General features: G+C 43.5%; 2 protein-coding genes across 2 annotated transcripts; one reads left to right on the forward strand and one right to left on the reverse strand.

Moving 5' to 3' along the window:
* Positions 1–20,625: 20,625 nt before the first annotated feature.
* On the forward strand, positions 20,626–23,056 carry LOC308673387 (uncharacterized protein; the record flags this gene model as incomplete). Its single annotated transcript, XM_081337011.1, has 3 exons — positions 20,626–20,824; positions 20,939–21,121; positions 22,976–23,056. The coding sequence occupies exons 1-3, from the start codon at positions 20,672–20,674 to the stop codon at positions 23,054–23,056; spliced, it is 417 nt and encodes a 138-aa protein (XP_081193137.1). The 5' UTR covers positions 20,626–20,671.
* A 12,688-nt stretch (positions 23,057–35,744) lies between these two features.
* ARRDC4 (arrestin domain containing 4) lies at positions 35,745–59,977 on the reverse strand (the record flags this gene model as incomplete). The annotated part of the gene is made up of 8 exons (XM_081337012.1): positions 35,745–36,688; positions 36,788–36,942; positions 38,670–38,832; positions 39,967–40,223; positions 40,880–40,982; positions 44,874–45,021; positions 46,415–46,484; positions 59,692–59,977. The coding sequence occupies 8 exons, from the start codon at positions 59,975–59,977 to the stop codon at positions 36,632–36,634; spliced, it is 1,239 nt and encodes a 412-aa protein (XP_081193138.1). The 3' UTR covers positions 35,745–36,631.
* Between the last annotated feature and the right edge of the window lie 12,112 nt (positions 59,978–72,089).

Consider the following 72,089-nt stretch of genomic DNA (forward strand, 5'->3'; position numbering starts at 1 on the left):
AGTTAAATACATGAACCCAGACACAATGCTGTTTGCTAAATATTGAAAATGTTATTTGAAAAAACCCCCAACCCTAACTCAACCCTAACCCAAATCCCAACCCTAATCCTGAGCCCACCTTATCACTAACCCTATAAAAACTATATATATATATATATATATATATATATATATATATATATATATATATATATATATATATATATATATATATATATATATATATATATATATATATATATATATATATATATATATATATATATATATATATATACACACACACACACCTGATAACAGATCAATTGCAAATTTTAATGGTTACCTGCTTCTTAATAAACATAGCAGTTAATCATGTTATGAAGTGTAAATGAAATTCTATTATTAGAATGTTAAGATAGGGCCCTTTTGGAGATATTGATAGGACAATACCTGCATGCTCACTCAAGAAGCTCATGTGGTGTCCAAAACATGCACAGACTTTTAAAATTCTCCATCCAATGTGTGATAAGGTAGAAATTAGTCATTCCCAAATTGGATAAAAATTTTCATGGAAGCATATCTCAGCCACTTTCAGTTAAACAAGCCTCTGGAGGTCTGCAAAAATAGACTGGACAACCACTCAACCAGGATGGTATAAGCTGTCCTTATTTGATCCCTGTGCTATTACCCTTTCCTATTCCTTTACTTCTCTCCTTTTGGGCCTCAGTTGTCCACTCAATACAATGGGAAAATATAAAATAGGAGGATTCTGGCTCTGGGTAGCCCTTTGGGGTACTCTGTGTGCACTTGAAGAGAGTGCGTAAACAGAAAATGAGAAAATACAGCAAACCCCAAGGAGAATTGATATGGTCCTGTCCAGCATGAAGAATCAGGATCATTCCTAAGGCTTTAGCATAGATTTATTCGAGCCTGTACTGAAGAATCCAGCCAATTAATGGTTAGCACTAAATTGGCACTAGAAAGGGGTTAATGGATTTCAAGGATCTCTTGTGGCAACATAAGAACTCTAAGCTGCTGACACATTTAACTCCACCCCCAACTCTGACTGTTTTTCTCCAATGTGTCCTTCCTGTTCCTTGGGGTTCAGTTCTGTCACGAATCTATCATGCCATATCCTGACTTCAGAATTCTTTGGTTTAACTGCTGTTCTCTTAGAAAGATCACAGGGGAGAAATGGAAACAACACAAAGCCTTGGTGGAGCAGTGGGCTAATGCCTCCTTAAGTAACACCAGCTGCCTGCAATTAGTGCAGGTTCGCATCCCACCAGGCTCAAGGTTGACTCAGCCTTCCATCCTTCCGAGGTAGGTAAAATGAGGACCCAGATTGTTGGGGGCAATAAGCTGACTTTGTAATAATGCCACTGGGGGGGGGGGCGAAAGCCCTAATAAGCAGGCATATACATAGAATGAAGGCTATTGCTAAGCACATTGGTTTGTGCTTAAATTGTAAGACGCCCTGAGTCTTCGGAGAAGGGCGGGATATAAATGGGATTAAAATAAATAAAAATAAATAAATAAGTGGAACTTGGGGAACAGTTGGGTAGTTTGTGCTGGCTTTATATGCAATACACACCAGTTGCTAATGATCTTCAGATGTCGAGTGGTCCACATCTCGAAAATACTGTTGCTCAGAGTCCAATCAGTACAGGTAGTCCTCGACTTACAACAGATCATTTAGTGATCAGCATTGGGAAAAAAAGTGAATTACGGCTGTTTTTCACACTTGCAACCATTGCAGCATCCCCACGGTCATGTGATCAAAATTCAGCCTCTTAGCAACTGACTCATATTTATGACCATTGCGGGGTCCCGGGGTCATGTGATCCCCTTTTCTGACCTCCTGACGAGTGAAGTCCATGGGGAAGCCAGATTCACTTCAGAACTGAGTTACTAACTTAACAACTGCGGCGATTCGCTTAACAACCATGACAAGAAAGGTCGTAAAATGGGGCAAAATTCACTTAGCAACTGTCTCGCTTTAGCAACAGAAATGTTGGGCTCAACAGTGGTCATAAGTTGAGGATTACCTGCCAACCCTATTCTCCTAGAGAACCTTTCAGTGGACCGATGCACAAATAATTACTCCATCGCTGTTATTTCCGGAATCCTATTTTCCTGTCTTTTCTCAAAGAGGGTGAGTTTTTTTTCCCCTTGCGTCCTCATATCCCCATCAAGGCATCAAGGCATCCCCAACTGTTAAGATTTGCAAGGCGTTTTTCAAAGCTGCTGAGCATCCAAAATAACATCGTCTGTTGAGCTTTCGTGTTTTCGAAGAGAGGCACTGATTTTAAGGGGCAGAGTAGATTTAATTTAATTTAATTTAATAATATTTCTATACCGCCCTTCTCCCGAAGGACTCAGGGCGGTGAACAGGGCAAGAATAAAAATACAGGATTACAAAAGTTAAAAAATAATTAAATACATGCCCATACTAAAAACAATTAATACATCTTAAAACCCCAATAAAATAACAATAACAACCCCCCCAGTCCCCCATCAGGCCAGGCCAGCTTGTTCCAAAAAGTATGTTTTTAGCTCGCGGCGAAAGGAGCGAAGATCGGGCGCCGTCCGGAGCTCAACCGGTAGCTGATTCCATAGCTCCGGGGCGCCCACAGAGAAGGATCTCCCCCTGGGGGCCACCAATCGGCATTCTCTGACCGGTGGCACCCTGAGGAGGCCCTCTCTGTGGGAATGCACAGGGCGGAGGGAAGTTGATGCCGGCAGCAGGTGTTCCCTAAGGTACTCCAGACCCCTGCCATGTAGGGCTTTGAACACCATTACTACGTAGTATCTTGAATGCTGGCATATTTGATTTTTTTCCTCCTTGCTTCTACCACTTCTCTCCCCGCCCCACCCCTGCCGATAATAAGCCTCTGATGGATTTTGCTCTGAGACAGTTTGCATTGTAGGGATAAGTGAATCTGAAAGCACACTGAGTGTATAATGGAGCACACAGTGGGATCTGTAGTTCACTGTAGCGATGCAACCCAAGAATATAGAAAAGGCTTAAAACATTCAGCAAAGTACAGCTCTCTCTCTTTCTCTCTCTTTTTTCCCTCCCTCCCTCCCTCCTGCTTCTGGCTTTATCCTTTCACCACTGCTAAAAACTCAAGAGGGCTGAAAATGGAAGGAAAAAAAAAACCCTCTGATGCAAGAAAACAATCTTTCTCGAAATAGCTCTTAAACGCTCCTCCTATTCGCCGTTAAGAGTGACACATCAATCATTCTGGGAAGTCGGTTCTGTAACACCCAATGCCTAGCCTTTCATTCCGTTCCGTTCCGTTCTATTCTATTTTATTTTTTGCTTTTTTGTCATGGGCCGCTCTCTAATAATGGAGAGAGCACGGGGGAAGGCTCAGCTAATCTCAATGTACACATGTTGTACTTTGACAATAAAGGTTTGTTATTATTATTTATTATTTATTTACAGTTCAGCTGTAAAAAAAAAAGAAGAAGAAGGAGAGGAAGAAAAAGGGGGAAATGACATCGACATGGCCCATTTCAGATTTTATTTATGGAACTTTGAACGCCACGGATGCGCACGATTAGAAGCCGGCACATGGCATTTATCTAATGCAGCAGAAAAGAATAACTAAAATTCTGGCTCAGCAAATGCAACTCATTTGCCCCCTGCCACTGCCTGGGTAGATGTTGCGTCTGATCAAAGAGCCTGGCAACCGAAATGTGTCATTGCTCTGGCGGAGGAGAGGCACGAGAGCCAAAGGGAAGTTCAAGAAGACTAAATCTCTGGTCCTGGAGACCAACGCAAATTCGATCTCGGATCATTATCCTGGGACAGGTGTATTTGCCTTCATTTGCACTGAGTCCAATTCAGAGAGGGCTGGTCGCATGCAAGGCACGTGCAGAAGAACTAATGGGGGGGGGTCTTCAAGGTGCTGCTCCAGGTGTGATTTTAAAGCGAGAGGCAAACTACCTGTTGTGATTCAGGGTCAGCCTGTGGGTTCGGCAGTTGGGTCGGACGATTCAGAGGAGGAGGAGGGGGGTGTTGGAGAAGTTGCTGAGGGGGTTGGAGAGCTTGCTGATGAGAGCCCTCAGCCAGGCGCCTCCCATCTGGTCACGACGCAGACCCAGCTGTGTGAGCCTGACAGCGTGGATGAAGATGACCCACAGCTGGCCCTGTTCAAGGACGCCCGACGCAGGAGGCAGTCAATCAGGAGTAAACAGAGGAAGGCAATGGGGCACCTCGGAAGGAGGCAGAGAGAAGCCATGCCCTGAACTGTTTAAAAGGGGAATGCGTGGGAGGGCTGGTTTGCTGAAGGCAACCGTTTGAACAGCTCCTGTTTCATGGTTCGTGTCTTGTTTTGCTCTGTTTTATGTTAATAAATTTGGCAGGCTTAGTTCCAGCCTCTTGCCTTGTTGTAAAGGGGTTGTCCCTGCCTTATCTGCAGGGCCGGTAGTAGGCTGGTACAGAACACTACCCAGGCAGAGCTTGAGCCAGTGAAAAAAGGCTGCTGAAGCTGATTTACTTCATTCTAAGTGCTGCTTGGCCCAAACAAATCCCAATCGGATTTGGAAGATGCGTACAAGTGGTCCTTGACTTGCAACCACATTGGAGCTCGAAATTTCTGTGGCTAAGCAAGATGGCGGTTAAGTGAGTTTTGCTTCACTTTTTCTTGCCACGTTTAGTGAATCACTGCAGTTGTCAAGTTATTAGCACGGCTGCTAAGTGAATCTGGCCTCCCCATGGACTTGGCTGGTCAGACATTTGCAATAGATGATCACATGACCCCGGGACATTGCAGCTGTCATAAATACCTGCCAATTGCTGAGCATGTTAATTCTGATCACATGACCATGGAGGTACTGCAACGGTGGTCAGTATAAAAAATGGTCACCAGTCAGTCTTTTCAGTTCCATTGTCACTAAATGAACGGTTGTAAGTCAAGGACTAGCCTGTAGTCTACGTAGGAGGCATGGAATCTGATGCATCATAGTGGAGGCGGAGAAGGAGGAGGAGGAGGAGGAGGAGGAGGGAGAGAGGAGACAGACACGAGGACCTTTGGGTGAAATGTTTTATGATAGTGTTTTTCTGGGGTGGGGCTCAAGAGCAAGGCGGTGAAGTTTGAGAGCAGTGGCCTCGTAAAATAAAGATAACCCAAGGTGAGCCATATGGCTTGTGCGTGCTCTGGTTTGCTTCTGTTTATGTTTCATTGTTATAATATAATAATAATAATAGTAATAATAGTAATAATAGTAATAATAATAATAATAATAATAATAATAATAATAATAATAATAATAATAATAATAATAATAATAATAATAATTCCATGATCCATATTTATAGGTCATCCTCTAACCCAAATTACCTGGTCCTTCGTAGCAAACAAAACCACTGATTAAAGGTAAAGGTAAAGGTTCCGCCGCACACGCGTGCTAGTCGTTTCCGACTCTAGGGGCCGGTGCTCATCTCTGTTTCAAAGCCGAAGAGCCAGCGCTTGTCTGAGGACGTCTCTGTGGTCATGTGGCCGGCATGACTAGACGCCAAAGGCGCACGGAACGCTGTTACCTTCCCACCGTAGTGGTCCCTATTTTTCTACTTGCATTTTTACGTGCTTTCCAACTGCTAGGTTGGCAGAAGCTGGGACGAGTAACAGGTGCTCACTCTCCTACGTGGCACTCTGGATTCGACCCACCAAACTGCCGACCTTCTGATCGACAAGCTCAGCGTCCTAACCCACTGAGCCACCGTGTCCCTTAGCACTGATTACATTATTATAAAACTGTGCATAACAGTCAGATGGCAAATGACCTCTTTCTATCCCCTTCTGAACCTAGGGTGTTGTGGGCATTGCTTGAAATGTACAGCTTATTGTGACAGGTCAGCTGACCTCCTTGTGGGATTCCGGAGTGATCCTTCCAACAATCTCTCCCAAATGGAAAACAAAGACAGCTGGCAACACCGATGGACTGGATCAGCCGTGGGTTCCTCAGCTGGAGAACTTTGCTGGCCAACGTTTGCAAGCAGATGCTTGGCTGTAGGCAACGATGGCTCATTGGACGCATCTTCTCCGTGCTCTCTTTGGATCAAAATGCCAGGGCAAGAGACATTTTGTGGAAATTCTCTGGCCAGCAGTAAGACACACCGGCCAACTCATGCATTCGAGGATACAAAACAGGCTCCGAAAACACACAGGTGTACATTCACACAGGCTAATGGGTTTTCATTCACCGGGGAGCCATAATAGAAAAGGACAGATTATAAGGAGGGCCCAAATAATATTTGTCAGCGCCCGTTAAGCGCAGTCCTTCTCCTGTTTGCAGTGTTTTGATCTCTAGTGCTTCTGATCAGGACATTAATATTTTGGCTCTCTGCTGTGCATTTTCATTTGGGGAGATTAAGTATGCAAAGGAGAACAATCCACATCAGAGGTGATTGCGTCTGTATGATTGCATTCAATATCAGAAGCCCAGGCTGCTGGAACCTGGGAGAGAAATAATTATTGTTACACCTTGGAATGCATTAACGACTCCATTAATAATTGATCCGATGTTATATTTCCTTCTAATACTCATCAAAACTTTTCCAAACGCAAGGTACCGTGTGTAGCATCTCATTACAGCATTTGCTCAAGAGGGGGAAAAAATCAATGCATTTCTAACTTATTTATGTCAAAACTCATTTATTTCCACAATAACATAAACTGTCAAACCTTGGCACCCTGTTAATAACATCCACCCTATTTGCATATTATTGAAATCTCTCTGTTTTTTTTTTAATTTAAAAACACACGTGCCCAACAATAAAGGCCTTGCAGGGGCTCACTCAAGAGGCGGCCGATAGCCTCGCGTGGGCTGTTCCATGGTGTCGTTAGAGAAGGGTTATCTCTAGCAACTAATTATGCGATAATTTATGCATATTAATTAGCATAGGGAGCAGCCACTGGTCTGTCTTTGGGGAAAAAAAACACGAAGGGGGAAGATAATCCAGCAAGAAATCTCTGAGCAAAAGAGAAGACACAGCAGTCTCCGGATATTTTTCTTTGATTTGCCTTTGGCGATTCATCCGAGGTACGTGGGATGACCTGGTCTCTTCCCCTCTATGAATTCTGGGGATTGAATTCAGATTTACCCGGGCACAAAATAATTGACCGCTGCTGGCATTCTGTGGCTTTCTTGAATAATTCATCTCTCCTCCTTTGATAGAGAGACGGATGTGTGGCCTGGTGGACTGTGTTCTTTTCAGAAGGTGTCAAAAGGAAAAGCACTGGCTGATTGGATTGGACCAAAGGCAGGAAGCAGGTGTAAAGGCGAAATGTGTTCCCTGTTACAGAATAACAGAGTTGGGAGGGACCTTGGAGATCTTCTAGTCCAACTCCCTGCTAAAGCAAGAAACCGCATACCATTTCATTTGTCCAATCTCTTCTTGAAAACCTCCAGTGTTGGAGCACCCACTACTTTTGGAGGCAAGCCATGCCACTGATTAATTGGTCTCACTCTCAGGAAATTCCGTCTTAGTCTAGGTCGCTTCTCTCCTTGGTTAGTTTCCATCCATTGTTTCTTTTCCTGCCTTCAGGTGCTTTGGGGAATACTTAACACCAGGAGTCTAAAGAAACATGGTGCTCTTCTACTAAGTAGAAATTCCTCATAATAAGTATCTGGGCAGATAGGTCCTCCGTGTCCAGTCCTTCCGAATCCTTGAAATTCTCTTTTTCTGTCCAATAAAAAAGACACTGGATGGTGAGATGAGTGACATATAAATTTAACAAAGAAATAAAAACATGATTTCTCTGATACCATTTATTTGTTTGTTTCTTTGTTTGATTTGTTTGCCACCCATCACAATAAGCTAAGCTTGTAAGCCGCCCTGAGTCTTCGGAGAAGGGCGGGATATAAATGGAATTAAAATAAAAATAAAATAAATAAATAAATAGTCTTTCCCTTAGATCCTTCCTTTGTGTCCTTGGCTTCTCCTGGCTGGCTGCTTTACATTTATTGATATGTTACTTTTCTTTCTTTCTTTCTTTCTTTCTTTCTTTCTTTCTTTCTTTCTTTCTTTCTTTCTTTCTTTCTTTCTCTCTCTCTCTCTCTCTCTCTCTCTCTTTCTCTCTCCCTCCCTCCCTCTTTCTTTCTTTCTTTCTTTCTTTCTTTCTTTCTTTCTTTCTTTCTTTCTTTCTTTCTTTCTTTCTTTCTTTCTTTCTTTCTCTTTCTTTCTTTCTTTCTTTCTTTCTTTCTTTCTTTCTTTCTTTCTTTCTTTCTTTCTTTCTCTTTCTTTCTTTCTTTCTTTCTTTCTCTTTCTTTCTTTCTCTTCATTTATTTATTATATATATATATATATAAATTAGATTTTTAGATTTATATAAAATGGATCTAAAATTCTCACTCTCTTTTGTGTTGAAGCAAACTGTCAAATTTTACATTTTTAAATTTTCTCTTGACTGTTCCCAATCGTAAATAAGTTAAAATGCTTTAAAATGGCTGCAGCCGAAATAAAAGAAATGATTGCACTTGGTAAAAAAATCATGCTGGGCCAAAAACTGTCTTACCTCTAAGAAAGAGAGGGTGGCTTTTTTTTTATCTCGTTCCCAGGATGCTTGGGAATTTCCTTTGAATTTCTTTTGACAGGTGGTTTTTTTTGTTGTTGTTAATACTGTAAAGGATGATGAGAATTTATTATATTTATGTTCAATCTTTTATCTAAAAAGGTAATCTTTTATCTAATCTTTTATCTAAAAAGGTAATCTTTTATCATGGCAATTAAACCAAAGTTTGTTAATCGGAGACTTTTTGTTACTCATTCAAGTAACTTCATCAGTCAAAATAAAAAATTAGTTAGCCAGAGACTAGAGTAAAAATTAAAACATCAAAATAACACATAACAAGGCGTATTAATGTACAACAATTAATGTTGGGATTATCAATGGATGCGTAAAGTCTACTTAACTTTACATACAGTGTAGGAGAATTTAGCCACATTTATCTCCTGATGGATACCAATGAACGTTTGTTTGTTTGTCCTGAAGTTCTCACAGATCCTTCTCAGTTATTACAGAGTTTCTAGAACAGAATTTGAAAAACTCACGAGGTAGTAACTTCCTTCCCACAATGTACTGGTGACGTCTAACTTTGATTATTTTTGGGGGGTGGGGGGTGGGTAGGAGAAAAGTGGGACTGTGTGTTTATATGTTTTAGGAGGTTAGTGTGTTTTGTAAACCCAGCCCAGTTCAGTATATCTTGCAAAGCCAGCATGCTCGCTGGCTGGGAATTCTGGGGGTTGAAGTCCACATGTCTTAAACTTGGCAAGTTTGGGAAAAAAAACTACTGTAGTTACAGCATCTCCTTTTTGAACCTGACAGTTTCCAGATGATTATTTCCCAGTCCAAAGACCACATGGCTGGAGACAAGGAAGACTTCTCTGAAGGACATTACATTGGCACGTTTAGTTTGGGTTGAGGAAAAACTGACAGCAATTGCTGCTCTTCATGATAATCCTAGACCAGAGGTAGGCCACCTTGGCTCTTTTATGACTTGTGGACTTCAACTTCCAGAATTCCAGAGTCAGCATGGTTCAGCTTGGAAACCTCTCCCTTTCCCCTCAGCATGGCTGGCTCAGGAATTCTGGGAGTTGAAGTCCACGAGTCATAAAAGAGCCAAGGTTGCCTACCCCTGTCCTAGATGATCTATGAACTTTCCTGCTAGATTTTCCTTGTACAGTTGCAATACCAATAAAGGAGAATAGCTGTAGCTCAGTGTTAAGGAATTTGTTGTGCAGAGGTCTCCTTGTGCTACCAAAGAGTTGCACAGACAAGGAAGGGTACTGAGAGCAGTAAGAGTCACACACAGGAGTACACTGAGTTGTTAAAAGAAAAAGTATTTTACTTTAAGGTGGTGTAAAAACACAAATGCACAGTCAAAAATAAACAGTCCAAGTAGCAATCCAAATACAAAGTCTTCTTACCGGTCCAGAGGTCAATACACAGTTCAGGTTTACAACAGTAGTAAACCAACAACAGAGCAAAAACAGTAATAGTAGAGATCAGTGAATTCAGAGAGAGAGAGAAGCTACGTTCCTAGCTTCCTCTTATGGCCATGAGAACACTTACACACCCATTGGCCAATTAACAACTTAAAGACATAGCATTATGGTTAATATATTTTCAACCCAACATTGTAGGCTAACACCATATGCCTAACATTCTCCCCTTTGGGTAGAATAATATATAACTCTTACAATCTTATGCACATTCTTTCACAATTAGCATTGTGTTTCACAGCACTTTGTACCTTCGTAAAATGGTCTGCAATATTTACATCAGATGAACAATACTCTAGCTGTATTAATTTATCTTTGACACATTGTCTGACATTTAAATAACGAAGATCAGTATGTTTAGATCTTGTTCTTACTGCAGCATTATTAGCCATCTTTATCGCAGCTTGATTGTCCTCATATACAATGAATGGATCATTTACATTTAAACCCATATCTAACAATAATTGTTTGTACACTAGCAGTTCTGTACATAACACTGATAAACATGAAAATTCAGCCTCCATTGTAGATAGGCTTATGTGCTTTTGTCTAATGGACTTCCATCCAATCAAAGAATCTCCCAACATTATAGCCAACCCTGAGGTAGATTTACGAGTGTTTGAATCAGAGGCAAAACTCGCATCTGCATATGCTGTAAGGATTAACTCACGATTTGGCTCTAAATATAACGAGTAGTGAATAGTTTGCTTCAAATACCTTAATACTCGTTTTGCTGATTGCCAGTGTCTAACAGTTGGATTATTGTTGTACCTAGCTAATTGGTTTACACAGTAAGAAATATCAGGTCTAGTCCAATTACTAAGATACATAAGACTTCCTATCAAAGATTGGTACATAGTCTTATCAAATACAGGACTCTCAACATTAGTGTCCTTAAAATCCATAGCCATCAGAGTTTTTGCTGGTTTACACATTTCCATATTGTATCTCTTTAATAACTGAGATATTTTACTGGCTTGCGACACCTTAAAACCCCTATTCGTTTTCACAATATCTAACCCCAAATAGTGGCTTATTTCCCCAAGATTTCTGATTGTGAATTTATTTTCCAATCTTGAAATGATAGTTTGTGCTTCTAACTCAGTTTTTGTTATTATTGCAATATCATCTGTGAATAATAAAATAAAAGATAATGCTCCGTTGTGTTCCCTTCTAAACAAACAAGGATCAGCATTACTGGCTACAAAACCTAATGCACTCAACTCATTAACTATACATTTATTCCACTCATAGCCTGATTGTTTCAATCCATAGAGGCTTTTCTTTAATTCCCAACAATCATGGTTTCTATCATTGGTCAATCCTGGTGGTATTCTTAAATAAATAGTATGTTGCAATGGAGCATGTAAATATGCAGTTTCAACATCTACATGGTTAACTATATATTGGTTTTTAGCTGCCCATACTAAAGCTGCTCTTAAAGTAGTTGCCCTCAGACTGGGTGCAAACACCTCGTCATAATCCTCAGTAGTTTGGGCAAAACCTTGTGCAACCAAACGTGCCTTATGGGTTATAGTTCCATCTACACCCTTCTTTAACTTATATATCCATTTACAACCTATAGCTTGCTCACCAGGTGGCAGTTTTGCTTTCTCATAGACCTTAAGATCCTGCAAAGACTTTAACTCCCTGTTCATTGCAGCTTTCCATGATGCCTGTTCCTTTTCAGGATACATCCTGATCTCATCATAGTTAGAAGGTACTGAACTAACTTGACATATTACACTTGCTTCATAGCGATCAGGTGGATGTCTGATGCGCGTTGAACGCCAAGGAATTACAGGGTTTTGAGTTTCTGACTCCTTTCCTTCCTCTGATTCATCTTTTATCTCCCCTATCTCCTCTTCATCTTTTATATCTACAGGAGATATATTATCATTACTAGTTACATTATCATGAGAGTCCTCAAACACTAGAGGATCAGTATTAACGGTTTCTTGCTCTAACCTATCCCAACCAACGTGCTCAAGGAATTTTGCACTAGAACTGTTATATACATTAGTTGTGCCCTGTTCCCAGAAACGATAGGATCTGTGGTTAGCTTCGTAACCTACGAAGTATAATTGCCTAGCCCTATGTTCGCCTTTACTCCTGAGTTGTGCAGGAATGTGGACCCAAGATGGGGTGCCAAACGTGTGCAGATAATCAAGGTTTGGTCTTCTACCATGCCATATTGTATATGGTATTTTACCAGTAGAAGTATTAACAACTATATTCAGAACATGGTTTGCACAGTTTGCTGCCTCCCCCCACAGTCTATCTGTTAAGCCAGAATCTCTTAACATGGTTCTCATCATGGCTTGTAACGTTTGCCCACGTCTCTCAACAAATGCATTATGTTGAGGCCTATAAGGGGCTGAACGTTTATGCTCAATGCCAGCTGATTCAAGCATATCAACAAAGCGCTTATTTGTAAATTCAGTGCCATTATCAGTAATTATGCACTGAACCTTTCTCTTTGTTTTTCTCTCCACGAACCTCAGCCAGTTTGCAAATTGTTGGAAAGTGTCTGCCTTTGACTTAAGCAGATAACAAAATCCATATCGAGAGTAGTGGTCCAATATACTTAAAATATAACATGACCCTCCTAAACTTGGTTTCATGGGTCCAATTAAATCAGCAAACACAACTTCCAAAGGTACAGTTGTTTTGAAGCTGTTTAACCTGTTTGCAGGAGTTACCTTACTCTTTTCCTGATTACAGGCATTGCAATTCAAATACTTACTACATGGCTTCAGTTTAATTCCCTCTACTAACTCAACTGTTTTACGTAGTGAGTTAAAGTTTACATGCCCTAACCGCCTATGCAATAAATGTATACATTCATCATGTGGCTTCTTGTTCTCACATATTGAGTTGGCTTTATCTGTACTAACCTGGTTACTTGTGAGAACAAATAAACCATCTTTCAAATTAGCAGTTACACAGGTTCCATTCCTCTCAATAGTGCATTGCTCCCCTCTGAATGTTACCACAAACCCAACTTTAACCAATTCCCTTACAGATAACAAGTTGAATCTTAGTTTAGGTATATATAACATAGGTAACTGTTCATCAATGCATGGACAATAGGAATTACCTTCACCAGAGGCCTTCATCCTCCAACCGTTTGCCAGTGAAACATATTGGTTGCTGTTTTTCATAGTAATAAATCTATTTTTCTCTTTAGTAATGCATTGTGAAGCCCCACTATCAAAAACCCACAATTCATTATTTCTGGATGTTGGTTCACCAGAAACAGCCAAACCAATGCCCTTCTTAGCCTTCCCACTGCTATTCATATTCTGTTTTTTACCCTTTCTACAGAATTTGGCTATATGCCCTCTAGCCCCACAAGAATAACATTTCTTGACGTTGTAATCAGTGGTAAATTGCTGCTCCTCTTGTGGCTGTGTCTCTGTCAGCTGGTCTCTGTTACGCCTCCTTCTGGACTGTTCCAGCAGTCTCCCAGTAATGTTAGTCAATGTCAGTTCCTCTCTGGTCAGGACTTCCAAAGAAGAAACATACCCATCATAACTCTCATCCAAAGATGACAGAGTAATGTAGACCTGATGCAACTCTGAAAAAATCAGCTCCTTTTCATGAAGCTCTTGAAAAGTTGCCTTCATGTAATTTAAATGGGTCAGCATATCTCCATTCTTCTGCAGACGAGCCCTAAACAGCTTACGTGTAAGGTGTATATGTGCACCCACACTGTCTCGAACATAAAGCCTTCGCAAAACGCCCCAACACCTAGCAGCAGACTCCTCACCACGAATATGGACAAGCTGCTGGTCGTTCAGTGATAGCCCAATAATGCAAAGAGCTTTCTCATTGTTTCGTTTAAAGTCGTCTATCTTCTTTGCATCGTCTTCATTATTTGCATCCCAAGCAGTAGTATCTGGTGGGTTATTTACAACAGTCCATAGTCCTTCCTTGCGCAAAAGCAAGCAGCATTTCGTGGACCAGGAAACATAGTTTGTCCCATCCAACTGGGTTATCCAGGAGATGCCTGACAACAGTTCTTGTGCCATTTTACACCAAATAGCTAACACAAACCCAGCTAGGATACTGTGTGTACTAACTCTCAGTACAGGCCTGGGCCCATAACCAGTGTTAAGGAATTTGTTGTGCAGAGGTCTCCTTGTGCTACCAAAGAGTTGCACAGACAAGGAAGGGTACTGAGAGCAGTAAGAGTCACACACAGGAGTACACTGAGTTGTTAAAAGAAAAAGTATTTTACTTTAAGGTGGTGTAAAAACACAAATGCACAGTCAAAAATAAACAGTCCAAGTAGCAATCCAAATACAAAGTCTTCTTACCGGTCCAGAGGTCAATACACAGTTCAGGTTTACAACAGTAGTAAACCAACAACAGAGCAAAAACAGTAATAGTAGAGATCAGTGAATTCAGAGAGAGAGAGAAGCTACGTTCCTAGCTTCCTCTTATGGCCATGAGAACACTTACACACCCATTGGCCAATTAACAACTTAAAGACATAGCATTATGGTTAATATATTTTCAACCCAACATTGTAGGCTAACACCATATGCCTAACACTCAGGATTGAAATGAGGGCTCCTTGATGCTCTCTGAGCTTGCTTGTTTTCTTGCAGATGTTACCCAAACTAGGTAACATCATCAGTGCTATGGCATCATCAGGTTGCACTGATGATGTTTACCTAATTTGGGTAATGAAACATTTGTGAGAAAACTACTAAGGGCAGAGAGCACCAAGGGCCCCACAGACCTCCTCCTCCTCCTCTTCCTCCTCCTCCTCACCCTTTTTAGCACTGATGATGTTAGCTGGCTGGATAATGACTCATCTGCAAAAAAACAAACAAACAACTGGGCTCAGTGACCACAGAAGAGTCCTCCTCCTCTTCCTCCTCTTCCTTCTCCTCCTCCTCCCTTCTAGCAGTGATGCTGTTGCCTATTTGGATAATGAAATGTCTGCAAGAAAACCTCCTCCTCCTCCTCCTCCTCCTCCTCCTCCTCCTTCTTCTCCTTCTCCTTCTCCTTCTTTTCTCCTCCTCCTCCTCCTCCTCCTCCTCCTCCTCCTCCCCCTCCCTTCTAGCACTGATGCTGTTGCCTATTTGGATAATGAAATGTCTGCAAGAAAACCTCCTCCTCCTCCTCCTCCTCCTCCTCCTCCTCCTCCTCCTTCTTCTTCTCCTTCTCCTTCTCCTTCTTTTCTCCTCCTCCTCCTCCTCCTCCTCCTCCTCCCCCTCCCTTCTAGCACTGATGATGTTGCCTATTTGGATAATGTAATGTCAGGGAGCACCAAGGACCCCATAGTCACAGTAGGAATTCTCTCTTATTTAATCATGAGGTAGCCAAGGGGTATATGTGATGGTCATTCCTTTCACTGGACAACCTTCTTCTTGGCAATCTGCAGCTTTCTTGGCTTCCAACAGCACCTCCTCTTTCCAGGAAGATGGAAAGTGATGAAATGTGAAGTGTCATGATTCAAACACCACCTCTTCAGTACCCGTGTGCAACGTGACACAAGTATGAAAGGAAAGAGCTTGCGTAACAACATCACAGTGCCCTTGATCATGGCATTACTGTGGTTAGGATCTTAATATACCCACAGGGCTTTTTTTTTACTACCGGTAGTAGAGCTATTGTCTTTGCTGAGGGAAAATCATACCTGTGAGAATTTCTTGGAGAATTTTTTTCTATCTGAGGGTTGAGGAAGAGGATTGGCTGTAGTGGCAAGGTGGAAGAGCTTTGTCATTTCATAAAACATAGACTCATAGGGCTGAAAGAGATCTCAGAGGCAGGAGACCTTATACCAGGGGTCTTCAAACTTGGCCCTTTTATGACTTGTGGATTCATGTGCCTGGCTGAGGAATTCTAGGAGTTGAAGTCCACAAATCATAAAAGGGCCATGTTTGAAGACCCCTGCCTTATACCATCCCATTCAAATAACTGTTCAGTCCATTCTTCAAAACCTCCAGTGACGGAGCACCCGTAACATCTGGAGGAAAGCCATTCCGCCGTTTAATTGGTTTCAATGTCACAACATTTCTCCTTAATTCTAGGTTGGATCTCTTTTTAATAAGTTTCCACCTATTGCTTCTTGTCTGCTTTCTTGTGCTTTGGAGAATAAGTCAGTCCCCTGTTCTCGATGACAGCCCCCCTCAAGTACTGGAAAACAGTTATCATGTCTCCCCTAATCCTTCTCTTTGAAAGGCTAGACATGCCTAAACTGTTCATCATACGATTTAATCTCCAGACCTCTTACCATCCCTGTTGCTCTTCTCTGCATGCTTTCCAGGATCTTGACATCTTTTTTATATCACAGTGACCAGAAATGGATGCGGTATTCCAGGTATGGCCTCATTAGTGCTGTAAAAAATGGTATTATTATTATTATTATTATTATTATTATTATTATTATTATTATTATTATTATTATTATTATTATTATTATTATTATTATTATCAAATCAACCTTTATTGTCAGAGTACAAGATGTGTACAATGAGATTAGCTGAGCCTCCCTTTGCGCACCCTCCCAACTCAATGAATCCTATTAACAAACACACAATTTTATTGCACCATGTGAACTTATTGCACAACGCACCGGACACACAAGTCTATCATACTATGTTGACATGAAGTTATTTTCTGTTAGACGTTTAGTGCCAGCCATTGGCAGTTCCCCAAAAAGGTCATCAGATGGAGGCAAAGAGGCTTCTTTGCTTCCACTGATGAGCCAAGGGTCCCAGACCCACAGCCCCATTGGCGAGAGAGTTTTATGGTCAGGGAGGGACCAAGACCCCCCATAAATACCTCTGCACGAGGGGCTGTTCTTTTTTCTAGTTCTACTTCTATTCTCCAGTTCTATCTCTACTCCTAACCTCTATTTTAGTCATGTAATGCTAGCTTGTTTTGTTTTATTTTATTTCTCTCTCACATGCAGGCATGAATGCTTTCATGCCAAGTATTTCTTTCTCTTTGATCTATCATGAATAAAACTAATATGATTGCATCTCTGCGTGATGCTTTTTGCTTGGAAGCTCCTTTAACGATTCACTCGTGAGAACACCTGACAAGTTGGTAGCAGAGAGGATGGTTTAAAGGAAAGCTTCCAAGCTTGCAGAAGATTTGAAACTGAAATGGATGGCCGCAGATCCCAGATTGTGACCAGGAGTCTTCAATCAAGATCAACAGCCCCAGTTCCTGAAGCAACCTCAGCTGCAGGTGAGAGCTCAAATGACCTTCATCCCGTCAGAGGATCCAGCAGAGCATCTGGGACCCCTTCACATGCCTCTTTACAACTGAACGCCACAGAGGAGAGCATAGAAGGTTTGCAGACTGTCCAAGGCTGCTCAGATGCTGCAGAGACGGACCTGGCTGAGACCAAACGCCGCGTGAGTAAACTGACTACACAGGAACGTGAAGAGCTGCTTAAAGAGATCTTTGCAATGCAAGGGAAAGGGGGGGCAGCCCAGGAAACAGCCCAGAAAGCCTCAGAACCCCTGGTGAGCCTTTCCCTATCGACCACGAGGCTTCCAAATATGGCGTACGCCACCCTTAGTGACCCCGGGACCCCAGGGCTTTTGGCGCGAACCCCCCTGCCCAGCTGTGAGCTACAGCTTCCGGGGGCAAGCGGAAACAAGATAGCTCCGCCCACATGGTCTGGAACAGGAAACAAGATGGCGGCCACCAGTAACCCCACACGGTCTAACAGAGACAAAGACTTTTTAAGCCTGGAAAGCCAGCAGTCCCTGGCATCCAACCAGAATAGCCAGCAGTCCCTGGCATACAGCAGAAATGACATGCAATTCCTGACATCCGACCAAGGCAGCATGCAAAATCCTGAGTTCTCCCCCCCACAAAGCCTAAAGTGCTATGATGACAATGAGGTCTGTCCAGCCAAAACTGTTACAACGGCTCTCCAGACAGCCATGCAAGCCTTGGCCAGCGCCTTAGAGGCCAGCAAGACAGCGGCGGCAGCATCAGGGGTGCCCAGCCCCCCCCAGGCCTCCTATTCTCTCCCCAGGGCCCAACTGCCGGGGCGGGGTCCAGCCTGCAGCCTCCCAACAATCAACCCCCGCAGCCTCCTACCTTCTCTTCAGGTCTTCATGAACAGCGATGGGCTTCTCAGGGCAAAACAGGCAATGATGAAAATCCATGTGCTTGCAGCAACGATGAAAATCCACGTGCTTGCAATTCTGAGAACAAAATGCTGGCTGGCAAATCTGGGCTCCGCCCCCCCCCAATGCCTCATGGGAAGAAGGGAGAAATCCTGAACAACGCCCTCCCCCGGATCACATGGTTTCCGGGCACGCCCATCTGGAGTTAATAAATAGTCAAGAAAGGATTCCCTCCTCGACCACTAGAGGGACCCCTTTCACTGTGGAAACCACTTTCCCTTTCCCATTCATGTCAATGGACACTTTAAAAATTTTTGAAAGTGGGTCTGATAAGGACTATATTCCGGCAGCCAATCTGCCAAATGATTTTAAAAAACTACAACTAGGAGGGGAGAATTATAGCAGTTGGAGTAAAGATATACAGCTATATCTCTTAAAGAATGGGACTCTACAAATGGTCCAGAAACCACCCCCTCCTCCATGGGGACGTCAAGAAGAGTGGCGACATTTGCAGGCTTATTCGACTCTACTCAGTTCTCTGGATAATAACCTGTTCTCCAGCATACCAGCGGGGCTCAGAGCTGATGAAGTGTGGCGCCTATTATACAATTTATTTAACAGCGATACCATTGGTTCCATCACCAGACTTACAACTGAGCTTTATTCAACCAGACTGAGGTTTGGTGCCAGCATGCCTGAACATCTTGCAAAATTAAAGGCACTCAGGTCAGAATTAATATCCAGAGGCTTTCCTGTAAATGATGTGAGCATGGTTGCGGTCATTTTCGCTTCCCTAGACAGGAGTTGGAGCAATTTCATTGTTTCACTCGAAGCGGTCAAGAGGGAAAACATAAATCTGTCCTACCTCACAGGAAGACTGATTGAAGAGGATAGAAGGAGAAGAGATGCCGGAGAATACGCCAGAGTCACTACTCAGCAAGCCAGAAAGGGGCGCCACAACTCAGAGCAAATTAATGCTCTGCTTAAGTGTTTCATCTGTGGCTCTGAGGAGCACCTCAAGAAAGACTGCCCCCATCAACATCAAGCCCCTAAACGTGGTCCCAATCAAGTAAGGGGCAAGGGGCAAGGAAGGGGGCGTGGCAGGGGCAAGGGAAATTCTCTGCATACTTGTTCCCTCACCCCCACAACAAAGGCTAATAGCTCCACTGACTTATGGTTACTGGACTCTGGAGCTTCTTCTCACATTACTAATATGAGTCAAGGTTTTAAAAGGTTAAAGAAAATTAACTCATCTGTCAAGGTTGCAAATGGAGATACTGCTCTAGTTGTTGGGGAGGGGTTTGTTTCTGTACCTGGGCTTGGGAAAGTTGAAGGTGTCTTACACGCCCCCTCCATAGCCAACAACCTATTAAGCATTACCAAATTGTGTGACGATGACAAAGTGGAAGTTTTATTTCGCAAGGGGGGAGGTCATGTCACCAGGGACCAGAAGGTCATTGGAAATATTACAATCATAAACGGCTTACCATATTTTTCTCCCAAGCCACCACAGCCTGCCCCAAGGCTTTCCAAGGACAGTGTGGGCAAGGAGCCTGAATCTCAGCAGGCACCTACAGCACCACTCAAAGCAACTAGAGCCAAGAGGGTGTCAATGGGAAAGCCGATTCACAATAAGTGCGTCCACCTCATGCACAGAAGGCTAGGACATGCAAGCTTCCCTGTAGTTAAAAAGATGGGAGAATTTGCTGAGGGAGTCCAGCTCAAGGACTGTGACGTGTTTCTGGACTGTGCCATTTGCAAGAAAACAAAGAGGAAGGCTGCACCTATCTCAAAGGTGTCATTACGTAAGTCTCTATATCCGTACCAACTAGTACATGTTGATTTGGTTGGGCCTTTCACACCATCCCTAGGAAAGAAAAAGTATTTTCTCACTGCCGTTGATGATTTTTCAAGATACGGCCACGTGTATACTCTCACAGAAAAATCTGAAGCCTTTGACGCCATAAAGTCACTGTACAACTTCGTAGAGACCCAGTACAAGACCAAGATCGCACAATTGCAGAGCGATCGCGGGGCTGAGTTCATGTCTCAGAAGTTCCAGGACTGGGTAAAGCGTAAGGGCATCCACCATTTTCTAACTGCACCGTTCACCCCTTTGCAGAATGGTGTAGCTGAGAAAAGGAATGGAATCCTGCAAACCATGATGCGTAGTCTGATTGCAGACGCGGGTGTCGCAGAATCATACTGGGGAGAGGCGGTCCATTATGCCAATTACACCTTAAACCGCACCTGGAGCAGTGTTGTGAACCAGACCCCATATTTCCTGGTTCACGGTAGGAAACCAAATCTGGCACATTTGCGTGTTTTTGGTACCTATGCATGGGTGCACATCCCCAAGCAGCTGCGGAAGAAGGGGAGATCTGTTTCCCAGAGACTAAGGTTCTTGGGCTATGCTCCTGGCTCCAAGGCCTATCGTTTCCTGGGAGAAGGGGGCAGACCTGTGACTTCCCAATCTGCCTCTTTCGAAGAGGATTCCAATTGGACCCAGATCCACTCAAATGATCTGAGCCCATATGCCAACCGACCCAGCAGAGGCACACCGACCATGACATCACCTGAGACGACCACATACCCTGCCACCGACGAAAGTGAGGAACAAGACGAAGATGCGTCCAGTCCCATGGAGGAAGACACGCCGTCTTCACCCCCAGCGACACCTCAGAGACCCGCGGAAGAAAAGAGCGGTGAGTGGCAGAAGGTAAGGAGGTCAAAGCGGTCCAACAAAGGGGTCCCGCCAAAGAGAATTGACATTGGCCACATCGCGTCTGTCAACAGCGTTGTGGTCACCCCAAAATCCTTCTCTGACATCTAGGAGCTGCCCATCGAGGAGCAGGAGAGATGGCAGCTCGCGATGGAGAAGGAAATGCAGAGCTTAAAACAACTCAAGGTCTTCACCCCCCAGCAACCTCCAAAGGAGAGGAAAGTCATTGGCACAAGATGGGTTTACAAGGCCAAACCACTTGCCAATGGCCTCTACCTATACAAGGCCCGTTTGGTAGCCCAGGGCTTCGCTCAGCGTTATATGGAGGACTACTCGGAGACTTACTCTCCAACCGTCCGGGCAGAGAGCGTCAAGGCCGCCCTCGTGACTGCAGCCGCTCTGGGAGAAGAAGTCTTCCAATTCGACATCCAGACGGCTTACCTCCACGCCAACCTGGACCGGCAGATCTACGTGAGAGCTCCTCCTGGCTACCAGCAAGAAGGGGGAAATACATGGTTGCTTCACAAAGGGTTATATGGTCTTAAGCAGTCAGGGAAATTATGGTATGACTGTCTTAGAAAGAGTTTAGAACGAGTTGGTTTCTCAGAATCTCATGCAGATCAATGTGTTTTCACACGCAATTCCAAGGGAACCACAGAACGGGTGTTAGTTTATGTGGACGACCTATTATATGTAGGGCCTAACAAGGAAAGGTGTGATGAATTTGCCAAGGCCCTGGAAGAAAAGTTTACTCTGAAGTCTTTGGGGCGGGTTGACAAGTACTTGGGTGTGCATATTTTGGCCACTAAGGGGGGGGTTCGCTCTATCTCAAAAAGAAAAGATAGAGGAATTACTGGCCAAATGCAAAATGACAGAATCTAATCCTACGCATAGCCCAATGCAAACCGATTTTTACAACCACACCCATAAGGACGGTCCTGAGTTCACAGATAACACGCTTTACAGATGTGTGATTGGCTCCTTGCTATACATCAGCAATTGGAGCAGACCTGACATAGCTTTAGCTGTGAATCTATTGTCCAGGCACGTGGAACACCCAAAGGAATTCCACTGGACTGCTGTTAAAAGGGTGCTTAGATACCTAAAGGGCACAGCTGATGCTCTCCTTATGCTAGAACCAGAGAAGGGGAAGACGGCCCAGCTCTCTGCTTACTCAGACGCAGACTGGGCTGGCAACACCAAAACTAGACGGAGCACTTCTGGTTTCCTCATATTGCTAAATGGCTGCCCAATACATTGGCATGTTAGGCAGCAAAAATTTATTTCTTGCTCCACGGCCGAGGCTGAATTTGCCAGCCTGTCAGACACGGCCAATGATTTGACTTGGTTCAATGAGCTGATAACAAGCATCTGGGCATCTCCCCCTCTGACCATCCAAATTCTAGAGGACAACACTGCCGCAATTGCAATCTCGGAGGCTTATGCAGTAGGCTCCAGATCTCGCCACATAGACATACGCTATAAATATGTCAGGCAGCTTGCGAAAGAGGGTTTTATACATGTTGAGCACTGTAACACAGCTGACCAGATAGCTGATCTGTTCACCAAACCTGTTCCCATTGACCGGCACAACCTTCTGTGTAAGCGTTTGTGTTTGGCCTTCTGAATGTTTTTATGCATGTCTATGACACCTGCTCACCCCTCACATACATTCACTGGTCCCTGTCATTGGCTGGCAAGAAGGGGAATTGTTAGACGTTTAGTGCCAGCCATTGGCAGTTCCCCAAAAAGGTCATCAGATGGAGGCAAAGAGGCTTCTTTGCTTCCACTGATGAGCCAAGGGTCCCAGACCCACAGCCCCATTGGCGAGAGAGTTTTATGGTCAGGGAGGGACCAAGACCCCCCATAAATACCTCTGCACGAGGGGCTGTTCTTTTTTCTAGTTCTACTTCTATTCTCCAGTTCTATCTCTACTCCTAACCTCTATTTTAGTCATGTAATGCTAGCTTGTTTTGTTTTATTTTATTTCTCTCTCACATGCAGGCATGAATGCTTTCATGCCAAGTATTTCTTTCTCTTTGATCTATCATGAATAAAACTAATATGATTGCATCTCTGCGTGATGCTTTTTGCTTGGAAGCTCCTTTAACGATTCACTCGTGAGAACACCTCACATTTTCCATGCAGGAATCTGACAGGCCATGTGTAGAAACTGTTCTTCAGTCTGTTGATGCAGCTGGCTATACTTCTATATCTCCTACTCGATAGTAGGAGAGTGAAGAAGTGCTGACTAGGGTGTGAGTCGTCTCTGAGGATTTTCCTCACTCTTCTAAGGCAGCGGGGCCTAGCGATGTCATCTACTGGTATCAGGGGACAGCCCACAATATTTTGTGCTGTGCTCACCACCCTCTGTAGTGTGTTTGGATCCGTGGCTGTCAAGCCAGCATACCACACCATAATGCAATGTGAGAGGATCAAGATGCTTAGTGACATATTTTAGATTTCTCCAAACAGTCAAGGTCAGATCTTGCAGTCTCTTGACCATAGCTGGGGCCATGAGGTCACGGTGCCAGGTTTTGATAAAAAAAACTGCAAGGTTGTTGTTGTTTGTGGGAGGTTTCTGTACAGGACCTAGCCCAGGGCACTTGTGAAATGGGCCACCCTTGACCCTGAGTGCTCTCTGCAGTTGGAGGTGCTTTTGACAGCTTGTAACAAATTTGGCCTAATGAAAAGGAAGGACTCACTGGAGAAGAGCCTAATGCTGGGAAAAGTTGAGGGCAAGAGAAGAAGGGGACGACAGAGAATGAGGTGGCTGGATGGAGTCCCTGAAGCAGTAGACGTGAGCTTAAATGGATTCCAGAAGATGGTAGAGGACAGGAAGGCCTGGAGGAACGTTGTCCATGGGGTTGCGATGGGTCGGACACGACTTTGCAACTAACAACAACAATTAACAAATATGGGCATCATCTTGGTTGGCATGTATGATTTTTAAGTTATGCTTTTGATTCTGCTTGCTCGAGCTAATAATAAAGCTTAAAATGCCTGGAGCACTCATTATCTCTGGATCCAAAAGCTGCCGTTGCCTGAGCACTGAGCACTGCCCTGATTATTTGGCAAAACACCGGCACGGCCCACAAAACGGTGGAGAATTTTGAAATGCTGCTTGTGGCCACGTACAAAATCAGCAGCCATTTCTGATCAAAGAAGATATCATTGCAAATCAGTTGGATATGCTGGACTGTGATCTACTTCTAGCTAGATGCCTTCTTTGAAGGTTGTGACCCAAATTGGAAAGAATGTCATCAGTGCACTTGAGGTATCAAGAAGCAGCGCAGCCTACCTCAGGGAGCTCACGGCCTTCCCCCCCCCACACCCAGGCCTTAAAAGCCAGAGGACCAGTTGGAAAGAAGAAAAGGCATTTTACACAGAGAGAGGAACGTTTGATTTTATGCCCCAGCAGATGTTTCTTAAGCAGTAACCAGCGTGTCAGATGGGCTAATCAGGTGCTTGTGCATCTCTCTGATTAGCATTCCATGGCACAATTCCTCAGCCAGTAAAATGCAGCAATCAACAGAAAAAGGTTAAGGGACAATTAGGATTGTATTATGATTACATCAAGCAGGATGTCTGAACTTTGATGCTGGGCACATAAAAAGGTAGCCTATTCAGGTATGGTCACCATGATAAAAAAGAGACGTTGAGACTCTGGAAAGAGTGGAGAAAAGAGCAACAAAGATGATTAGGGAGCTGCAGGCTAAATCATATCAAGAACAGTTGCGGGAATTAGGTAAGTCTAGTCTAGGGACGCGGTGGCTCAGTGGGTTAGGATGCTGAGCTTGTCGATCAGAAGGTCGGCAGTTTGACGGATCGAATCCCGAGTGCTGCGTAACAGAGTGAGCGCCTGTTACTCGTCCCAGCTTCTGCCAACCTAGCAGTTCGAAAGCACATAAAAATGCAAGTAGAAAAATAGGGACCACTACGGTGGGAAGGTAACAGCGTTCCATGTGCCTTTGGCGTCTAGTCATGCCGGCCACATGACCACGGAGACGTCCTCAGACAAGCGCTGGCTCTTCGGCTTTGAAACGGAGATGAGCACCGGCCCCTAGAGTTGGAAACGACTAGCACGCACGTGTGGGGGAACCTTTACCTTTACCTTTTAGTCTAGTGAAAAGAAGGACTAGCAGTCCCAAAGGTGCTTTTTCACGAGGCAACTGGACTTTGTTTTCCTTTGAAGACATTTCACTTCTCATCCGAGAAGCTTCTTCAGCACTGACATCTCCTTCCATTCCCCACCATTCAGTCAGAGCTGAAGAAGCTTCTCGGATGAGAAGAAAAACAAAGTCCAGTTGCCTTGTGAAAAAGCACCTTTGGGATAACTATGACCTGGAGGACTGAGAACCTCAATAGATATGATAGCAGTATTCCAATATCTAAGGAGCTGCCACAGAGAAGACGGAGACAAGTTTTTCTCCAAGCAATAGAAGGTAAGACAAGAAACAATGGATGGAAACTATCCAAGGAGAGAAGAAACCTAGAACTAAGGAGGAAATTCCTGGCAGAAAAAAATCATCAGTGGAATAGCTTGCCTACTGGAGTTATGGGTGTCCCATTGATGGAGGTGTGCAAGAAAAGATTGGACATCCATTTGTTCATGACAAGATAAGGTGCCCTGCCTTGGGCAGATTGTTTGGCTAGAAGACTCCTTTCAACCCTATGTTTCTATGGGCAGTTTCTGTGATGCTTTTGTATCATCCTTGGGATGCTAGTCTTGGGCACAGAACCAGATCTTTAGGACCTTAGGAGAGCAGGATGGGGCCCCCAAAATGGGACCCTTCTTGAGGCAATTCAGCTGGCATTCCCTGGCTGACAGAATTGGAACATGCCCATCCTGCTGGACAAGGTCAGCTGAATAGAAACAATGATTTCCTGCCCGTTGAGGATTCCCTGCCTATTTATGATATGCATAAACAGCCTGGATAAGGGCTGTGGTGGCGCGGTGATTAGAATGCAGTATTGCAGGCTAATTCTGCCGACTGCCAGCAGTTCGATCCTGATGAGCTGAAGGTTGACTCGGCCTTCCATCCTTTCGAAGTCGGTAAAATCAGGACCCAGATTGTTGTGGGGCAAAGAGGCTGACTCTGTAAACCACTTAGGAGAGGGCTGTAAAGCCCTGTGAAGCGGTATATAAGTCTAAGTGCTACTGCTATTGCTGTGAGTGAACCAGGTCAATGTCGTTGTAACCAACTTGAAGTGCTGGTTGCTTTTCCCAGCAGTGATGCTTTGCTGGCAGCCATGCAAACTCTTCTTATTCTCCCAGGGAAGCTGCTGTACCTTGCTACGTACGTGCAAGCAGAAGGGCTGGATTAAGCCATTAATAAATCAGAGGTGAAGAGAGCAATCTTGTTGAATGTAATGTATGCTAATGAAGTGACCTGGCTAATGGGGCCCATTCTGATAGTCCGCCCGTTGCGTCAATTATACAGCCTCAATTATGGCCCTGTTTTTGTATTGCACGACTGCGAAATGAGAGCCTTAATAGAGATGTTTCACCCAGTAAAATGCCTGATTAGGTTAGGAAAGCTGAAAGTCAGGCAGAAAAGTGGAGTGAAGCTGGAGGGGGGTGGGCAGGGGGGGTGGGCAGGGAGAGGGAAACCCAGAGGAGTGAAAAGATGGAGGAGAGATTTTATAGCAGGATTTAATGAGGCAAAAGACCCCCATTTGCATGCAGGCGGCACCAAAGTCAGCCTGGCACTTTGTCAAATATTTTTCTGGCGCTGCGAAAAAAAAACCGGCTTCCATTTTACAGGCAGTCCTCGACTTACAAGCACTCGTTTACTGGCCATTTGAACAGCACCGAAGAAACTGACTTATGGCCAGTTCTCACATTTACGACCGTTGCAGCATGTCCACGGTCACAACATTAAATTCCAGATGCTTGGCAACGGACTCATATTTATGACGGTTGCAGCGTCCCAGAGTCAAGTGATCCTTTTTTGCGACCTTCTGACAAGCAGAGTCCATGGGGGGGGCGGCGGCGGCGGATTCACTTAATAACCGTCTACTAACTAAACCACTGCAGTGATTCACTTAACAACTATGGCAAGAAAGGTCATAAACTGGGGCAAAACTCACTTAACTGTCCCGCTTAGCAATGGAAACTTTGAGCTCAACTGTGGCCGTACGTCGAGGACTGCCTGTGTTGCAGAGTGGAGTAAACAACCGCGGCATCCTAAATTGTCAAACGCTGGTGGGATTTTGTGCTCGAGATGGAAAAAAATATAGGAAACGCTTGACTTTGGCTTTCGCTAATTAAATAAGTTGGTGGAAGCAGATATGGCTAGTACATATTAAATACGTAAAAGTCAAAAATAGAGTCTGACCTTTTATTCTGTAGCACTAGAGAAAGTCAGAAGTCAGTGATTTCCTTTTTTTTCTCTTTATCCTACCCTTCTCTCTCTCCCCCTTTCCTTTCCCACTATTTTTGTTTTCATTTTCAATTACATTTTCAATTTTTAGGAGTGTCATAAAATTATTTTTAAAAAAGCCGGGCGGACTCAAAAAAAATATTTGTTGGTTTCTTCACTTGGGCAAAATGCACATCTCTTCATTGTGTTTATTGCGGACTATTCCAATATTAAGACTGTGAGTGTGATCAGGTAGGATTTAAGCACCTGTCAAATTTCCCTGTTGCTTTTTTCCTTGATTTGTAACCTTCTTTTCTGTTTTTACAAACCTGAAGCTAGCATCCGATTTGGCTTTGTCTCCAAGCACACATGGACATCTATACGTTGGCCGATATTTTGCTTATAGCAATCGATTGTGTGGATTGTTCTCTAGAATTGTCTTTATATAAAAAAGCCCATTTCAGCCACAGTGGCTCTGATGAATCTTTGACAATGATGAGTTATAGATAAGGAGTCCTTGGCGCTCTCTGAGCTTGGTTGTTTTCTTGCAGACCTTTAATTACCCAACTAGGTAACATCATCAGTGCTAGAAGGGAGTGGGATTTGTCTTCTCTTTATGTACAAATGGTTTTGTCTTGCCAATGTGGTTTTCTCTTTGCTAATTCCTTGATTCGGAAACTAATTAGGGAACTTTAGCTGAGGAGCCCTTGGTGCTCTCTGAGCTTGATTGCTTTCTTGCAGACGTATCATTACCCAACTAGGTAACATCATCAGTGCTCCATTAGGGCCTCATTGGGACACTGAAGATGTTATCCAGTTGGGTAATGTAATATCTACAGGCAACCAAGCAAGCACCAAGAACTCCAGCATTCAACCCTGAGCTGCAGAGATATTCTTCTACCATTTCAGAATCATGTTTGTCTTAGCTAAATAGTCCCCTTTTAAATCATTTTGTGGTTTATTTCCCGTAGAGAGATGAGGGAAGGAATATCTGCTTTGCCTCTTTTAACTTCTGTCTCCCACCCCAGGACCCAACACCAGGGTTTTCTTAGCAAGATTGTCACGCTCTCAAGTTAGCAAAGCTCTTTCTGTTCTTTCCGTTTCAATGTTTAGTTCTAAAACGTAATAAAACATAGCAGAGTTTCCTAACACTAAAATCAATGTCTGGACTGTTGCACTCCATACATCTGTGTTTCATTGTGCTTTGAAAGTGCATTAAGATAACACAGAAGCACGGAGCTCTACCAAACAGACAATTAAGCAGAGAGCTGAAATAGATTGGGTAAATAAATGGCTGTGTACAGAAGCCTCCAGAATTTATTTTTGAGAAAGGAGGCCTGGCTCCTAATGGACTCTGATGTCTTTGCCGACCTTTTTTTTCAGTTCCAAGTGGGAAAAAACAAACAAACAAACAATCCTATGTAAATCAATAACATGCAACTTGGTTTGTGCAGTATTCTAAGACTGATGCTTTGTCCAGTGATACTGTGTGTTATCAATAGAAGAGAATATATTGTAGCCCAGGGTTGAACTATGCATGCTCTCTGAGTTTGGCTGTTTTCTTGAAGACGTTGTATGACCCAACTGGGTAACCTCATCAGGGCTACAAGGGAATGTGGTACGTGGAGTGGAGGATTATGTGGTCCTTGGTGCTTTCTGAGCTTGGTTGTTTTCTTGCAGATATTTCATGACCCAACTAGATAACATCATCAATGCTGGAAGGGAATGGCCGAGGGGGGGGGGAGGAGGAGGAGGAGGAAGACTGTGGGGTCCTTGATGCTCTCTGAATTTGATGGTTTTCTTGCAGACATTTCATTACCAAATGAGGTAACATCATCAGTGCTAGAAGGGAGTGGGTTTTGTTCTCTGTTTATGTACAAGTGGCTTGCCCTCTTAGCGTTGGTGGGAGTGTCCTTGGTAGTTCCTTGATTAGATAGTTGTTTACTGTTTGCTTGAGTCGATTGTTGTATGCGCTATCATTGGAGGGACTTGCGAATCTTCAGGTCTTGCTGAACTACAACTTCCATCATACCTCGCCACTGCCAGGTGAGCTGGACCACCTAAAGTTCTCCAATGACAGGGAAGTCACTTGTTCCCTCAGCCCTAGAATTGCATTACAGATTGTTCCAACATCCCACATCTACTTCAGGGTGTCAAGAACTGAATCCAAGATATTCACAAAGTGCCTTGATTTGAAGACATTTGAAAACACTGCACTGTGCCAGGCTTTGGCACAAATTTCAAATCACGTTTTGTACAGATAGACAAAAGTAGCTGCTCTTGGTTTCCACAATATAAATGGCCTTAGGTAAAGTGCTAGCTAGGTTATCTAGCCTCATGTGATAGGAAACAGGTTGGTAGCACGTATGCCCTTGCTAGCTCTTTAGCATTGCTTGGCATGACTTTGAGATGCTGGGCTTTTGCTTAATGTTGTCAGCCACACTGGCACGTTCATCTAACACACTCGGCCAAAATGTGCTAAGCAGCTTAACGTGAAACCAATTGGAGTTTGAGGAATGCTTAACAGAATAACAGAGTTGGAAGGGACTCTGGAGGTCTTCAATCCCTTGCTCAAACAGGAGATCCTACACCAGGGGTAGGCAACCTTGGCTCTTTTATGACTCGTGGACGTTCTTGTGCCATTGTTACACCAGATAGCTAATACAAACTCAGCTAGGATACTGCGTGTACTAACTCTCAGTACAGGGCTGGGCCCATAACCAATGTTAGGGAATTGTTGTGCAGAGGTCTCCTTGTGCTACCAAGGAGTTGCACAGACAAGGAAGAGTACTGAGAGCAGTAAGAGTCACACAGTAACCACAAGAGTACACTGAGTTGTGAAAACAGAAAGTATTTTACTTTGAGGTGGTGTAAAAACAAAAATGCACGGTCAAAAAATAAACAGTCCAGGTCATACACAATAGCAACCGTCCAAGGAGTATTCCAAATACAAAGACTTCTTACCGGTCCAGAGGTCAATACACAGTTGTTCAGTTTTATCACAGTAGTAAACCAACAGTACAGCAAAAACAGCAATAGTAGAGAGAGCAGTAAATTCAGAGAGAAAGAAGCTACATTCCTAGCTCCCTCTTATGGCCATGAGAACACTTACACACCCATTGGCCAATTAACATCTTAAAGTCACAACATCATAGTTTATATATTTTCAACCCAACTATGTAGGCTATCACCATATGCCTAACAAACTCCCAGAATTCCTGAGCCAGCATGGGGGAACTATGGCCCCTTCATGACTCGTGGACGTCAACTCCCAGAATTCCTGAGCCAGCATGGCTGGCCCACGAGTCATTTAAAAAGCCAAGGTTGCCTACTCCTGCACACCATTCTGGACAAATGGCCTTCTTAAAAACCTCCAGTGATGGAGCACCCACAACCTCTGGAGCAAGCTATTAAGATGAAATCTTCCATATTAATATTTCATCTGAAGCTGCTCATTTTTTTTTAATCTATCATACTCTTATGAAGCTGCCTTTTAGCAGCTGGATTCACACGTTTTGCTAAACTGCGCTATCCTAAGTAGTTATGATTTGCCAGGTTCAAATTCATTTAAACAAAGAAAAAAAAAGAATGCATGTTGGTTCAGCGTGGAGAGCAAATTTAAGATATTGTCAAAACCGTACAGCTGCTTTGCAGTAGGGATGTTGTGTTATTTTTAGATCAGGCAAAGCTTATGTGCTTTGCTGTTTAAACATAATGTAGTCAGCAGTGGCAGAACACACATACACATGCTTGATTGTGCTTTGCAAACTTGCAGAAATATTTAAAAATGTGTTTACCTTTATCAGCTCTTCCCTGTGATTTTATCTCAAAAGGAATATTTACTGGGCTTGCCTGCTTTAGATTAAACTCATGTGTGTTCTCAATAGCCTTAGCCTGCCTGCTCTCTTTCTACGAGCCTTTGGAATTTTTTCTTTCTTTCCATGTTAATTTGCTACAACCTCTGATGAGTAAGCAATGGTGAGATAGTCATTTTTAGAGTTCTTTCAGCCTGAAAAAGGAGGCTGAAAAAGATGTCATTATCCCCAAAGCATTAAGGACAGGTCTTTAGAATGAAATAAGTTATATAACTTAGAAGAGTCCACAATTCAGAAATATATTGCAGTGAAGGAAATGATTGCAGCTAAATATTAAAAATATTAACAATAGACAAGGCAGAATTAACGAAAGAGTTTAAATGAAGAAATGCAGCACGTTCTGCAGGTTGAAGGGATATTTTCTTTTCTACCAGTTTTGGTTAGAGTTCAAAGTTAAAAACACACTCTTCATAAAATGCAGATCTTTTGAGTATTTTCTGCTGGGTTTTCCTATAGTCTTTTATATAGAACCACACAGGGCTTTTTTTTCCTCATAGAACGCTCAGAACAGAGTGCCGGCACCTTTTTTGGATGGAACCTTGTAGGGTAGGCAAGGCAGGTTGTATGACATGTGTGAGTTCCGGCACCTTTCTCTTTTACAAAAAAAGCACTGGAACCACATAACATTTGGCTTATCTGAGATAACGGCATCTGTTCTGCTTGATTAAACTTGCATAGAGATCAGAAGGAAACTTAATAAATTGCAAGCATTTCCTTCTAACTGTATTCTTCATTATACAGCGTAGACTACATTAAAGTATTCCAATAGCAATAGCACTAGACTTATATACTGCTTCGTATATAGTGCTTTACAGCCCTCTCTAAGTGCTTTAGAGTCAGCCTCTTGCCCCCAATAATCTGGGTCCTCATTTTACCGACCTCGGAAGGCTGAGTCAACATTGAGCCAGTCAGGATCGAACTGCTGGCAGTCGGCAGAGCCAGCCTGCAATACTGCATTCTAACCTCTGCGCCATCATGGCAATAGAATAGCAATAGCACTTAGATTTATATACCGCTTCATAGTGCTTTACAGCCCTCTCTAAGTGGTTTACAGAGTCAGCATCTTGGGTGTGCTAGAAACAAAACAAAAACTGCACTTCAATTAGGCCTAGGAAAATTTCCAGAGGGTTTATCATACTAAAACAAAGAAAGTTTTGGGAAACTTGACATTTATCAAAGTCATACATAACACAATTCCTGGGCTAGACTCCAAGGACCCAATTTAAAACTTAATGGAATTTTTAGGGGATTTATGCCTTGCATTTCTCTTTGAAATCTCACTGACTACATTGTTTTGCCTTTTTCACATATGCTAACTCAGGAGAACATGTTGCATGTGGTGAAATAGCTTTTAATTTACAAAAGATTATGCCACCTAATACAATCCTATGCCTGGATGTGCAACTTTTTAAAAATAATAATAATAATAATAATCAAGACAAAAATGCACCTTTTTTCTTTATTAAGAAACCCATAGGGCTCACATTTTTAATACCAAGTACAATAATTTTAATTATTTTGCTTGCTTTGCACAGGAACTGAAAACGTAACAAAACATACTCTTTCATTATTAAACAATCGTTGTGCAATACATATATGATTAAGAAGCAAAATGTGTCCTGAGAAGAGAATGCAAAACTTTGCTTATTCAATTTTATAGAGGCACAGCATGCTTTTAGGAATATTATCTTGTTTTAACAATATAAGGCCACACTTGACTTGTATGGTATACATCAGGGGTGTCAAACTGCCATCCTGTGGGCCAGATGCATCATAGTGTAACTGCCCCCACCCCATTGCTGGCAATGGCAAAAAAAAAATCACGTCATGTGATGTTGCGCGTTTCACACCCCTGGTATACATGGTCTCAAGATCATCATCTTGATTTGTACCGATCTTCTCCTTTTGTTATATGATCCTCATAATATCAATAGCCAGCTCTTACTACTATTTTAATCGGCCCCTGAAAGCACCAAATAATTATCATGGCTTCAACCTTTTAAGACATGCATTTTGTACCATTGTATTATTGCTCTTCAAGAAATAACAATAAAAAAAGAGTTTAGCAAGGAAACTTGGTTTCCTCTACATTTTGACTTGAAAAAGCAAAAGAAAAAGGTATTTCGTTTCTTTTAAGAAAGCATTGGGGATGCCATTCAAGGTTTTGGTTTTTTTCCCTCTTTTTGGACAATCTTTCAAAGATATAAACAGAATTAATGGTTTAAAGAGCAAGAGGCAGGATTTGAAATGCACTTTTTTTTGCCCCTTTTAGAAGACTGCTTAAAAGCCAGCAAGACATGTTTTTTTTTTAAAATCCCATTTATATCCCGCCCTTCTCCGAAGACTCAGGGCGGCTTACACTCTAAGCACAAATCAATGTGCTTAGCAATAGCTAGTGTTTGCAACACTAAGTTGTACAACTTTGTTCCTTGGAAGACCGTCGCCTGAACGCTCCTTGACATCTTGCAGAAAGCAAAGAGGCTATAATATCCCTTCAAGCCATTTCCCCCGTTTTTTTTGGAAGAAATGAAATCCCTGTTTAGTTAACCACAGTTCAAAAGTAAGCCAGGAGGATGGGCTTGGGGGTTAACAAAAGTTATTTAACAGGGACAGAGGGGGAGAGAAAACGCTTTCTAAACAACTTGATTCTCTTTTTCCCAGAGGGCTCCTCTTTAAACAGAACACCTGGCTCCAATTTTGGCAGAAAAGAAGCTTGTACTGGTGACTCCACTGTCTAATCTCAAGCTTGGTGGTTGAAAACAGGTAAACTTCAACTCCCAGAATCCCCCAGCCAGCAAGCCAGCTTTAGGCTTGCCAAGCTTGAGAAACACAGCTCTAGAGTCCCCCTCTTCAAATGTCACGAAAGGTAGGGACGTAATAGGTAAAACATACATTCTCGATGGGGAGTCATTATGCCCAGGTCAGAATAAGGCGCTTCTGTTTAGGGGTGTCAACATTTGCAAGCGGACACGTGCTGTGCCATCACCCAAGCCTTGTTTTTCGTGGCATAGAGCTCCATCCAAAAATGTGGGGCGTACATGCAACAATGGAGCTTTTGAGGTACAGATTGTCTTAGTCCAAACCCAGTACTTCCGAAGGACTAAGTAGGAGTGCCATAGTGCAGATGGCCAGTGTGGCCTCGCAATAAAGAAAATAGGGCATTTGTCGTCCTGCAGAACTCTTTGATTTTAGTACAGGTAAGTGTTGACTTACAATCATACATTTAGTGAGCGTGTGAAGTTACGCCACTGCAAAAAGTGAGTTATGGCCATTTTTCATGCGATCGTTGCAGCATCTCCGTGGTCACGTGATCAAAATTCAGACACTTGGGAACCGACTCCTATTTAGGACGGTTGCAGCATCCCAGGATCACGTGATCACCGTTTGTGACCGTCTGGCAAGCAGAATCAATGGGGAAGCCAGATTCTCTTCACAACCGGGTGACTCATTTAACACCTGCAGTGATTCGCTGAACTGTGGCAAGAAAGGTTGTGAAATGGGGCAAAACTCATGGAACAACCGTCTCGCTTGGCAACGTAAATCCTGGGCTCAATTGTGCTCGTAAGTCGAGGACTACCACGTTACGGATGGAAAAGCGGGCAATACTTCTGGAGGTGAGTTGTAGTGCAAAGGCTAAACGGTTACAGTACGGAATTTTCCAGGAACTAAGAAAGAAGATTAAGACTTTACCCTCAGAGCAAAGCACGCTGACCTGAGAAACAAAGAATTGCACCGTAATAATTTCATCCTAAATCTCAAATCCACCTATCACAGTACCTATAATTCATTTCTTATAAAATTTCACAGAAAAGTGATCCAGGTCTGTTAATAATACTCTCTGTTTGGATTCTGTTAATCCTAAGAAGGGCAAGTTGGCCTCAGTGGAAATTATTTTTGGTCTTGGCTCCCATTCCAGGAGGGACGGTGTTTTTTTTTTAAACAGGGTCTTTATCATTCTATAGATATATTCCTGTAAAGTTTCATCATTCTTTATGCAAGGTTTTAAAGAGTGCAAAAGCATCCATGTTATGTTCATCGTAGCTGATCTTAAGTGCCAAAGCGGCAGCAACTCAAGTTGCCGAAAGAGTCCTGATTGAAGGTTTGGCACCCCTGGCCCCCTCGCCAAATCAGGCCCCATTGCTGAAGAAGCAAAAAAGAAAAAAGAAAAAAAAGAAATGAAATCTAACTATCTGAAGTGCGGAGCAAAGCGACTCTTGAAATTACAAATGCCAAAGCTGGCAACAATACTAAGCTTCCACCTATGCAACATGGCATGGAGTTATTTTTAATATCAATCACTCGGTAAAAATAACACACTTATCACTCCACGATCGTTAATCTTAGGAATGATACGGCTGTGTGTTTAACAGAGAAAAAGAATGTGCGGAGTCAAAATAATCTTGGTCGAGGATTGAAAAGTGCCAAGCAGAAATCCTCGTTATCTGTATGCAGATGCAAATATTTGTAATTCCCAAAGGCAGGACTTCTGTAGCTGTTGTCTTATTGCTCTCTGAAATATCCTGACCACTGCTGAGAAGCAGCAGCACAATATAGACCAGGGGTAGGCAACCTTGGCTCTTTTATGACTTGTGGACTTCAACTCCCAGAATTCCTCATCCAGCTGCTGGCTCAGGAATTCTGGGAGTTGAAGTCCATGAGTCATAAAAGAGCCAAGGTTGCCTACCCCAGACCTAGACTTACTGTTGGGCCTGACAACCTCAGGATACCTCGACTTCGCTGGCATCCTGCTATAAAACGCAGGGAGAGGGAGGGAAGGAGGAGATTGAGGAAGTAGGGAATGGACACAGGGAGGAAAAGGGAGAGATGACAGGGTGACAGGAACCAGAGGCGTCAAATCCAGAAGGGCTGATCAAGGACGGAGAGTGTAAAAGGCAGCGAGACTCCCCCAAAGAGGCGCCGAACCATAGAGCGGTTCCTAAAAACATCAAAAATGAATACTGTTGGGACACTGATGTGGGGAGGGGGGGGAGGTCCAGGGAAATGGGAAAAGTGCAGGCTTTGTGTGGCAATAATCAGATCCAGCTTTGCTTCTGCTGTAACCACTTGAACTTGGTCAAAGTGAACCTTTCAGTTCCCCAATGGAGTTGAGGATTTTTCCTTCCAAACCGACGCTTACTTTCTTCTCAGATATGGCCCAGAGTCGCCTCGTAGAGAAGATGGGCGGGGTAAAAAAAATCTAATAAATTATAATGTCCAGGCATCTTTGTGGTCAAGTGACTTCACTAACACATTCTTCCACACTTCCTTTCTTGTTCACGATTTGCTTTGACTTACGTTTTCTGGTGCCTGCCCTGACTTATTTAAGGAAGAAGAAGGAGGAGGAGGAGGAGGAGGAGGAGGAGGAGGAGGAAGAGAAGAAGAAGAAGAAGAAGAAGAAGAAGAAGAAGAAGAAGAAGAAGAAGAAGAAGAAGAAGAAGAAGAAGAAGAAGAAGAAGAAGAAGAAGAAGAAGAAGAAGAAAGCTTTGCTTCAAGCAGAGGCGGGAGGAAAAAAACCCAAACGAAGGTGTTTTCTCTCGTCAAGATGAGGCTTTTTGGGATCACCCTTAATCCATGAGTGAAACTGGCTGATTGTCTTGCACTTCAGCGGGGTAGGGGTCAATCTGCACAGAAAAACAAAAAAGTATTTACTGCTTGGGATTCATGAATTCACATAAAGCTGTTGAGAAGCTTTTAAGATTGCAGACGAGTGGGTCGATTACCTCTGAATAGAGAGGAGGTGGCTGAAATCGGAATTCCTGTATGTAGGCGAGCACAGGACAATGCAGCTGTTCATCACAATCTGCTGAAGTCGGATAAACAGTGACGTGTCTTGCGTATTCTTCCTCTGACACTATATCAGCATAATTGGGTGGTGCTGGAAACAGACACAGGTACAATGGACATGTAACTCTTTTATCTCGATCAAAGTGAAATCATGCTACAGTGATTTTTCTTCTGCACATCAATCCGTTCCTAAGCTGTAACTATGGCAACTGACGATCCAAAATACAGCCCTGATCATTTTAGTGTAACATCAGCCCTTAAAAGAGTGGCTTGAATTCAAAGAACAGATGATCCATGCCTGGATGAAATGATTTAACAACAATCAAGAGCAATTAAAATTACAGAAAGCCCTACCTGAAATCATTGACCTAAATAAAGTTTGCTGCTGATCATTTCTCTCCATATTTTTTTAAGCAACGGTACAAATCGAATAGCTAAACCCATCATTTACACATAAGAGGGTATATTTTACACAATTTTTAAGACCTTGATACTGACACAAGTACTTGCCTCTTACATCCAGCCTTGGATAAATTATTACAATAAAAATGTCTACCCCCTTTCTAGTATATTTCTATCCTTTCCCAAAGAATCATTCCCCCCCCCCCAATGACCAACATGCTAGGCCCAGTTTCACATTAAGCAAGCTTGGAACAATACTCTACTCAGCTCGCACTTCGTGAAAATAGGTATAGTCACAGAAATAACACTGCAAGCCCACTTATTTCAGAATAAAAGCTTGCCAGGTCTCCCATCTTCAGCCTACTTCACTGGCATCCTGCCGTAAAATGGGGGGGAGAGAGAATGGGGAAGTAGAAGGGGTAATGACAGGGTGACAGGAATCAGAGGTGCCAATCCTGAACAGAGGTGGGCCGATTAGGGAACTGAGCCATTCATGATAATGGAATGAGAAACTCCACTAAAGAGGTACCAAACCTTAAAGCTGTTACCAAAACACCTAATTCGAATTCCATTGTATACTCACAAATTGGTAAAGTGTGGGGGAGGGCCGGGGAAGAGGGGAAAAGGCAGACTTTGCACGGGAATATTCAGATCCAGCTTTGCTTCTGCTGTAAACACTTGACTTTAGTGAAAGTAAATCTTTTGCTACAAAGGTCTTTCATTCATAAATGTTCAAGTTGGGATAAGCCTGACAAAGCTGTTATTTCAGCTGGAAAAAAACATAATCAGAAGTGTGGGGTCCTTGGTACTCTCTGAGCTTGGTTGTTTTCTTGTAGACATTTCATTATCCAGCTAAAGTAACATTATCGGTGCTAGAAGGAGCGTGCAAACCTTCTAGCACTAATGATGTTACCTAGTTGGGGTAATGAAACATCTGCAAGAAAATCACCCAGCTCATAGAACCCCAAGGATTCCGCAGTTCAAGCCTAAAATGCAAATACTCTCTTCTACTGCTACCATCATCAGATGACTGAACATTAAAAAAAATGATTTCAAATGTACATATTTTAAGTAAAATAATTGATTTCATCCAACCTATCATAAAATATCCCATCCAGTCTCAAAGGCATACCAAGAAAACTTGGCATTATTTTTCAACATTATTTAAGTGAAAGACAGCAACTCATCTAGGCTTCCAAAAAAGGCTTTTATAGATAAAATTGATTATTTATCACTTCCACTCACTCCAATCCAGGTCAAATGCTTTCCTCACTCTACTAGCTTTCCTTCTGAAACTTGTTCAAGATTTGTTTTTCCCTCGGAACTAAAAAAAAAATCAGCCCCAAACAATGAGAAAAATATAGCCTGGTGTGTGTGTGTGTGTGTGTGTCTGTGTGTGTGTGTGTGCATGCGCACCTTCTGGATGATCAGGCAGGGTCTGAGCCAACCACCTCATATCCATAGCCAACTGGCTGATAAGGCTTGAGTTCCTGCTGGAAAAATCAGTACATGGAATGGTGCCAATGACGAAAGGCAGTTCAACCATCAGCTTTTTGGCACCGGGAATATGAACATATACCTGTGACAAGAGAGAAGACAGTTTAAACAATTTGCCAGGGGGCAAACCCAAGTTTGTGATTTTCCAAGCTGCAAAGTCATTCCCACAAACACAGCAATTTTGGATAAAGCCCTAAGAGTTTTGCAACAGGAATCCCCTCTCCAAGCCATATCATGAAGCCTTCTGGTCTATTCCAGAAGAATTTCCCCCCCCACTCATTCTATTTAGTTGCTTTATAATGTCGAATCTTTTCTGAGCTAAGGACCTGTTGACCTCATGGACACAACAAGGTAGCAGCATTAAAGTAGTTAGAGAAAAAAGAGCCAGTCTGGTCTACTGGTTAAGGCATTGGGCTAGATAGAAAGAAGAAGACTGCGAGTTCAAGTCCTGCCTTAGATGCAAAAGCCACCTGGGTGACTTTCGGCTAGTCCTTTTCTCTCAGCCCAAACCATCTCACAGGGTTGTTGTCGTGGGGAAAATAGGGAAGAATAAGATGTGTCAGATATGTTTGCCATCTTAAATTATTTGCAAAAATGATAAAAGCAGGCGATCAATCAATCTTTTGGGGGGAATATTTTTTTAAGGTTACTATCAAGTACAGGAAATCAGGAGTCCAGGCAGTTCATAGACATATATGAATATACGGCTAAAGCTCCCTACAAAAATCTGAACTACTAACGTTCAAGGCAAACTGGCATTAGAAAAGACTCAGTGGAATTCAAGGAGGGCTGGACTTGGATCTCTTGAGGGCAACAAAGGGACTCAAGACTGAACTCAACTCAACTCTTGGGCTCAGCCTGGTCATCTCCTTCAGCTACAGCTTAAGTCTAGCACCAGAAGGCAGGACAAGAAGCAATGAGTGGAAGCTTATTAAAAAGAGATCCAACCAAGATCTAAGGAGAACAATGACCGCAATCAGTGGAACAGCTTGCCTACAGAGGTTGTGGGTGCTCCATCATTGGAGGATTTCAATGATTAGACAACCATTTGTCTGGAATGGTAAGGGGTTGGCCCTTTCCAATCCAATGGAGATCTACTGAAGTCCAACTAGCCCCTTTCCTCTTGGTTTCTAAGTCTAGGCAAAAATCAGCTAGGTGTTCTTGCATTACACTCTAGGGATCACGACTGATTGAACTGGATGAAAGCCATACTCACAGCCAAGGAATATTCAACTCTGATAATACAGCAGTCAAGGATAGAAGGGGTGACAGGTGGGATTTTCAGAGTTTTGCCATTCCAGGTATCTGTGCTTCCTGAGGCAACGTGGTTTCCCCGCACGTTGGCGACCATTTGACGGAAAGTCTTTGTTTTCCCTCTAACTACGTAAGTCTGTATTTGGAAGATGGCAGCTTTCGGCACAATTAACCGAGAAGAACAATTTTCAATTTCTGCGTAAATTGGTATAACTTCACCTACGGAAAAAGAACCCAGGAACGACGAGTAAGTTATAACGTACCTATGCCAGTGACAGCCTCCTTCTCCACTGAACGATGCTTTCTTAAATATGCCTTTGAAGGTAGTTATTGTTAGATAACCTTCAATTCAAGTCAGGAAAAAAAGTTCTAATTCTGCAATAGGCAACATGAAAAAAACAAACACCCCCACATTTGTAAACTAACCTATTATGATGAAAAAGGTTTGCATTTTGAGGACAGCTCCCTCTGGCTATTTTTTTCCTCGTTTTAGTTCCTCTCGCTAAGCTAACACATTTTAAAAGGTTAGCGCCCATTATGACATTAGGCCCTAAGCCAGGGGTCTTCAAACTTGGCCCTTTTATGACTTGTGGACTTCAACTCCCAGAATTCCTCAGCCAGGCACGCTGGCTGAGGAATTCTGGGAGTTGAAGTCCACAAGTCATAAAAGGGCCAAGTTTGAAGACCCCTGCCCTAAGCACATACTTGTTACAATGGAAATTAAATTGTTTTAGTCTCACACATATGGGCTTACTAGATTTCTCTTTCTAAATCCGTTTCTGCTAAGAAGCCAGGATTTCTATAAATTCATAAAACAGCAGCCTACACGGGATATTCCAAAGCCAAACGTAATCGTGTGAACGGAATATACTTACCATTACAATACCCCTTCCTATCGATTTTGGCGCTCAAAGACACGGGACCTGAAGTGAAAAACCAGCACCCAACCATTTTATCTTGAGTTTGTCTTACAGGACTCTGCAAAAAAAAGGGGCAAGAATAAGAATCTGTGAAATGACCGGTGACTATGGTCAATTTGTCACCGAAGTACCAATAGAGCGCTAAAAGGCAGGCAAAGCCATGGAATCAAAAGGAGGCGCCTTTGTCTGCTTCTATTCTCTCCTTCTATCAGGAATGTTATTCCAACTGTCAAATATTCTCATTTGAGTTTGAGAATGGCTGTAGAGGCTGTCCTCCTGTTGTTCATTTTGTTGTTGTTAGTTGCAAAGTCTTGTCCGATCCATCGCGACCCCATGGACAACATTCCTGCAGGCCTTCCTGTCCTTTCCCATCTTCTGGAGTCCATTTAGTCTCACGCCTACTGCTTCAGGGTCTCCATCCAGCCACCTCCTTATCTGTCGTCCCCTTCTTCTCTTGCCCTCCACCTTTCCCAGCATGAGGCTCTTCTCCAGTGAGTCCTTCCTTCTCATTAGGTGGCCAAAGTATTTGAGTTTCAACTTCAGGATCTGGCCTTCTAAAAAGCAGTCAGGGTTGATCTCCTCCAGGACTGGCTGGTTTGATCGCCTTGCAGTCCAAGGGACTCGCCGTTCATTTAGTGGCCATATAAAGTTACAACGGCACCGAACAAAGTGACTTCCGGTCATTTTTCACACTGACTGACCGTTGCAGCATGTACTGGGGACATGTGATCTCCTTTTGCAACCGTCTTGTCAATGGGGAAGCCAGATTCACTTAGCAACCACTGTGGCAAGGAAGGTCGTAAAGTGGGGCAAAACTGTCTCGTACTTAGCAGACATTTTGGGGTCAATTGTGGTCATAAGTCAAGGACTATCTGTAACACTTTTGGGAAAAGATAGGTAGCCCTCTCCACCCTTCCCAGTTGCAGTCTGCTGAAGAATACACAATCGCACCCACGCATACATCCATGAAGCAGCACCACGTACTAGCTCCTTGACCTCTGATGCAGCAAATAGCTCAGACTGGCAATCAATCTTGGCTATGCTTAACCCTGAAAGGATATTAATGCAAGGACTGTGGAAATATTAAATGCAACATTTCTGGAGTGCATGAAAAGAACTCATTGTGACTCTGCAGATTTTGGGATGTGTGATTTTTCAGAGGGACCAGAACTGAGGCCATAGGAAGGAGGTCTCCTGCTTGGGGCGGGGTGGGGGGGTTGGAGTTGGGCTAGAAGACCTCCCAGGTCCCTTCCAGCTGTATGGTTCTATGAAAAGACAAGCCCTGCTCTTTTCTCCGTGGCAGGAAATGCACTCTGCTTCGGACGCCTTCCTAAGTAGCATGTGGTTTTTTTCACTGAAATGGAAACAAAAGGTTATCCTATGGAAGAATGCTACTTTTCTTTTAGAATGGAAATGAAAACATAGGAACTTTATTTATTTTGAATGTTACTGTTCTGTTTTCTTTCTTGGCGGCTTGGGATGGCTGGGAGGTTTCCAAGCTAACTCAAGAGACTTTATCTGCTACTGAGCAGGGGGTTGGACTAGATGACCTCCAAGGTTCCTTCCAACATTATCATCATCATCATCATCATCATCATCATTATTATTATTATTATCTTATCTTTTTTTCATTAAACATGAACCTCAGTCAACTGAACATTCAAACTAACTGGCGCTGATGGTTGACATGGGCTGCTGCCAGCATCCTAGGTATCAACCAGGTACCTCCTTAAAATGTAAGATGTTCCGAGTAGCGCAGTTTTTTGTAGCTTTGCTGGAGTTATGGCAGGAAGCTGCAGTTTTTTGGTGTATTTTGCAAAGTTTTTGGACATAGTTCCCAGTGCCCCGATGACAATGGGTATCACTGTTACACGTTTCATCCATAATTGCGCAGTTTCGATGGCCAGGTTGCGGTATTTCGTAATTTTTTCCAGTTCTTTTTCTTCGACTCTGGCATCTCCTGGTACAGCAATATTATTATTAATTATTATTATTATTATTATTATTATTATTATTATTATTATTATTTCATCATCATTATCATCGGCTTTTCTATATTTTGCAGGGGTAAAAGCCTTTTTTTTTGCAAGAGCTCTGCAATTCTGTGCTACCAGAGGGGTGTAGGTTATCTTTGCCCAATATTGGCTCACTCTGCTTAGCTTTACCTTCACACGAGGTGTGAAACTGTCACAGATACTGGCCAGTTGCCAAGCACCCCAACTCTGATCACAGGACTGTGGGGATGCTGCAATGGTCTGAAGTGGGCTCTCAGGCTTATTTCTGCGGCTACACCTATAACAGGCAGTCCTTGACTTGCCACCGCAACCAAGCCCAAAATTTCTGCTGCTAAGCAAGACGGTTGTTAAGTGAGTTTTGTTCCACTTTACGACCTTTCGTGCCACGGTTGGGAATCGCTGCAGTTGTTAAGTCAGTCACAGGGTTGTTAAGCGAATCTGGCTTCTCCGTTGGCTTTGCTTGTCAGACGGTCACGAAAGGGGATCACAGAACCTCCCGGGACACGGCGACCGTCATGAGTCAGCTGAATTTTGGTCACGTGACCACGGGGACGCTGCAACGGTCGTAAGTGTGAAAACCGGTGGCAAGTCACTGCTTCCAGTGCTGCTGGGCGGTCAAACGGCCACTAAACGAACGGCAGTAAGTTGTTCTACCTGTAAGGAAGATAAGTAACCAATTCTAATTACCATTCCCTGAGGAGGATTCGAACTCTGCCCCACACACTGCTCTTGATAAAGCTAAATCCATTTCATTCGGGGCTGCCGCTACTCAACACCCATCCTGGAGCCTGATCTGGCAGGACAGCTGCGAAGCGATCAGCAGCATTTAAAAAAGGGAAGAGAAGCAAGCACTCGGTGCAATTTGCATTCCTGGGGCCATCTATTTATAAGGGAAAACCAAGAAGGGAACTCGCTGAAAAGTCAGCAGAGGAACAGCCCGAAACGTCAAGGGCCAAGCGGTAGCTAGGCACAAAGGACTGTGTGAATGCGCTACAGGAGACGAACAAGCCAAATCCGAGGCAGGGGTCAAGCACGCCATAAAGTCATGAGTCCCTGCGTGCCGACACTAAACCTTCACACAGGGAGTCCTTGGCTTACAACAATTGAGCCCACACAGAGGAGAGAGGAAAAAGTAACAGAAAACTAGGGAGGGGAGGGGGAAAAAAAGGGAAAAAGAGAAAATGTGCGGTGGAAAGGGGGAAAAGAAAGGGAAAAAAAGGCATTGGTGGAGCAGTGGGCTAATGCCTCCTTAAGTAACACCAGCTGCCTGCAATTAGTGCAGGTTCGCGTCCCACCAGGCTCAAGGTTGACTCAGCCTTCCATCCTTCCGAGGTAGGTAAAATGAGGACCCAGATTGTTGGGGGCAATTAAGCTGACTTTGTAATAATGCCGCTTGGGCTGTGTGTGAAAGCCCTAATAAGCAGGCATATACATAGAATGAAGGCTACTGCTAAGCTTGTAAGCCGCCCTGAGTCTTCGGAAAAGGGCGGGATAGTAAATGGGATTTAAATAAAATAAATAAATAAATTTTTGTTGCTCGTGGAAACACTTGTTAAAGTGAATTTTGCCCCATTTTAACACCTTTCCTGCCACAGTTGCTAAGGGAATCCCTGCAGTTATATTAAGTTAGTAATGTGGTTGTTAAGACAATCTCGCTTCCCCATTGACTTTGCTCGTTAGAAGGTCTCCAAAGGGCAACACGTGACCTGCGACCGTCATAAGGAAGAGTCAGTTGCCAAATGGTCTAATTTTGATCACGTGACTACGGGGCTGCTGCCGCCGCGGCGGTCGTCGAGCATGAGAAAGGGTCGTAGGTCACTTTATACTGCGCCGTCGTAACTTTGAATGGTCACTACATGAACTGTTGTGAGCCGAAGACTGCCTGTACTCATTTGAAGGGCCCGAATCTCCTGATTGACATGCGCTGCTCTTACCAGGAGAGCAGGAGAATTGACATCAACGTGGCTGATCACTTGAAACTCTCTTGATGCAAACTGAGGGGGGGCCGTGGCGCTTTCCAGGGTTATGTTCACAAAGTACTGAATGCTGCCGAACTTCCCCATGAAGGTGGTCGCCAGGGGGCTGAACACAAGACACAAGAAATGGCAACGTTAGCACATTTCCCTTTGCAGAGGCCGACTTGTCCAAGGCAACTGTTTACAACTAAGAATTGTGGACTTCAAATCCCAGAATTCCTCAGCCAGCCCTGGCTGGCTGAGGAATTCTGGGAGTTGAAGTCCACAAGTTCTTAAAGTTGCCAAGTTTGAAGACCCCTGGTTTACAACTTTCCTTCTGAGATGCCAACACCACAAGGGACCTTGTGAGGTCCCTTGTGATGCTGGCAGGTGTATTTAAGAGATGCTCAGGGCACAAGCTGCATGCATTCTACATGACTATCCGTGAACAAATTACGCTGAACAGAATTCAGCTTCTGGCACATTGTGAAGGCTCAGGAGGCTGTTTTAATTGACCCCTTACGTGGGGCCAGATAAAGTATGATGCCCCAAAAGGCAACTGTTCTCTGTGGTAGCTTCACGAAGGCTTAACAGAAGTTATTTTGAACTCATAATGCATACTGAACGTCAAGTAAAATGCAAGTTACTGCAACATTACCGTAGTTCATTCATTTCATAACTGGCAAAAATATATATATTAAAACATCAGATGTGCAGAAAACTTTCTGGCGTGTCTGTCTATGGAGATTCAAAGTCATCCAGATTATGGTTGACTTTTTCAAGAGGCCGCTGGACTTTCTCGTTTTTCTTTGAAGACATTTCGCTTCTCATCCAAGAAGCTTCTTCAGCTCTGACTAAATGGTGGGGAAATGTACACTTTCTGGTGTATATTTCCAACTACTGGCATTTAAATCTCTATTTAACTCATCAAACATCAACCTTAGCCAACAGCAGAATTCAAAAATGCTACCGCTAGCAGCAAATTTGGTCAGCCTTGAGTCATTGTCCTAATCACACTTTCCTTCGTCCCCCCCCCCAGCAAGGTTTCTCAATCAGCCTATTCCATGCAAATGATAATCAAGTTTATTTAAAGCTACAGCTATTCGTAGAATTGGCATTAAAGGATTTCTTCTTTATTCAAACTACCAAAGGTAGATTTGTTACATCTGCTTTTCTGCCACATCTTTTTCTCAGCACAGTTTAACTGTATTCTATAATGCCTCTTCCACATGGAGAGTGTGGTGTGCATCACCCACTTCTTGCTGTCATTGTCAAGGACAAGATTTGTACAGTCCTAAAGTCCAACTTTTTGCACTTAAGGATATAGCAGTTACTCACCATTAGCTTTAAAAAAAAATCAATATAATGCAAATCAGATGGAATGTAACGCAAATCAAAATGCCAGAAGAGAATACTATGTTTAATCTGCTTTATTTATATCGTTGGTAAAATGTTTTCAGAGATTCTGTAAGAACTTTTACAATGGAAACCAATATTTCAGTTTAGGTTGCATCACTTACTGGAGAGAAAGTTGAAAACTGAAAGGGAATTCGTATTTCCCAGCTTCTAAAAGGATGAAGCCCTCATCACCTATAGAAAAAAGAAAAAAATATTATTATTTAGAATCATCTTATTAATCATAGCCATTATTAAAAAAACAACCCCAAACAGTGAAATCAGTAAGAAACTTACGTGCTTATTAAATAAAATTTTGTTTGCTTCCTCTGACAGGCAATAACTATGATGGAACTAAAATTAACTTTGGCCAGATACAAAATATAATGTTGAGAATTGTTGTTGAGAATACAGTATTCCAATTTTGGGTGGATGGGGGTGGTTGGAACATGGGCATGTGCTGTATGTCTTTTGCCCCCATATAAATAATTTTCAGACAATGCAACAGAAAAACATACAGTAAGGCCTTTAATCAATCTTCAGTTCTTGAAACAGAAGGGTTATTTTTCCATCCTATTCTATCATATCTTTGCCAAATATCTTTATTATGGAACGTGAGAAGAGCCCACGATAGGTGAACGAATTTTTCTTCTTCTTAATGACAGCCAAATTCACACCATTTGTTTTACCTAGAAAACTGCTGAAATCCATTTTGATTTTCATATATTAGGCGGAAACTCGACCACAACAGCTTGCTCAATACACCACGATTAACCATAATGGTATTACATGCGAATGTAACCATAGAATGCTATGTTTAAAAGAGTTATAAATCAGAGAGCATAGACTTTAAGTATTTCAGATAGATTTGAAAAGGGTTGTATCGTGTTGCCCTATCAACTTCTTGTCCATTTCTACCTTGTATAAGATATTTAATAGTCTGAATTCCCATCCTGGCAGATAATTGACAATTATGCCTATGGAGATTCTCAATCACCCAGGTCACGATTGTTCCACTTTTGTTTCCAAAAGTCAAGTAGAATTTCTTGTTTTTTTACCCTTGAGAGCATTTTGCTTCTCATCCAAGAATCTTAACAGAATAACAGAGTTGGAAGGGACCTTGGAGGTCTTCTAGTCCAACCCCCTGCTCAGAACTGAAGATGCTTCTTAGGTGAGAAGTGAAATTGAAATCCAGGAAAGTCCAGTTGCCTTTTGGAAAAAAGCACTTTTGGAACAACGGGCCATTATACTGCTTCTGCACCCACCCACCCCAGCTTGAGATGTCTCACTGCTGCAACAGCCCTTCATACAATATGAGACAATGCACTCTGAAGACCATCCTCACACCTGGTGAACCACAGCGGAGTCGTTCAAAGAATAGTGCTTTTAAGTATAATGCCATTGTTTTCATTGTTCTGAAGGGAAACTGTACAGCCAGTCTTTATACCAGGGGGTCTTCAAACTTGGCCCTTTGATGACGGGTGGACTTCAACTCCCAGAATTCACCCGTCATCAAAGGGCCAAGTTTGAAGACCCCCGTTTTAGATCTTCTTTTCAAAAAACCTAAAACATCAAAACAACATTTCTGCTTTCGAATAGTGAATTGTTGTGAACAAAAATGAGATTCACTAGAACAGAGGTCCCCAACTTTTTGGGCATCAGGGACCGGTTCCCTGGAGAGAGGTTTTTTTCCCCATGGACCGGAGTATTGTGTGCTGCCTGCATCTTGTGGATGGGGCTTTGCTTGTTTGTACGACCCGTTTGCTGACATGCCGCAGCCCGGTACCATCAACAGGCACATAGACATTAACAACATTTGTAGACTGCAAAAGAGACAAAGACCAGTATAATCAGCACTGAGATCGGCATGGATTTACTCCAAGGTTAACTACAGACCAACAATCAAGTAAGCAGAACCTCAGTCAGGAAGCTGCAGAAGAACCAACAGCAAACAGCCCAAACAAATAACAACAACAACAACGAAGTTGGAAGGGACCTTGGAGGTCATCTAGTCCAACCGCCTGCTCAGGCAGGAAACCCTATACCATTTCGGACCAATGGCTGCCCAGTTTCTTCTTAAAAACCTTCCCCTACTGAAGCAGCCACAAGTTCTGGTGGCAAGCGGTTCCATTGGTTGATTGTTCTCACTGTCAGGAAATTCCTCCTTAATTCTAGGCTGCTTCTCTTTTTTTTAAATTAGTTTTCCAATATTACAATAGTATCTTTAAAAAGCAACGTGGTGTCTGGGTTACAATAGTTCCATTTCAGACAAATACATATTATTACAAATCTCCAAATTGTTGTAACCAATACTTTCTCTCTCGTTTCCTTTAATACATATTATCTCTTATCTAAATTAACATACTTCTCATTGCTATCCATCAGTCATTTAAAAGTTTTCTTATATTTGTCAATACTTTGGTATTTTTTATATTTTAACATTCCATCTTTAAAACATCAAACACCTTACATATTTTTCCAGCTTTAATTTTACATTGATATTAAAATTAAATGTTTAAAGTTTCTCATTTTCATATTGCTAAATAACCTCCTTTCCTTTTAAACAATTTTCTCCAATACCTAGTAATGTAAATACACTTCTTATTTATCTCATTTCCATATCAATGTTAGTAGTACAATATTAGAATGGTAGTCATTAGGATACCAATTGCAAGGAGGAGAAAGAGGAGGAGGACAATATAATATTCTTATTTCTCATTTATAGTTTCCACATATTAAAAATTAACCAAAATTTCTTCCGTTTCAACATTTAATACATCCTTTCATGTCACTACATCCAAGTATATTAGTTACATTCTATCATTCTTAACATATATACAACTTAATCCATGTCATTTAAAGAACTCAATATTTCAATGTTAGTATTCATACATCTGTGTTTTTTTAATTAGTCAGTATTTTTATCTACTCATCAAAACAATCTTTCATAATCCAAGTACAATCCTGTCTATTTTGGTATTATCTATTTCAGGCCTCTTAAGGATGTCCATATTTCTTCAATCTTATTCTTGCTTTTTTCCTTTGCCATGTCATTTTTCGCTTCTTTGCCTCAGGGTCATCAAAGCATTCTTGTGTTGTTATATCATACTGAAGTAGCCCTCCAGTCTCCATTTTTGAAGGATTGAGGAGTCTGTTAACAGCACCAAATCTTCTCATTATTTTCACCTCTTGATATAATTGCCCTGGACTGAATAAATTTTTTCCCCACCTGTTTCCCATTATGGTCTTCAAAAGTCTGTGTTTGTTGAATAGTTAATTCTTCTGCCAATGTATTTGATTGTTCAATTTCTTCTGTTAAGTTCTGTCCTGATAAAATATTAGTTGTAGTCACAGTTTGAGTTTGTTTCTTCGAGATGCTTTCTAATTCTTTTCCAAAAGCTCTTATTTCATCGCCAGCTGTAGAAAGGAACTGATAAGTTTGATAAGATATTTCCCACATAGCATAGATTTGTTTTTGAAACTCTTCCATGGTGGAGTTTCACATCTGGTGTTCAAGGTTAATCTTATCTTGTTTTTCTTAAATATTTTCTTGATTTTTTTTTAAAAGAGAAAGTCAGATTGCAATTTCAGGTTTAGCCACTGGATGTCCCCCAAGTACTTTGAAAGTTCTTTTCTTTTAGTCCGTTTCTTTTTTCAACATTTTTTTTAAAAAACACCCCTGAGCTTGCTCGCCACTTATTTGAAGGGAGGGTTGAATTCCCCCTCCCTCTCCACAGGGGGGAAGGTACTTAGCAGCTTATTTAGGTGAAAAGAAGATTAAGGTATAAGAGAGGAATCTTACCCCCGTCTCTTCCACGCTGCTTTAATGTTGCCTGGTGGTAAGTTTGACTTCGGCTGTCTGCAGCCTAGTAACTGGCCATATTACTATGGCCAGTCTTTTCATCCGCCGGTACGAAGGGAATGCAGGCACTAACGGGGGTGGGTGGGTTTGCAGCTCCCCTGCGTTTCTGCAAAAGCCCCTTCTTTCTGGTCACCCCTCCAAGGAGACTCTTCGGCCCTTTTAGGACCCCCCAGCGATTTGAAACTGGACATGGAAGACAAGAGCCGTCCTTCAGACGTCCATGTTGGCTGGCTTGGCAAACCGGAAGCCTCTAGGTTGCTTCTCTCCTTGGTGAGTTTCCCTCCGTTGCTTCTTGTCCTGCCTTCAGGTGCTTTGGACAATAGCTTGACTCCCTCTTTTTGGGGCAGCCCCTGAGATATTGGAACCCTGCTATCATGTCACCCCTCATCCTTCTCTTCATTAAACTAGACATATCCAGTTCCAGTAACTGTTCCTTGTATGTTTTAGCCTCCAGTCCCCTGATCATCTTTGTTGCTCTTCTCTGTACTCTTTCTAGAGTCTCAACATCTTTTTTACGTTGTGGTGACCAAAACTGGATGCAGTATTCCAAGTGTGGCCTTACCAAGGCATTGTAAAGTGGTATTAATACATCACGTGATCTTGATTCTATTCCTCTGTTAATGCAGCCTAGCACTGTCTTGGCTTTTTTTGCCAGCTGCAGCACACGGCTGGTTCATACTTAAGTGATTGTCCACTAGGACTCTGAGATCCCTCTCACAATTACTACTATTGAGCAAGGTACCACCTATGCTATATCTGTGCATGTGGTTTTTCTTGTCTAAATGTCTAAGACCGTCTAAGACCGTCCCCACCCAGACAGGGCGAGCCACCAGAATATAAACCGAGGGCAAACCCCACTCCTTACTAGCAATGATGATGTTACTAAGGGTAATGAAACATCTGCAAGAAGACAAGCAAACTCAGAGAGCACCACCAAGAACCTCACTTCAACCCTGAGCGACAGATATTCTCCTTCACTGGAATTCTTCTCTGGTGCCGAAGCTCTGTGTACATCAAAGCAACAGAATTGTGATACTAACTTAGTAGCTGCAGTGATTTGCTTAACAACTGTGGCAAGAAAGGTCATTAAGACGGGAGCAAAACTCACTTAACAATGGTAATTTTGCAATGGAAATTGCAAATGGAAATTGCGGGTTCAGTGGCGGTCATAAGTCGAGGACTGCCTGCCCTTTTATTTCTTGCAAGATCCTCAAAAGGCACGGCCACTGGAGTGAGACAGAGCAGAGTAAAAAGGAACGGCAGGAAATTCTGCATGGTCAGGAGCAGGAACTAAATCATTTTGTAGATCTTGTAAGCCGCCCTGAGTCTTCGGAGAAGGGCGGGATATAAATGGAATTAAAATAAAATAAAATAAAAATCTTTTCCTATTGCAGGGGTAGGCAACCTTGGCTCTTTTATGACTCGTGGACTTCAACTCCCAGAATTCCTGAGCCAGCATGGCTCAGCTTGGAAACCTCTCCCTTTCCCCTCAGCATGGCTGGCTCAGGAATTCTGGGAATTGAAGTCCGCGAGTCATAAAAGAGTCAAGGTTGCCTACCCCTGTCCAATTGAGCAAAGGCAAGAAACCCGGAGATCCTTCAGGAATTGCTAAGCCCCACTTCTCAGCAGCACAAATTGGGACAGGTTGTGCCGAGGAACACAACATTCTACGGTAGTTCTGCAACGTCTGGAAGAGCACAGCTCCTTCAATCCGGACGACGCAAGCAGAAACATTCCAGAACTGAATTAACATTACAGAAAGTTCTTCCGTGCTTTGCACGGTGTGCCGGGTTTGTATTTTCTATTATCAATAACCAAATTGCGTAGATTAAGAGATGAGCTCCTGAATCCTGGATAGGAGACAGACTGGCGGAAACAGGTGAATGTGTGTGTGTGTCTTTGTGTTTTGTAATTTCAAAAGGGGAAACATTTGTGATGTCACTTTATGCAGAGAGTTTTTTTATAAAAAAAAAAGCAATGGACTTCACTGAAGTTAAATTGGATAGGGTACTATGCCTTACAAGAGTATATGTGAATGGAAGCAAGCCAGTGATTTGCACAACTGCAATAATGTGAGTAAGGTAGCCCAGCAGTTGAAAAACTTTTATCTAAAAAAAAAGTCAGTTACAAGCCAGGAATCCTGGCTTGCATGAGAATTTTTCTTCTTTTGCAGGTTTGTTTTCCAAGCTGTTCAAAGGGAAGGGCGGTGTACGCCAAAGGGATCTTCCCTCACGTTATAGGAGTCCTTGACTTACAACGGTTGATTTAGTGCAGGGGTCTTCAAACTTGGCCCTTTTATGACTTGTGGACTTCAAGTCCCAGAATTCCTTACCCAGCTGAAGAATTCTGGGAGCTGAAGTCCACAAGTCATAAAAGGGCCAAGTTTGAAGACCCCCGATTTAGTGACTCCTCAAAGGTACAATGGCACTGGGGAAAAGGGGCCTTATGACTTTTCACACGACCCTTGCGGATCCTGGTGCTCCATGTGATCAAGATTCAGATCCTTGGCAACTGACTCATATTTATGATGATTGCAGTCATGTGATCACTTTTCCTGCCCTTCTGACAAGCAAAGTCAGTGAGGAAGCCAGATTCCCTTAACAACTGTGTTACTAACAGCCGCAGCGATTCACTTAACAACTGTGGCAAAATGAGGCAAACATCTAAGTGAACAAATGTCTCAGCAACAGAAATTTGGGGCTCAACTGTGGTGGCAAGTTGAGGACTACCTGTTATCAAACTTTATTCATGGATTAAAGCTGCAAATAAAGGGGCTCCATATTGAAAGAGTTTCATTCCTCCTGTGTTGAAAAAAAAACCCTCTACAAAAGGGAGGGAGGGAAACTGGCACCATGCCCCAAATCTAGTGCTTTGCTTGACGCAGATGCCCACTGCTATTGGCTCTAAGATTTGCTATTCCATTTTACAAAATGGGCTGAAGCTGGCATGGAATGAAAAGCCAGCTTCGTGCAATATAATACCTTCTTTTTAAATGGATGTTGTTGTTGTTGTTAGCTGCGAAGTCGTGTCCGACCCATCGCAACCCCATGGGCAACGTTCCTCCAGGCCTTCCTGTCCTTTACCATCTTCTGGAGTCCCTTTAAGCTCACGCCTCCTGCTTCAGTGACTCCATCCAGCCACCTCCTTCTCTGTCGTCCCCTTCTTCTCTTGCCCTCGACCTTTCCCAGCATTAGGCTCTTCTCCAGTGAGTCCTTCCTTCTCCTTAGGTGGCCAAAGTATTTGAGTTTCTGCTTCAGGATCTGGCCTTCTAAAGAGCAGTTGATCTCCTCTAGGACTGACCGGTTTGATCGCCTTGCAGTCCAAGGGACTCGCAGGAGTCTTCTCCAGCACCGTAGTTCAAAGGCCTCAATTCTTTGGCGCTCAGCCTTTCTTATGGTCCAGCTTTCACATCCATACATTGCAATTTTAAATGGATAAATTGTATTATTTTTAATTCTGTTTCCTCCAGAGGAAAAAAACAACAGTTCTATTCCCCCCCCCATTTTCTAGGCATAGGCAGGGAATTTCAAAATCTCTTGTAGTCACTTAATGGCAAGCTTCCAGTGGAGGCAAGGATATGTTAAGCATGCTATAACTGCTGGGGATGCAAAACGTGCCTGGTTTCACCAGATATAGCTGCCAGTGAGAACACAACCTTAAAATAAAAGCTGCTCAGAATCAAAGACTCCGAAGAACTCTGCTTGCTCCTTCCCACGTCTCTCTGCCAGCAAATCCTGAAAATTTCTGTTCGGGAGCCAGATTAACATGTGGAAGAAAATTCAGTAAAAGTCTATAGGACCCTAAAAGACCAATGAAGTTATTTTGGCAAAAAAAACAAACCAGATGCTAAAGCCTCTTCTGCTTTTAATAGTTGTGCAGAAGACAGTCTCAACAGGCCCTTTTTAGCACCCACTGGAATAATGTCTGGGCAGTAATAGCAATAAAATAAGAAGGAATAAGTTATTACCACTTTTGTACTGCTACCAGGTAAATTATGTAGAAATCTGTGTGTATTAGCAGGGATCAGACTCCTCTTGTGGGAATCGTTACAGGAAGTCCTCGACTTAAATAATGCTTCACTTACTGACCATTCGAAGTTACAATGCTGAAAAATGTGACTTACAACAGTTTCTCACACTTAATGGCCATTGCATGGCCACATGATCAAAATCCAGATGCTTGCTGTCTCATATTTATGACCACTGCAGAGTCCCAGGTTGATATGAGCATCTTTTGTGAGCTTCTAACCAGCAAAGTCAATGGGGGGGAAGCCAGCTTCACTTAACAACCGTGGTACTAATTTAACAACTGCAGTGATTCACTTAAAACTGTGGCAAGAAAAGTTGTAAAATGGGACAAAACCCACTTAAATGTCTCACATAACAACAGATATTTTTGGCTCAATTGTAGTCATATGTCGAGGACTACCTGTATTTTTCTTTTAGAAATTCCAACAACTATTCGTTCAATTCAGCTGGCACAAAGCCTTTTAATTCCTTGGCACGTGCCCTTCTCCCTTGCACCAGGGATCCTCTCATAAATCTGACATTTTCTACTACAATCTGGAATTACACAGGATCTATCAATAACAGTAAACCACATGGGAAATAATAATAAAGTTGGAGGTCATCTACTCCAACCCCCTGCTCATTTCAGACAAATGGCTGTCCAGTCTCTTCTTAAAAACCTCCAGTGTTGGAGCAATCACAGCTTCTGGAGGCAAGTTGTTCCACTGGTTAACTGTTCTAACTGTAAGGAAGTTTCTCCTTAGTTCTAGGTTGCTTCTCTCCTTGATTAGTTTCCATCCGTTGCTTCTTGTCCTGCCTTTGGGCGCTTTGGAGAATAGCTCGACTCCCTCTTCTTTGGGGCAGCCCCTGAGATATTGGAACACTATCTTCATGCCACCCCTCGTCTTTCTCTTCATTAAACTAGACATACCCAGTTCCAGCAACTGTTCCTTGTATGTATTAGCCTCCAGTCCCGATAATCTTTGTTCTCTTTTCTGTACTTTTTCTAGAGTCTCAACAGCTTTTTTACATCGAGGTGACCAAAATTGGACGCAGTATTCCAAGTGTGGCCTTACCAAGGCATTGTAAAGTGATATTAACACTTCATGTGATTTTGATTCTATCCCTCTGTTAATGCAGCCTAGCACTGTGTTGGCTTTTTTGGCAGCTGCAGCACATGGCTGGCTCATATTTAAGTGATTGTCCATTAGGACTCCAAGATCCCTCTCACAGTTACTACTTTTGAGCAAGGTACCACCTATACCAGGGGTGTCAAACTGCCGGCCCACAGGTCGGATGCGTCATGTGGAAACCGCGCCCACCCCATTGCTGGCAGTGGCAAAACTGTCCCGATACGTTGCACGTCACGTGATATCATGAGTTTGACATGTCTGACCTATAATATACCTGTAAATTTGCTTTTTCTTGCGTAAATGTAGAACCTTACTTTTTTCACCATTAAATTTCATTTTGTTAGATAGCGCCCAGTGTTCAAGTCTGTCCAGATCCTACTCTATCTTAAGCCTGTCTTCTGGAGTGTTGGCTATTCCTGCCAGCTTGGTGTCGTCTGCAAATCTGATGAGTTCCCCATCTATCCCCTCGTCCAAATCCCACTACACACTTCCCTCCATGTAGATGCAGTTCCATTGAGGACCACACACTGAGTACGGCTGGTCAGCCAGCTACGAATCCATCTGGTGGTGATGCTGTCTAACCCACATTTTTCTAACTTATCAAGTAGTAGGTTGTGATCAAATGCCTTACTGAAGTCCAAGTAAATTATATCCACAGCATTCCTCTGGTCCACTAATTTTGTCATTTGGTCAAAGAATGCAATAAATTTGTCTACATTCATTCCTTTCAAATCTTCCTAGTAAGTAAATTTTATTATGGTCACAGACCAGCATTAGAACATAGAATAACAAATTGAAAGAGGCTTTGAAGGTCTTCTAGTCCAACTCCTCTAGTCCAACATTCTCTTGTAAAAACCTCCAGTGATGGAGCACCCACAACTTTTAAAGGCCGTTCTACTGGTTCATTCTCATTGTTAGGAAATTTCTTAGGTTAAGTTGCTTCTCTCTTTGAATAACTGATGAGTCCTAGTGGATGATCACTTGACTATGAGCCAGCAGTGTGCAGCAGCAGCCAAAAGAGCTAATACAATCCTGGGTTGCATAAACAGAAGCACAGAATCAAGATCACATGAGGTATAAGTACCGCTTTACAAAGCCCTAGTAAGACCACACCTGGAATACTGCAGCCAATTTTGGTCACCATATCACAAAAAAGATGCTGAGAGTTTGGAAAAAATTCAGAGAAGAGAAACTAAGATGATCCAAGGCCTGGAGACTAAAACATACAAAGAACGGCTGCAGGACTTGGGTTTGACTAGTCTAAAGAAAAGAAGAAACAGGGGAGACATGATAGCAGTGTTCCAGTACTTGAGGGGCTGCCACAAAGAAGAGGGGGGTCATGTTATTCACCAAAGCATCAGAGGGAAGGACAAGAAAAAATGGTTGGAAACTGATCAAAGAGAGAAGCAACCTGGAATTAAGGAGAAACTTTCTGACAGTGAGGACAATTGACCAGCGGAACAGCTTCCTCCAGAAATCGTGGGCGGTCCATCACTGGAGGTTTTTAAGAAGAGACTGGACATTCACTTGTCTGAGATGGTATAGGTCCTCCTGCTTGAGCAGGGGGCTGGACTAGAAGACCTCCAAGGTCCATTCCAGTTCTATTCTATTCTAAATTCCATTTTCCATCCATTGTTTCTTGTCTTTCCTTCTGGTGCTTTGGAAAATAGGTTGACCCCCTCTTCTTTCTGGCAGCCCCTCACATATTGGAGCCCTGCTATCATGTCACCCCCTAGTCCTTCTTTTCACTAGACTAGACAAGCAGAATTCCTGCAACCGTTCTTCGTATGTTTTAGCCTCCAGCCCCCAATCATTTCTGTTGCTCTTCTGCACTCTTTCCGGATTCTCAGCATCTTTTTTGTAATGTGGTGACCAAAGCTGGATGCAATGTTCCAAGTACTGACACTTTATAAGTACTAATACTTCATGTGACAATAATCATAAAAAAGACAAGATAATATATTGCAATTAGTGATGGGAGGCCCTTAGTGCTCTCTGAGCTTGCTTGTTTTCTTGCAGACGTTTCATTAGCCTAACTAGGTAACATCATCAGTGCTAGTAAGGAGTGGGGTTTTCTGTCGGTTTATATTCTGGTATCTCGCCTGTCTGGGGGGGGGGGCTGTCTGAGGGACTCTTTGGTTGGGCTGTTTAGTAATGACTCTTTGGCAGTTTTTGCTTATTTGATTGTTGGTCTGAAGTTGACTTTGGAGTTAATCTATGCTGAGCTGAGTGCTGGAGTCTTTTTCTCTTTTGGACTGGTTGATTGTCTCTTTTGCAGTCTATAGAGGTTGTTAATGTCTGTGTGTCTGTTGATGGCTGATTTGTCAGAGTGCCAAGCTCCTAGAAATTCCCTGGCATTTTTGGATTTGTCCTGGTCTAGGATTGTCACATTTTCCCAATTGAAACTAGGGTGAAATCTGTCTACATGTTTTCGTCATGCCCTTTGACTGCCCATGGGCAGTCAAAACCTGCCTAATTTTGCAGACAACATAACAAAATTGGGTACATTTAAAGAGATCTCCCCAATCTTCCTAGTGCAGGGGTAGACGACCTTGGCTGGCTCAGGAATTCTGGGAGTTGAAGTCCACGAGTCAAGGCTGCCTACCCCTGTCCTAGTGTATCTCTGCGGATTATCCTCTGAAAAGACCCCCATCCCCTTGGCATAATGATTTTCTTCAGAAAGAAAAAGGCAGACTTTATCCCCAACTCCTGCTCCTCAAACATAGCCTGGCTTCAGCCAGTTTCCCAAGGAACTAAATGGTCTGCCTTTCCCCCTTTCAGAACTGCAGATTCCACTTCTTGAATAATAGGGGCACGTGTGCACTTTTGAATGACTCTTCATTTCCTTCCTGGCTCAGCTGCACCTTATCTAGAGAGCCTCTGAGAGAGAGAGAGAGAGAGAGAGAGAGAGAGAGAGAGAGAGAGAGAGAGAGAGAGAGAGAGAGAGAGAGAGAGAAAAGGTAGCAGCATAAAATGGTGTTGTAGGCTGCTGCAATTATTCTTATTTTGGAAGCTTTTTGACAGAAAGACCCGCCAACATTTTTTGCCTCTTTCTGCTCCATCCCAGCTCGCCCAAGCCGTCCCTCTATCCCCCAATCGTTTCTCTTCCACTCCTCTCTACTTCGCGTCTGATTAACTGAGTCTGCACACGAAGCCATTTGACATTTCACTTACTCATCCCGTATCTGTTCTATTTCACCAAGCGGCTTCATCTTAGCTGCCTGCTCTTTAAATGGCTTTTGCATATTTAACTGGGGGGGGGGGGAGAGGCATGATTGACTGTGTGCACTTCGAAACCAGGAACCTAACTGTTCCAGAGAGCCACACAACTTGTTTACGGAGCAGCAGGCAACTAAAATAATAAAAAAAATAAAATTAAAATTCTAAACAGTCGTCCTCCTGCCCCTGTGAAGCTCCCCCGAGTCTCGATTAGGCAGACTCCGGCCTCAACAACCGGAGTTCCCACCAGACTATCACTTCTCCCGAGGAGATTTATTGCCTTCTCTGCGCCTATAAATAAGCCTGGCAAGCTGGAAGAACAGAATGTTTCGGTTTTGATCTTCTTTTTTGAACACAGCTAGGCTCAGAAATGGCCTTTAGGAGCGCCGGTGGATACACAGGCCTGTGCACTTAGAACAGCTTTCCTTCTCCCCTATGAATTCAGCCTCCATCATCCACAGCCAGGACCCTGGGAACTGAAGTTCAGTCGCAGCCCCAAGGCTGCTGGAAAAAGATGGGAGGTTTTTGTTAAGAAGAGACTGGACAGTCCCTTGTCTGAAATGTGTAGGATCTCCTGCTTGAGTAGGCGGGGGGGGGGGGGGAAGGGGGGTTGGACTAGAAGACCTCCAGGGTCCCTTCCAACTCTGCTCTATTCTGATTCTGAAGCAGAAATTAAACAAACCTGTTCTCTTTATCCCAAAGCTCCACTGAAGCTACTGGACGTAGGAGATCAGCTTGTCATCCTGCAGTCTCCTGGACTGCAAGGCCCATCATCCCCCAAACAAGTACACAGCCAGCAGGGCAGAAGCCGGCAAAACAGGGACGAATAAAAGACTCCAGGGACTCCGATGCCCAGCCAAGCCCTCCCCCCCCCGCCTTCCACTCCAGCTTTTCCGGCCAAGGCACTCTCCGGAGACATCGGACCACGACCGGCTGGGGATGATGGGAGACAGAACCCGACGTCCCTGGCGCGGGGCAAATCAGCTTGCTTGGAGGAAAAGGAGCTCGACCCGCCCGGCTCGCTGGGGACTGCAGTCCTGGGCCGGCTGGTGGCGGACGATGGGGACTGTAGTCCTGCCTCTTCCGAGGGGGCAACTTGCCAAGAGGCGGCCGGGGATGATGGGGGCGGTGGTCCCTGCCCGCCACGCCCGCGCTTCCCTCCCCACCCTCCCTCTGCTCGCCTGCCAGCAGCAGCTCCCGCCGGGCGTCCAGGTAGGGCACCTCCGCTTCCAGACGGGTGCCGGTGGCCGCCGGAGGGGAAGGCGGCGGCGGCTGCATGGGCGGCGGCGCTTCGGTCCAAGCAGCCCGGGCGCCCCCGTGGGCCTCGAGGCGGAGGGCGCGCAGCCGCAGCGGCGCCGCCAGCTCCAGCAGCACCTGCCCGGAGACCGCCTGCCCGCCGCAGAAGCCCTGCGCGCCGCCGGACGCCTCGCCCAGCGCCACGGACAGCAGCGGCGCCCCGCCCGCCATGGCCGCCGCCTCGGACGGGCGCCCCGCCTCTCCCCGCACGCCCCGCCTCCCCCGCGCGAGCGCCCGTGGACCGCGCCGCCATTGGCCCCCGGCGCGGCAGGTTGAGCCTCCGGGGCCAATGGGAGGCGGGCGCGAGCCATGTGCCACGGGCTGGTAAACAGGGAAGGGCGGAGAGGGCGGAGCCCAAGGAAGGGCGCGAGGGGCGGTCTCTAGGCGCCGCGTGAGGCAACCTTCCCCAACCGGGCGCTCTCCGAGGACTCCAGCAATGCTGGGACACAGAGCAGGACCCGCTGCCTCTTTAGCGCTGGTTGAGCGAGGAAACGTCTGCAAGAAAATAATCACGCTCAGAGAGCGCTAAGGACTCCTCACCTCAAGTCCCCTCATAGTCCTATAATTATAGTCCAACAACAACAACAACAACAACAACAACAACAACAACAACAATAATAATAACAACAACAACAACAACAACAACAACAATAATAATAATAACAACAACAACAATAATAACAACAACAACAACAACAACGTTGGAAGGGACCTGAGAGGTCATCTAGTCCAACCCCCTGCTCAGGCAGGAAACCCTATACCAGGGGTAGGCAACCTCAGCTCTTTTATGACTCATGGACTTCAACTCGCAGAATTCCTGAGTCAGCTATTCTGACTCAGGAATTCTGGGAGTTGAAGTCCATGAGTCATAAAAGAGCCGAGGTTGCCTACCCCTGCCCTATACCATTCCAGACAAATGGCTGTCCAGTCTCTTCTTAAAAACTTCCAGTGTTGGAGCATTCACCGCTTCTGGAGGCAGGTTGTTCCACTGGTTAATTGTTCTAACTGTCGGGAAGTTTCTCCTTAGTTCCGGGTTGCTTCTCTCCTTGATGAGTTTCCATCCGTTCCTTCTTGTCCTGCCTTTGGGCCCTTTGGAGAATAGCTTGACTCCCTCTTCTTTGTGGCAATCAAACAATCAGAGCTACCAAAGAGAAAACCACATCTTATGCGCTCCTGGCCACTTTCCTTCATGACCAGAGACAAGCTCGCCTGACCAATAACCAGCCAAGATGGGTGGCCTTTTGTTTCGTTTATTGCAATAAGTGGGGAGAGGAGCTATCAAAACTTGCTTCTCTCCAAAGTTTCAACCCAAAATATTCCCATTCTTATAGATCCCTGGCCCCGGCCGCACATCCCTCCTCTTTCCCCATTGGCTGAGGTACTATGAGGTAACACTCTTTCCGACCGCCTCCTACATATTTCCTGCTACATACTAAATCATACATCCCATGTACATTAAAATTAAGAGATAATTTATGCAAGGTGTGTCAGTTAATATTAACCAGCTAATGGCACCTGCGCAGTTGCTTGAGTTCTAGCCCCCTTTTTGTGACCTTTTAGAAAAAATAGGTTCTTTCCTGTTTTCCTACTTGTACTTGTCTTCTCTTACAGATGTATTGATAGCTTGTCTTCTGCCTTTCCCACTCTTAAGGCCCAGCTAATTTTTGCCTACGTGTTTCACTTAACATCCTTTCTTTGTGCCCTCCTTTCCTGCTTCTCATCTTCTCCATTCACCTAGTAAATTTCCACGGGAGCATATTTATTCAGTTTTAAATTTCAATATTAAAATTTCGAGACCTTTCATGCAAGGCAAACCACTTGTACGCAAAAATCCACTCCCTTCTAGCGCTGATGATGTTGTTGGGTATTGAGACGTCTGCAAGGAAACAAGGGTACCAAGGACCCCTCGGCTAAAGTTCTCTAATTAGTTAGCTCCCTTATCAAGGAACTACCAAAGAGAAACGCCCCCTCCCCAAACACTGGAGAGGCAAACCATTTGTACATAAAGAGAGTGCAAAAACCCTAACCCCTTCCTAGCACTGATGAGGTTACCTAGCTGGGTAATGAAACGTCTGCGCGAAAGCCACCAAGCTCAGAGAGCGCCAAGGAGCCCACAGATAATCCTTGAGAACTTGATGCCTTGAGCAAATCCACACAGCCAAAGTGATATTACAAAAACACAGCCTAAAGCACTACCTATCTTTCGCTTTTAATGGTCCTTCCTTGTGTGCCATTGAAGATGGGCCACCTCACTGTGGCAAGTCTAGTCTTGGAGGAGAAGTTATTTTGAAAGACGGCATGCTCTCCATCCCCAAGATCGCAGTGGTGAAATGGTTTATTGGGCCAACAAATCTAGGTAATTGTTGTGATTCAGGGTCAGCCTGTGGGTTCGGCAGTTGGGTCGGACGACTCAGAGGAGGAGGAGGGGGGTGTTGAAGACCTTGCTGAGGGGGTTGAAGATCTTGCTGATGAGAGCCCTCAGCCAGGCCCCTCCCGCTTGGTCACCACGGAGACCCAGCTGTGTGAGCCTGACAGCGTGGATGAAGATGACCCACAGCTGGCCCTGTTCAAGGACGCCCGACGCAGGAGGCAGTCAAGTAGGAGTAAACAGAGGAAGGCAATGGGGCTCCTCGGAAGGAGGCAGAGAGAAGCCACGCCCTGAACTCTATATAAGGGGAATGTGTGGGAGGGCTGGTTTGCTGAAGGCAACCGCTTGGATAGTTCCTGTTTCTTAAAGCTCCTGTTTCTTGGTTTGTCTTGTTCCGTTTGTTTTTGTTGCAATAAATTTGGCAGGTGTAATTCCAGCCTCTTGCCTTCTTGTAAAAGGGGTTGTCCCTGCCTTTTCTGCAGGGCCGGTAGCAGGCTGGTACAGAACAGTAATTGTAGAGAACTGGAGATAGGAGATTTTGTTTTTTTTTGTTTTTAAATTGAGCTAGTAAAATACATTACTATGTGGTTTTATCAACTTAGGCTTATCTTTACTACATGGTAACCAGCATGCACAGTTACAAAAGCTCTCAACTCTTTTTTTTTCCTTCTAAAGAAAGAAATTTAACACCATTTTTCTAACCTCTCCACAGCCTAGCTAGGATCTTCTGAATAAGTGGAAGAAGAATAATTACTAGGCATAATGACTAGGATCTTTTCAAACAAGCTGCCCTTTTATTTGGAGGCCTGAAACTAACAAGGGATAAAAAGGGGCATCACTCACTTCTAGTTGGTTTGCAATATTTGTCTTACTCCTTTCCGGCGAACAATTCTAAAAAAGAAAAGTTTCCAACGGAAACTTAAAAGAATCTGCGCTATACCTCGAATAGAATTAATAATTTATTGCTTGTTTGTTTGCTTTTCCTAAGAGCAACAGTCAAGCATGAGATCAGAAACAAAATGGCAAAAACAAAACAAAACAAAACAAGACAGAGATTAAAAACTCCAGAGGGTAAGTGTTGTGACTCAGGGCCAGCCTGTGGGTCCGGCAGCCGGCTCAGATGTCTCGGATGACTCAGATGAGGGGGAGGAGGAGTGTGTGGAAGACGAACCGGCTGATGATGGCTTGGAGGCTTCGCAGAGCCCCCAGCCGGGGCCCTCTTCTCAGCTGCGTGAGCCCGATAGTGCGGAGGATGATGACCCACAGCTGGCCCTGTTCAAGGACGCCCGACGCAGGAGGCAGTCGAGCAGGACCAAACAGAGAAAGGCTGTGGGACTCCTCGGGAGGAGGCACAGGGAGGCCACGCCCTGATCTCTAAATAAAAGGAGTGTTTGGGGAAGGGCTGGTTGCTGAAAGCAACCCTTCCGTTTGAGGATTCAAGTTCCAGTGTTTTTGTTTCTTGTTCTGGTGTTTGAGTAATAAATCTTGGCAGACGCTTTTCAGCCTCAGACGCTCTCCAGTCTCTACTGTTTGAACAGGGGTTTGCCTTATTGCAAGGCCGGTAGCAGGCTGGTTCAGAACAGTAAGAAAACAAATACCAGAGTAAACATAACAAAGCATTCTTGACGAACGTGCTAAAACCCCAACCGCAACATTCTATACCTTTGATGGAATCTCTCCCCCTGCATTGTTCCCATTTGGGCTGTCCCTGAGAAAAGAATAGAGGGCAAAACCTCAGGGATGAATTGGATTGACCTGAACTGTTTTTTTTTTTTCTTTTTTCATTTCTCAAGCCTTGTGGATGTTAGCGTGTAAGTTAAAAAGAATTGGAGCTTGACTGTTTCTTATCTCAGGCTGGAGACAGAGGATTGTATTTAAGAGAGACTTGGTGGCTTAGTAGGTTAGGAGGCTGAGCTTGTCGATCAGAAGGTCGGCAGTTTGGCGGGTCGAATCCCGAGTGCCGCGTAACAGAGTGAGCGCCTGTTACTCGTCCCAGCTTCTGCCAACCTAGCAGTTCGAAAGCACGTAAAAATGCAAGTAGAAAAATAGGGACCACTACGGTGGGAAGGTAACAGTGTTCCATGCACCTTTCGTGTCTAGTCATGCCGGCCACATGACCACGGAAGACGTCCTCGGACAAGCGCTGGCTCTTCGGTTTTGAAATGGAGATGAGCACCATCCCCTAGACTCGGAAACGACTAGCACGCATGTGCGGGGGAACCTTTACCTTTACCTATGGGAAGAAAGACAGTGTGAGTTTCCAGATGTGCCCCTCATCTGCTGCTCAAGCTGTTTCTGCAATTAGGATTTGGGGGAATTGAAGTCTAGCTCTTCCAGCTATAAAATTAGGAGAAGTCAGGTGGTAACACAGGTGCTTCCCTCGGGCACTCTTCACAGCAAGGAGGGCTGGGGGTGGCTGGGGTCCGGAGAGCGGAGGCAACATAAATTTTTGCTGTATCAAGGCAAGTTTTTTTTTGCATAGAACAAATGGTAGAACCATAGAACAAATGGTCCGGGGTCTCCTAGAGCAAGGGGTGGACTAGAAGATCTCCAAGGTCCCTTCTATGTTTTATGTTGCAGATCAAATGAAATTAGGCTCCAAATCAGGCTGTGTCCTTTATTGCTAAGAGGCCCTGGGAAAGGTTTGTGTCTGGAGCCAGAGAGCCACTGCCAACTTGTGAAAACTAGCCTTGGGACAAATTGGGCCATTCCAGGATGGCTAAGGATTATGCTTTATTGATCCAAATAGCATAAACTGTGCAGAATGGTGTTAAGTAAAGGTAAAGGTAAAGATTCCCCCGCACATACGTGCTAGTCGTTTCCGACTCTAGGGGCCAGTGCTCATCTCCATTTGAAAGCCGAAGAGCCAGCGCTTGTCCAAGGACGTCTCCCTGGTCATGTGGCCGGCATGACTAGACGTCAAAGGCGCACGGAACGCTGTTACCTTCCCACCGTAGTGGTCCCTATTTTTCTACTTGCATTTTTACGTGCTTTCGAACTGCTAGGTTGGCAGAAGCTGGGACGAGTAACAGGCGCTCACTCTGCTACGCGGCACTCGGGATTCGACCCGCCAAACTGCCGACCTTCTGATCGACAAGCTCAGCGTCCTAACCCACTGAGCCACTGCGTCCCTTTTAGAACTGTGTTAAACAGATTTTATTGGTCAGGCATCCTAGGCAGACTTACGTTTGCTGTTAAGATCCTCCAACACATGCATATCTGTCCATCCTGACAGTGTAAAAGATTGAAGGTAAATTTACCCCATATTGTTTGGAGCGAAGCCTCCTTGCGTGCATCCCTGAAGAGATGTAGAACAAAGACCAAGGCAGGAAGTCCTACCATAAAACTTAAAACTCCACCCACTTAACCAAGTAAGCATGGTATTCACTAAACAGTTAGACTACAATTCCCATAAGGCATCTCTTGAGGAAATAATGTTTAACCCTGTAAATGCTACATGTTCTTACATACATTGCAGCAGACTCACAAGAGCACCAGATTGGTGACAGTTACTGGAAGGAATTTATCTCTGAAAGTGGCGGAGAGTGGTAGATTGAAGCTTAAGGCAAAAAGGAACATTTGGTCAAGTACGTTGGAGAATTGAACCAGAAGAGGGAAGGGAGGAAGAGAAGGAAGGAAGGAAGGAATAGAGAAGGAAGGAAGATAGGAAGGAAGGAAGAGAAAGAAAGGAGAAAAAGAAAGGAGAAGAACGAAGAGAGGGAGGGAGGGAAGCAGCGAAAGAAAGGAGACAAAAAGGAGAGGAAGGAAGCAAGTGAAAGGAAAGAGAAAAAGAAAGGAGAGGAAGGAAGAAATCTTAGATGCATGCAAAAGGAATTCATTGCAAAATGGCACAACATCTGAGATCAGTTGGCAGAGAGAGGGAAAAAAAGGAAGTGGAAAAATGTGGAAATAGATGTGTTGCAAGCAACTGAAATCATTTCCAGAAGAGCGAAGAAGAAAGTGCAGAGGGCGAGGTAAGGGATGGAAAAATCAGTTGCTCCTCTGACGAAGGATCAGATTCACTCTGATTGGAGAATTCTGGGAGTTGAAATTCCCAACCTTAGAAGTTGCTGAGCTTGAGAAATGCTGCCTTAGATTGATGGATCAACTTTGCCAAGAGCTCTTTGGCTGATTCTGTAACGGAAGGCTGCTTCAGCTCAGCACTGCTTTTCTTGTAGAAGACATCTTTTCTAATGAGCCACTGCTGTCAGGGGAGGATTGGAAACGGAGTGGTGTTTCCAGCCACGAGGGGGAAAGCAAGTTTGTAGAAGAAGCCATTGATTGGATCTGACTATTGGAAAACAGCATAGCCTAAAAGAAGTAGCTCCTTAGACACATAGAACATAGAATAATAGGAAGGGACCTTGGAGGTCTTCTAGTCCAACCCTTTGCCCAAGCAGGAGACCCTATAACCATTCCAGACCGATGGCTGTCCAATCTCTTCTTGAAAGCCTCCAACAATGGGGCACCCACAAGTTATGGAGGCAAGCTGGTCCACTGATTAATTGTTCTGTAGGACAATTCCTGCAGGAAATTGTAGGAAATTCCTCCTTCTTTCCAGCTTGGATCTCTCTTTAATGAGCTTCCACCCATGGCTTCTCATCCTGCCTTCTGGTGCTTTGGAAAATAGAATCATAAAATCATAGAAACATGAGGCTGGAAGGGACCTTGGAGGTCTTCTAGTCCAACCCCCCCGGCTCAAGCAGAAGACCTTATACCATTTCAGACCGATGGCTGTCCAATCTCTTCTTGAAAACCTCCAGTGACGGAGAGCCCACAGCTTCTGGAGGGAAGCGGTTCCACTGATTCATCGTTCTCACTGACAGGAAATTTCTCGGTTGAAAATTCTAGGGGATAGATTTGACAACTTTCCATCCGTTACTTCTTCTCCTGCCTTCAGGTCCTTTGGAGAACGTGTTGACCCTGCCTCTCTGTGATAGCCCCTCAAATATTGAAAGACTGCTATTGTGCTCTCATCCTCAGCTGTTCATCGCACTATTTATCCTCCAGGTCCCTTATCACCTTCGTTGCTTTTCTTGATGCTGTTTTGGGGTCTCAACATTTTTTTGTGTGCTATATGTTATGTATTAGGCTTTATTGGAACACCTAAAGCTTGTATAAGAGTCACCACCAGGAGGCGTTGAACTGTAACTGTTTTGGCGGGAAGCGTTTTCGGTGGGAAACAGAGGTTCAATCTGATTGGTTGGTTGAGTACCTGGCCAGGTACTGGCCAGGTATATATAAGAGTGCAGTTAGCCCCTATTCCCCAGTACAGTCACTTCCACCGAATATGTCGTACTCATCGGCCTGGCGTCCTTCCTGCTCTCCAGAACCCACTACACAACACTATAGTTGGGATTTTTTCTCTCTCGCCTTATTCCTTTGTTTTATTTAGTAAGACTGAGAAGAGCAGTGGGTTGTTACTCGGAAAAGCAAGGTGACATTTGAACACAGGAGCCAAGAAGGGCTGTTTTTCAAAGCTGGGGCCAACACACCATGCTCTCCGATTCTGATCCCTGCATGCAAGAGACTGTGCCGGTGAGTGGTACGCACCCTCTTTCGAAAGACAAATATTAGGTAACTGGCTAGAGAGCTGAATTTCGCTTATTTTAATCTTGGCCGGGATTTGTTCTTGCAGGAAAAGTAAAGCTGATTTTAGAATGCAAAAAAAAAAAAAATCAAGAGATTACCTTCCAGCCTGCCCTCAACGTATCTCAAAGTTAATGAAAAGATTATAAAATGGATTGCAAACGTCCCCAGCGCTCAAAGAGAAGAGACCTATTTGGAAGGCATCGTTTTTAATTTTCTTTTTCTTTTTCTTTCTTTTCTTTTTTTTTTTTTAAATTTCAGCAGGTATCTTTTGTGAACTGCAACATTCAACTCTGCTGTAAACTCAGTAGGTAACCTTACGGATGCCTGACTGCTGAGCCAAGGCTGGTGAAACCACTGCTGTGCAGATGTTGTTGAGTTGAGTTGACTTGTGAAGTGCGGGGGCTTTGATCAGCGTTAAGGAATGGTAGGAAGCAGAACCCATCAATTTACCGGTCTACTATAGTGACCGTCCTCTCGTACTGTATTGTGGTTTGGTATGCTGGTCTGACAGCTGCGGATAGGAAAGTATTACAGAGGGTGGTGAGCACAGCACAAGACATTGTGGGCTGTCCCCTGACACCACTGGATGACCTCGCCAGGGCCCGCTGCCTTGGAAGGGTGAGGAAAATTCTCAGGGATGACTCACACCCTGGTCGGTATCTCTTTACTCTCCTACCATCGGGTAGGAGATACAGGAGTATAGCCAGCCGTACCAACAGGCTGAAGAACAGCTTTTATCCATGGGCTGTTAGGCTCTTGAAGGGGAAATAATTTTATTATGTTATGTATGATTGACTTGCGAGGCCGGTGTGTTGTGCAATTAGCTCACATGGTGTAACAAGATGGAGGGTTTGTTGTCACTGTGAGTTGGGGGAGGGGGCACGAAGGGAGGTTTAGCCAATCTCAATGTATACATGGTTGTACTTTGACAGTAAAGGTTCGTTCATTCATTCAACATTTGGAGAGACCGAGTTTAACCACCCCTGTTGGGCTTAAGCTAGGGCAGGGGTAGGCAACCTCGGCTCTTTTATGACTCATGGACTTCAACTCCCAGAATTCCTGAGTCATAAAAGAGCCGAGGTTGCCTACCCCTGAGCTAGGGGCATGCTTTTATTAGATCATTTAATATTGTTCAATATTCATATCAAGCCAGTTTGGTGTCGTGGTTAAGGGGAAGATGTCGAGTTTGAAGCCTGCTTTAGATACAAAGCTGACTGGGTCACTTTGGGCCAGCCACTCTCTCTCAGCCCGAGGAAGAAGGCAATGGCAAACAACAACTGAAAAACCTTGCCAAGAAACAACAGGGACTTGTCCAGGCCAGGAGTTAAAAAAAAATGACTTGAAGGATCACACATACTCACTGAACCCTTAATATTATCAGTGTGAAGAAGTGGGGAGCAGCGATGGTTTGCTAGAATATTCGGGGTCAATTTCCTTCTTCTCTTCCCTTCTGTCTGTCAGTCCCTGGTACTGGAAATTGTCTGTTAGGTGCTCGTAGAGCGACAACGTATGTTCTTTCATGTTTAAGTGTTGAAACTGTCCTATCATGCAGAAGTATTTCAGTTTATTAAGTAATGTTTGCAATCTATTGCTTTGGCTTGACTTCTTTGCTATGCTTTGTGAAATACGCATTGCATGGAAAAACGTGGCCAGAAACCCCTCTGGGGGCAGTAATAATATTGACTTCTGTGCACTTTTTGTGAGAATAGGATCTCCCAATGCACAATAAGCATTTTCAAGATTTGAGGGGCAATGCAACTGTTAGGGCTTGTTATTTTTGGATTTTAGCCTTGTAATCGTGGCTGGACACCCATACTTAGGAGGCAAAAATTTTGCTTAATGTATTTAATTAACTTCTGACTTGATTGAAACCAATACTGGTAACCTGTTCTCTGTCTCTGTGACTCTACCAAGGATGCAATTCTTTCTTTCTTTCTTTCTTTCTTTCTTTCTTTCTTTCTTTCTTTCTTTCTTTCTTTCTTTCTTTCTTTCTTTCTTTCTTTCTTTCTTTCTTTCTTTCTTTCTTTCTTCCTTCCTTTCTTTCTTTTTCTTTCTTTCTCTCTCTCTCTCTCTCTCTCTCTCTCTCTCTTTCTTTCTCTCTCTCTCTCTCTCTTTCTTTCTTTCTTTCTTTCTTCTCCTTCTCCTCCCCCTTACCCCCTCCTTCCCCCTTCCCTCTTCCCCCTTCCTCCTCCTTCCTCCTCCCACAGTGGAAGATAGATAGATAGATAGATAGATAGATAGATAGATAGATAGATAGATAGATAGATAATCTTTATTGTCATTTTTTTCCTGTGGGCACAATGGCACACATTAAAAATGAAATTTAGTTGCTTCCTCTCAAAGTGTACACATATACATTTAAAACATACAGTATACAGTATATGTATAGACATATACCCTTAAATATAAGTAACATATAAATATTATTCACTGTCCATCTTGAATACATAAGGGAAGGAGGAAGACGATCTGATCAGTGATGGGATTCAAATACATGAAAAACCGGTTCTCTGGGTGGATGCCACTTCTGGAAGTCCATCCATTCTGGGCCTGGGCAACAGCTACCGGTTCTGCCGAAGTGGTGCAAACCGGCTGAATCCCACCACTGGATCTGATCCCTTCTGAAAATGCTGGGTTCTGGTGAAAACAATCTATTGTCCCCCCCCCCGCCCCGTTGGATCAGGAAAAAGAGGGAGAAGGAGTGAAAAAAGAATGTTGGGCTGGAAAAGGGTACCAACAAGTCAGAAGGGTGGGAGAAGATGGTGACTCTTCGTAGAAGTTCTCTGATTCTTCACATTGCACAGATTATCCCTGAGTGAAAGACATTTCTGAAAGAATAAAAATTAGCTATCCCAACTCACTTTGCCTGTTCTTACTTTTTCTTTTTTTTACAAAATCATCTCTCTCACTCAAACCCTCTTATACTGTCACACCCTTTTTTATAGTCAGTAGTTGAGTAAACTGCTATAGTTCTCACTTGGCAATCAACTCATTAAATCATCTTAAATACAATGTTTTAATGATAATTTCATGCTGCCAGCTGTGTTGTGGTAGATTAAAAACAAAAATGCTTCCCCCCCATCCTTGATGATTTAACTATGTGATTTTAAATGTACAAAGTTGCTTGTGCAGCTGTTAGCATCTGCAAGCGTTTCCATTTCTCAGCCTTGTATGTTAAGCTGCTGTTTACACAGCTCTTGGTAAAACGAAAGCTCAAGTGTGTCACATTTGGCTGCCAGTTGTGTGGTGAGCCATTTTTGAAATGATTTTGAGGGGTATTGCACCCCAACACCAGAGAATAGAATAGAATAGAATAGAATAGAATAGAATAGAATAGAATAGAATAGAATAGAATAGAATAGAAATAGGAATAGAATAGAATAGAATAGAATAGAATAGAATAGAATAGAATAGAATAGAATAGGAAATGGATATAATATAATATAATTTAGAATAGAATAGAATAGAATATGGATATAATATAATATAATTTAGAATAGAATAGAATAGGAAATGGATAGAACAGAACAGGAATAGAAAAGAGAATGGATATAATATAATAAATATAATATAATATAATATAATATAATATAATATAATATAATATAATATAATATAATATAATATAATATAATATAATATAATATAATAATACAATACAATACAATACAATACAATACAATACAATACAATACAATACAATACAATACAATACAATATAATATAATATAATTTAGAATAGAATACAATAGAATACAATAGAATACAATAGAAAAGGGAATGGATACAACAGAACAGAATAGAAAAGGGAATGGATATAATATAATATAATATAGAATAGAATAGAATAGAATAGAGCCAAAAATTTCTGTTGCTAAGTGAAACATTTCTTAAGTGAATTTTGCCCCATTTTACGATCTTTCTTGCCGCAGTTTTTAAGTGAATCACTGCAGTTGTTGAATTAGTAACACAGTTAGGGATCTGGTTTCCCCCAGATCACATGACCTTGGGACACTGCAACCGTCATAAATGTGAGTCAGTGGCCAAGCATCTGAATTTTGATCACATGACTACAGGCATGCTGCAATGGTCGTAAGTGTGAAAAACGGTCATAAGTCACTTTCAGTGCCACTGTAACTTTGAACGGTCTCTAAATGAACTGTTGTAAGTCAAGGACATAGGGACGCAGTGGCTCAGTGGGTTAGGACACTGAGCTTGTCGATCAGAAGGTCGGCAGTTTGGCAGGTCGAATCCCGAGTGCCGCATAACAGAGTGAGCGCGCCTGTTACTCGTCCCAGCTTCTGCCAACCTAGCAGTTCGAAA

The sequence above is a fragment of the Vipera berus genome (genome assembly GCF_964194415.1).
Source record: "Vipera berus genome assembly, chromosome: 12".
NCBI classification, from domain to species: Eukaryota; Metazoa; Chordata; class Lepidosauria; order Squamata; family Viperidae; genus Vipera; species Vipera berus.